Below are 72,089 nucleotides of genomic sequence, written 5' to 3' on the forward strand. Positions count from 1 at the left end.
GATATGGGATAGATAGATAGATAGATAGATAGATAGATAGATAGATAGATAGATAGATAGATAGATAGATAGATATGGTTCAAAATCGGAACAGCATCTTATATTACCAAACTGTAGTGCAGCGTCTTCCCAACCACTGTTGAAATGGTCTTTGGTAATAGATGAAAAAAAGAAAGACAGCACAAAAAAAATTGAAAAAAATGATATATAGATATATAGATAATAGATAGATAGATAGATAGATAGATAGATAGATAGATAGATAGATAGATAGATAGATAGAAAAAAAGGAACAGCACCAGAAAAAATACCGTAAAGCGTGCACGCTTCCCTGACCAGCATTCCAAAGCCTTAGATAGATAATAGATGATAGATAATAGATAGATGATAGATAGCTGGTTGATGATAGAAAGATAGATACTGTAGATAATAGATAGATGAGAGATCGAGAGATGATAGATAGATAGATAGATAGATAGATAGATAGATAGATAGATAGATAGATAGATAGATGATAGATAGATGATAGAAAGATAGATAGATAATAGATAGATAGATAGATAGATGATAGATAGATGATAGATAATAGATAGATGATAGATAATAAATAGATGATAGATAGCTAATAGAGATGATAGATAGCTAATAGATAGATGACAAAAAGATAGATAATAGATAGATAGATAGATAGATAATAGATGGATAGATAATAGATGATATATAGATAATAGATAATAGATATATAGATGATTGATAGATAGATAATAGATGATATATAGATATATAGATAATAGATAAATAGATAATATAGATAGATAGATAGATAGATAGATAGATAGATAGATAGATAGATAGATGGATAGATAATAGACGATATATAGATAATAGATATATAGATGATTGATAGATAGATAAAATGCCACTGCTTTCTACAATGCCACTCTCGCATCAGCTATTGACACGATTGCCCCTCTCGTCCATGGTAGAGTGCGACGTATCAATAGACAACCCTGGCACAATAACACCACTAAAAAGCTCCGGCAAGTGTCCAGGGTTGCGGAGCGGCGTTGGAAGAAAACACACTCGCAAGACGATTTCACTGCATTCAAACAGGCAACACTCACTTTTAAATCTGCTCTCACGTCTGCTAAACAGGCCTACTTCACAACCCTCGTATCTTCCCTATCCTACAACCCCAAACAGTTATTCAAAACCTTTAACTCCCTCCTCCGCCCCCCACTGCCCCCTCCAACCTCCCTCATCTCTGCTGAGGACTGCTGAGGACTTTGCCACACACTTTAAAAATAAGATCGACGAAACAAGACAAGTCTTCATTGTTCAACCACCACAACCCCTTTGTATACCAGACCAATGCCCAAACCCCATAACATCCCTATCCAACATCACTGAAGGGGGGCTTAATTGTCTCCTCTCCAAATCGCACCTCACCACCTGTGCGCTCGACCCCATCCCATCCCACCTCCTCCCCAACCTCACCACCACACTTATCCCATCCCTAACCCACCTGTTCAACCTATCACTAACTTCTGGCACCTTCCCTTCTGCGTTCAAACATGCCACAATCACGCCTAGCCTTAAAAAGCCAACCCTCGATCCAACTGCTATGTCCAGCTATCGCCCAATATCGCTGCTCCCACTCGCTTCCAAACTCCTGGAGCAGCACGTCCACGCTGAACTTTCCTCCCACCTCTCATCTAACTTGTTGTTCGACAATCTACAATCTGGTTTCCGCCCCCACCACTCAACTGAGACTGCCCTGACCAAAATCACTAACGACCTACTTACCGCCAAAGCTACGGGACAATACTCTGTACTCCTCCTTCTAGACCTGTCCTCTGCTTTTGACCGCACTTTCAGCGTCTCCCACTCCCACACTACCTCCTCATCCCACCCTCTCTCTGTTGGAGTCCCCCAAGGCTCTGTTCTAGGACCCCTACTCTTCTCAATCTATACACTTGGCTTTTGGACAACTCATAAAGTCCCATGGATTCCAGTACCACCTCTATGCTGATGACACTCAGATCTACCTCTCTGGCCCAGACATCACCGCTCTGCTGTCCAGAATCCCAGAGTGCTTATCAGCCATATCCTCCTTCTTCTCCTCTCGCTTTCCAAACTCAATGTGAACAAATCTGAACTCATCATCTTTCCCCCATCCCACATATCTTCCTTACACGACCTATCTATCGCAATTAGGGTTGAGCGAAACGGGTCGGCCATTTTCAGAAGTCGCCGACTTTTGGCAAAGTCGGGTTTAATGAAACCCGACCCGACCCCTGTGTGGGGTCGGCCATGAGGTCGGCGATCTTCTGAATCTGGTATCGGAATTCCGATACCGAGTTCCGATATGTTTGCGATATCGGGAATCGGTATCGGAATCCATATTTAAGTGTAAAATAAAGAATCAAAATAAAAAATTTTGATATACTCACCCTCGGACGCGCCCTGGTACTAACCGGCAGGCTTCCTTCCTAAGAATGAGCGCGTGAATGACCTGCGGTGACGTCGCAGCTTGTGATTGGTCACGAGCGGTCACATGGACAAGCCGCGACGTCATCTAAGGTCCTTCACGCGCTCATTCTTAGGAAGGAAGGCTGCCGGAAAGAAGCAGGGCACGTCCGAGGGTGAGTATATACCTAATTGGTCCATGTGACCGCTCATGACCAATCACAATCCGCGACGTCACCGCAGGTCATTCACGCGCTCATTCTTAGGAAGGAAGCCTGCTGATTAGTACCAGGGCGCGTCCGAGGGTTAGTATATCAATATTTTTTATTTTGATTCTTTATTTTACACATTAATATGGATCCCAGGGCCTGAAGGAGAGTTTCCTCTCCTTCAGACCTTGGGAACCATCGTATCCCATTGCACTGCATTGGGTTTCGTGTTTCGGCCGACCCCGACCCCGACTTTTTTATAGGATCGGCCGATTTCACTCGACCCAACTTTTGAGAAAGTCGGGTTTCGTGAAACCTGACCCGATCCTACAAAAATAAAAGTCGCTCAACCCTAATCGCAAGTGCAGCGCCCCAGAGTCCTGGTCATTGCAGTACTGTAGCTCTGCCACTAAGGGGGGCTATGGTACGTCTGATGGCACTGAAGGAGTTCATCTGACCAGGTATCACAGACACCAATACATTTCACAGTCTGGCCTCCAGGGGGAGCTAAGGGTTCTATTTAGTAGGCCACTCCTCACAATCTGGTAAAACTGGGGGTTAGGCAGGAAGTTAGAAAGAAAGCTGACTGGGTTGGAACCAGGCAACACCTTGTGGCAGAGGGTGTTGTAGGGGAAGATTCAGAGGGGTCCCTGTCAGGGGTGGGATCCTGACAGAGGCCTAGCAACCAGAGAGAACGTTACGGGACCGCGCCTGCACGATATAGCGGCGGTACCCCAAGAAAGGATAAGAAGCGAGGTATATTGTGCTGAGTGAGAAACGAGATCAACGCAACAAGGGGAATACCGGTAGGAGTCGTGCTGTAAGACGAGGCAACATCCTATTGAGGCGCATAACCGGTGGCCGGAACGCCGAGGAAGTATAGAGCTCCAAGCCAAACTTCAAACCTACGGCAGGACAGTCCGTTATAGGCGGGCTGTCTCACCCAATTGACCTAGGAAGACACAGGGGGGTAACAACAGGAGTGGGGCTACGCTAGAGTCCCGGAAGAGCTCCGAGCCTCCCCGTCATACGGGTGCGTCCTAACCATAAGATCTGGGGGACGTGGAAGAACATCAGAATCGAGTTGTGAGTGAATACGAGAAACAGACACAACAGTTGTGAGGACTATCCCGTGGTGCTCAGCAGGGAAGGACTACAACACACAAGCGCTAGCAGGTAGGCACAGATTTCCACCTGCAAAGGGAACTCTGGGTGTGCCATCGGACCGACCAGGCTTGCGCAGCCCGGCTAACCGTATTCCGGATTGAGGACCCTGAAGCCTTCAGTAAAGAGGTAAAGAGACTGCAACCTGGTGTCCTCGTTATTTACTGCACCGCACTACCACCACCATTCACACCTATTATTTGGGCGCCCCTCAGCAGGGTCACGGGCCGGGCCTAGCCACCGTGACAACCCCAGAGCAGAGACTCAGAGGCCCGGCACCGGGTACCCCTCGGCCCTGCGACAGTGGGGGCGCTGCAAACCAATGACATCATGCTTTCCCCCGTACCGGAAGTCCACTGCCTCGGAGTAACCTTCGACTCTGCCCTGTCCTTCAAACCGCACATCCAAGCTCTTTCCACCGCCTGTCACCTCCAGCTCAAAAATATCTCAAGAATCCGTCCTTTCCTCAACCTTCAATCTACTAAAATGCTTGTGCATGCCCTCATCATCTCCCGCCTTGATTACTGCAACATCCTTTTCTGTGGCCTCCCTGCTAACACCCTTGCACCTCTCCAGTCCATCCTTAACTCTGCTGCCCGACTAATCCATCTCTCTCCTCGCTACTCCTCCGCTTCCCCCCTCTGCAAATCTCTTCACTGGCTCCCATTCCCTCAGCGTATCCAGTTCAAATTACTAATACTGACCTACAAAGCCATCCATAACCTGTCTCCTCCATATATCTCTGAACTAATCTCCATATATCTTCCCTCATGTAATCTCCGGTCCTCCCAAGACCTCCTTCTCTCCTCCATACTTATTCGCTCCTCATCCAATCGCCTCCAAGACTTCTCCCGAATATCCCCCATCCTCTGGAATTCTCTGCCCCAACACGTCCGGTTATCAACCACAGTCGGATCCTTCAGACGGAACCTGAAAACTCATCTCTTCAGGAAAGCCCACAGCCTGCACTGACCCCTCTGCCTCCTCATCACCACTGAAGTTACCGCCTCACCAACACCGGAGCTCCTGAAACCCCCAACCTACTGTCTCCTTCCCCTTAATCCTGCAGAATGTAAGCCCGCAAGGGCAGGGTCCTCGCCCCTCTGTATCAGTCTGTCATTGTAAGTTTGTTTACTGTAAGTGATATCTGTAACTTGCATGTAACCCCTTCTCATGTACAGCACCATGGAATCAATGGTGCTTTATAAATAAATAATAATAATAATAGATGATATATAGATAATAGATAGATAGATAGATAGATAGATAGATAGATAGATAGATAGATAGATAGATAGATAATAGATAGATGATGTAACATCACTGCAGGAGCGGACAGGATAGAAGAGATGGATTACATACAGTAAATACATATAGAATAGGTAGATATATAGATGTCAGTGACAAATACAATTAGTACAGTCTGTGTGCAAATTACTGTACATGTATTTAATTATTAAAAAATAATGTTTCTGAAAAAAATGGCGTGGGCTCCGAAGTAATTTTCTTAACCAGCAGACGGAAAGCCGACGGTTGGGGGCAGATGTTTATAGCCTGGGAAGGGGGTGTTACAGAACCCCCCAGCACCAAGAATATGTTATGCAGTATATGTATGTATAATAGGTTCCATGTGAAATGCATCAGTCCACAGGCTGCGCCTGTCATGTCGGACGCTGTTCATACTAGGGCGTTCGACAGACAGCAGTAATTCCGCTTTTGTCCACTATGTGCTCAGTGGCGTCGGCTAGATTTTATCTAGCTGGTCCGGGGTTAATTTAGCTGGTGCTCGGATTGGAAGCTGGGTCACGCCCACTGCCTTTAAATAGTTATTCTGAACATTGGGCGTCGCCGATTATAGCTTCTGTCTTGTGCTTGGTTATCTCGGTCTGGAGTGGTGATCTAGGAGTAGGAGTATCGTATCTGGTGGTGTATTTCCCTTTGTCATATTTTCTCCTTCCTATATTTGTATTTGTTTTGCCCTGTGCATTTATAGTGTGTTCCTGTGTGACTGCGGCGTGGTTCATATTTTCCGTTATCCTTGTCTGTACTAACTGTGGTTATTGGTGTGTGGTCTCTTCACTGGGTCGTGGGTGGTGGTTTCAGCCTAGGGTTGAAACAGGAGATAGGGTGAGGATGGAGGCCCAGACATGCACACCATCAGTGTAAACTCTGGGAGAGGGTCAGTCAGGATTTCCCTAGTCTGAGGGAAATCGCAGGGGCCCGGGTCATTAGCTCTTGCCTACCTAGGCTTCCCGTGACAGCGCCTCTGGACAAGATATTCTCCTTCTGACCTCCCCCACCTTTGTAATTCCCACAGTAAATTTCGGCAGGCTCCGGCCACCTGCGGCTATTGTAATGTATGTCTGGCCTGCTGTTTTTCTATTGGCCTGCCCTCTGTATCTGTGTTATATATTCTGTGTGCTGTGAATAAAGTGTTGTTAGACTGGAAATACGTGGAGAAGCAGTGAGATTTTATATGCACCCATGTATTCAAGGAATTCCAGCCAACGTCCTTCATTCAGAATCCAGCCAAGGCAGAGTGGACCTCCTGAAACATGGGGTGCTACCTAAAGAGGTACTACAGCACAGTAGACCCCATTACAGGGGGTAATACCCATGGAGCTTCCCAGGCTATTAATATCATCTCACAACTTCATACTTAGCCTTTACATATGATAGGATACTCTTGCTTTGATGAGGCCTCTAAGATGGGGCTCTGTTGTCTCATGGCATTATGCTATGATGGGGCACTGGGATAAGCACTGTTGATCTGATAGGTGTACTGCGAAAGAAACCATTTTGTCTTCTGTGTCTTCCATCTTGTTCCCTGTGTTGACAATGAGCGCAGACTTTCATCCATGCAGCCCCCCAACCTGGAAGAACAAGTTCTGTATTGGCCCTGACTGAGGGCTATATCTACTGTGCATGTGAGGACCCCCTGTTACCAGACATTAATTTATCTGCCTTTGAGCCTAAATAAACAGGAATTTACATTGAATACGACTGCTGAATCTGTGTGTTGCCTCCTCCTTTATATCCATTTTATTCAATTAGGCACCATACTGTGCAGCAAGGAGCTGATTGTCACAGTCGGGCAGATCTCCCATATGGAAAGCCTAGGCCAGGACCTAGGGCGCAACAGTCAGGACGGCATCTGTACTGAAGAAATAAAAAGCAAATATTTACATATTTTTACCTATAAATTGCTGTTTTTTAAATTTACATCCATGAACAAATAGTAAATTGAGAGAAATACATTTTCGTTGCCCATCTTCAGGTTTGGCGTCACAATAGTGATTCATTAAGCTCATATCACTTGACTTCTGCATATCTACTGTCGTCATAAATGCTCTAAAATACTGTGAACATTACGAAACCCCAAAAGCAGGAACTCGAGCAGAAGTTGGAAGTCATCAACTGTGAAGTCTGGACTCCACGTTCATGACGCAGACTGGGGATCGGAGATGCTCACATTACATCAAGTCAACAAGTACATGAAAAACAGGGAAACTGATGTTCTGGAAGTTCTCCAATCACTAGTGAAGTTCTTGATAGAATTGCGAGAACATGTTTATATGAGGAAAGGAAAGAATATGAAGAAGAAGAAGGTGGCGCAGAGATATGTGATTTGACCCTGGGCATAGAAATGTGTAAATCTGGCCCTGGTCACTGTTGTTGTGGTGGAGGCACTATGATAAGTCACTGTTGTTATGATGGGGGACTGTTGTCAGGGTCAGCTCCAGGTTTTTGTGGGCCCCGGGCGAAAGAGTCTCAGTGGCCCCTTTAATACATATAACAATTCATGATGCACAGAATCGGCAGAGAAATATAGGTAGGTATAGTACAATGCAAACGATTTCACTAACTTCTTACATTACATGAGTGATATCAATAGCTCAGAAATCAGACAGTATAGTCCTCCATACAGTATTATTAGCACCACATAGTGCTCCATACAGAATAAAGAGCCCCGTATGTTGCTCCAAACAGAATAATGGACCCCATATATTGCTCCCTACAGAATAATGAGCCCCATATATTGCTCCCTACAGAATAATGAGCCCTATATATTGCTCCATACAGAATAATGAGCCCCACATATTGCTCCATACAGAATAATGAGCCCCATATATTGCTCCATACAGAATAATGAGCCCCACATATTGCTCCATACAGAATAATGAGCCCCATATATTGCTCCATACAGAATAATGAGCACCATATATGGCTCTATACAGAATAATGAGTCCCATATATTGCTCCATACAGAACAATGGACCCCATATATTGCTCCATACAGAATAATAGACCCCATATATTGCTGCATACAGAATAATGAGCCCCATATATTGCTCCATACAGAATAATGAGCCCTATATATTACTCCATACAAAATAATGAGCCCCATATATTGCTCCAAACAGAATAATACACCCCATATATTGCTCCATACAGAATAATAAGCCCCATATATTGCTCCATACAGAATTATGAGCCCTATATATTACTCCATAAAAAATAATGAGCACCATATATTGCTTCATACAGACTAATGAGCCCCATATATCTCTCCATACAGAATAATGGACCCCATATATTGCTCCATACTCTCCATATATATTGCTCCATATATTGCTCGTCAGGGGGACGAACGAAAATCTTCCAAAAAGCGCGTCGGGGTGCGCGATCACGGGACGTGGCGACCCTTAAAGGTATATACCTACAATTTTCTATGTCCCTCCATGCACGCAGCACTTTATTAATATTGAAGAACCTTTTACTTATTGGTCTGTTGCACATTGCACTTTATATATTTTATTCTGGAGTTGATATATTTAATTATATATGGTATTTGAGTGCACTGCTTTTTTATGATTTACATTTAATTGAACATTTAGTCATTTCTTTCACTAATTGAGGGACTGAGTATTTAAATACTGGGTCTGCCAATACCATCTTGTGAAATAACTATATATGATTATTTTTGTCCTGTTGCGTGCACAGATATATTGTTTTTAAACTTGTTGCCACTATTAATATGAAATAAAGGCATTTTATGATATATTGCCTGCGTGGGATTTCTCTGGTGGTCCATAGGTTGGTTCATTTGCTTCTATGATGGGGTACTATGATCGGGGGCACTGCTTCTATGATGGGGTACTATGATCGGGGGCACTGCTTCTATGATGGGGTACCATGATCGGGCACTGCTTCTATGATGGGGTACTATTATCGGGCACTGCTTCTATGATGGAGTACTATGATCGGCACTGCTTCTATGATGGGTACTTTGTTTGGGCACTGTTTCTATGATGGGGTACTATTATTGGGCACTGCTTCTATAATGGGGTACTACTATGGGGCACTGCTTCTATGATGGGTACTATGATTGGGTACTGCTTCTATGATGGGGTACTATTATCGGGCACTGTTTCTATACTGGAGTTACTATTATCGGGCACAGCTTCTATAATGGAGGTACTATTATTGTGCACTGCTTCTATGATGGGGTACTATTATTGGGCACTGCTTCTATAATGGGGTACTATTATTGGGCACTGCTTCTATAATGGGGTACTATGATCAGGCACTGCTTCTATGATGGGTACTATGATCGGTCACTCCTATGATGGGGTACTATCATCGGGCACTGCTTCTATAATGAGGTACTATGATTGGGCACTGCTTCTATGATGGGGTACTATTATTGGGCTCAGCTTCTATAATGGGGTGCTATGATTGGGCACAGCTTCTATAATGGAGGTACTATTATCGGGCACTGCTTCTATAATGGGGTACTATTATTGGACACAGCTTCTATAATTGGGTACTATTATTGGGCACAGCTTGTATAATGGGGTGCTAAGATTGGGCACAGCTTCTATAATGGAGGTACTGTTATCGGGCACAGCTTCTATAATGGGGTACTATTATTGGGCACAGCTTCTATAATGGGGTACTATTATTGGGCACAGCTTCTATAATGCGGTGCTATGATTGGGCACAGCTTCTATAATGGAGGTACTATTATCGGGCACTGCTTCTATAATGAGGTTCTATGATCGGGCACTGCTTCTATAATGAGGTTCTATGATCGGGCACTGCTTCTATGATGGGGTACTATTATTGGGCTCAGCTTCTATAATGGGGTGCTATGATTGGGCACAGCTTCTATAATGGAGGTACTATTATCGGGCACTGCTTCTATACTGGAGGTACTATTATCGGGCACTGCTTCTATACTGGAGGTACTATTATCGGGCACTGCTTCTATGATGGGGTACTATTATTGGGCACAGCTTCTATTATGGGGTACTATTATTGGGCACTGCTTCTATGATAGGCTACTATTATCGGGCACTGCTTCTATGATGGGGTACTATTATTGGGCACAGCTTCTATGATGAGGTACTATTATCGGGCACTGCTTCTATGATGGGGTACTATTATCGGGCACTGCTTCTATGATGGGCTACTATTATCGGGCACTGCTTCTATGATGGAGTACTATTATCGGGCACTGCTTCTATGATGGGGTACTATTATCAGGCACTGCTTCTATGATGGGGTACTATTATCGGGCACTGCTTCTATGATGAGGTACTATTATCGGGCACTGCTTCTATGATGGGGTACTATTATCGGGCACTGCTTCTATGATGGGCTACTATTATCGGGCACTGCTTCTATGATGGAGTACTATTATCGGGCACTGCTTCTATGATGGGCTACTATTATCGGGCACTGCTTCTATGATGGGGTACTATTATCGGGCACTGCTTCTATGATGGGGTACTATTATCGGGCACTGCTTCTATGATGGGGTACTATTATCAGGCACTGCTTCTATGATGGGGTACTATTATCGGGCACTGCTTCTATGATGGAGTACTATTATCGGGCACTGCTTCTATGATGGGCTACTATTATCGGGCACTGCTTCTATGATGGGGTACTATTATCAGGCACTGCTTCTATGATGGGGTACTATTATCGGGCACTGCTTCTATGATGGGGTACTATTATCAGGCACTGCTTCTATGATGGGGTACTATTATCGGGCACTGCTTCTATGATGGGGTACTATTATCAGGCACTGCTTCTATGATGGGGTACTATTATCGGGCACTGCTTCTATGATGGGGTACTATTATCGGGCACTGCTTCTATGATGGAGTACTATTATCAGGCACTGCTTCTATGATGAGGTACTATTATCAGGCACTGCTTCTATGATGGGGTACTATTATCGGGCACTGCTTCTATGATGGGGTACTATTATCGGGCACTGCTTCTATGATGGGCTACTATTATCGGGCACTGCTTCTATGATGGAGTACTATTATCGGGCACTGCTTCTATGATGGGCTACTATTATCGGGCACTGCTTCTATGATGGGGTACTATTATCAGGCACTGCTTCTATGATGGGGTACTATTACCGGGCACTGCTTCTATGATGGGGTACTATTATCGGGCACTGCTTCTATGATGGGGTACTATTATCGGGCACTGCTTCTATGATGGGGTACTATTATCGGGCACTGCTTCTATGATGGGGTACTATTATCGGGCACTGCTTCTATGATGGGGTACTATTATCAGGCACTGCTTCTATGATGGGGTACTATTATCGGGCACTGCTTCTATGATGGAGTACTATTATCGGGCACTGCTTCTATGATGGGCTACTATTATCGGGCACTGCTTCTATGATGGGGTACTATTATCGGGCACTGCTTCTATGATGGGCTACTATTATCGGGCACTGCTTCTTTGATGGGGTACTATTATCGGGCACTGCTTCTATGATGGGGTACTATTATCGGGCACTGCTTCTATGATGGGGTACTATTATCGGGCACTGCTTCTATGATGGGGTACTATTATCGGGCACTGCTTCTATGATGGGCTACTATTATCGGGCACTGCTTCTATGATGGGGTACTATTATCGGGCACTGCTTCTATGATGGGGTACTATTATCGGGCACTGCTTCTATGATGGGGTACTATTATCGGGCACTGCTTCTATGATGGGCTACTATTATCGGGCACTGCTTCTATGATGGGGTACTATTATCGGGCACTGCTTCTATGATGGGCTACTATTATCGGGCACTGCTTCTATGATGGGCTACTATTATCGGGCACTGCTTCTATGATGGGCTACTATTATCGGGCACTGCTTCTATGATGGGGTACTATTATCGGGCACTGCTTCTATGATGGGCTACTATTATCGGGCACTGCTTCTATGATGGGGTACTATTATCGGGCACTGCTTCTATGATGGGCTACTATTATCGGGCACTGCTTCTATGATGGGCTACTATTATCGGGCACTGCTTCTATGATGGGCTACTATTATCGGGCACTGCTTCTATGATGGGGTACTATTATCGGGCACTGCTTCTATGATGGGGTACTATTATCGGGCACTGCTTCTATGATGGGGTACTATTATCAGGCACTGCTTCTATGATGGGCTACTATTATCGGGCACTGCTTCTATGATGGGCTACTATTATCGGGCACTGCTTCTATGATGGGCTACTATTATCGGGCACTGCTTCTATGATGGGGTACTATTATCGGGCACTGCTTCTATGATGGGGTACTATTATCGGGCACTGCTTCTATGATGGGGTACTATTATCGGGCACTGCTTCTATGATGGGGTACTATTATCAGGCACTGCTTCTATGATGGGGTACTATTATCGGGCACTGCTTCTATGATGGGCTACTATTATCGGGCACTGCTTCTATGATGGGCTACTATTATCGGGCACTGCTTCTATGATGGGCTACTATTATCGGGCACTGCTTCTATGATGGGGTACTATTATCAGGCACTGCTTCTATGATGGGGTACTATTATCGGGCACTGCTTCTATGATGGGGTACTATTATCAGGCACTGCTTCTATGATGGGGTACTATTATCGGGCACTGCTTCTATGATGGGGTACTATTATCAGGCACTGCTTCTATGATGGGGTACTATTATCGGGCACTGCTTCTATGATGGGCTACTATTATCGGGCACTGCTTCTATGATGGGGTACTATTATCGGGCACTGCTTCTATGATGGGCTACTATTATCGGGCACTGCTTCTATGATGGGCTACTATTATCGGGCACTGCTTCTATGATGGGCTACTATTATCGGGCACTGCTTCTATGATGGGGTACTATTATCGGGCACTGCTTCTATGATGGGGTACTATTATCGGGCACTGCTTCTATGATGGGGTACTATTATCGGGCACTGCTTCTATGATGGGGTACTATTATCGGGCACTGCTTCTATGATGGGGTACTATTATCAGGCACTGCTTCTATGATGGGGTACTATTATCGGGCACTGCTTCTATGATGGGCTACTATTATCGGGCACTGCTTCTATGATGGGGTACTATTATCGGGCACTGCTTCTATGATGGGCTACTATTATCGGGCACTGCTTCTATGATGGGCTACTATTATCGGGCACTGCTTCTATGATGGGGTACTATTATCGGGCACTGCTTCTATGATGGGGTACTATTATCGGGCACTGCTTCTATGATGGGGTACTATTATCGGGCACTGCTTCTATGATGGGGTACTATTATCGGGCACTGCTTCTATGATGGGCTACTATTATCGGGCACTGCTTCTATGATGGGGTACTATTATCAGGCACTGCTTCTATGATGGGGTACTATTATCGGGCACTGCTTCTATGATGGGGTACTATTATCGGGCACTGCTTCTATGATGGGCTACTATTATCGGGCACTGCTTCTATGATGGGCTACTATTATCGGGCACTGCTTCTATGATGGGCTACTATTATCGGGCACTGCTTCTATGATGGGGTACTATTATCGGGCACTGCTTCTATGATGGGGTACTATTATCAGGCACTGCTTCTATGATGGGGTACTATTATCGGGCACTGCTTCTATGATGGGGTACTATTATCAGGCACTGCTTCTATGATGGGGTACTATTATCGGGCACTGCTTCTATGATGGGGTACTATTATCGGGCACTGCTTCTATGATGGGGTACTATTATCGGGCACTGCTTCTATGATGGGGTACTATTATCAGGCACTGCTTCTATGATGGGGTACTATTATCGGGCACTGCTTCTATGATGGGGTACTATTATCGGGCACTGCTTCTATGATGGGGTACTATTATCAGGCACTGCTTCTATGATGGGGTACTATTATCGGGCACTGCTTCTATGATGGGCTACTATTATCGGGCACTGCTTCTATGATGGGGTACTATTATCAGGCACTGCTTCTATGATGGGGTACTATTATCGGGCACTGCTTCTATGATGGGGTACTATTATCGGGCACTGCTTCTATGATGGGGTACTATTATCAGGCACTGCTTCTATGATGGGGTACTATTATCGGGCACTGCTTCTATGATGGGCTACTATTATCGGGCACTGCTTCTATGATGGGGTACTATTATCAGGCACTGCTTCTATGATGGAGTACTATTATCGGGCACTGCTTCTATGATGGGGTACTATTATCGGACTGGAGCCGGCGCTGTGTGGACACTAAGTGGCGCCGCAGTGTTATCTATAGTAGCTGAGGAGAGCGCCTACTGTAACCACTCTGTTTACACTGATGAACCCCTTCCGGATCAGATCATTTTTCGTTTTCCACTTGTTTTTTTCTATACAAGCCGTATGAGGACCTGTATGTTTGTTTGTTTGTTTCCCAGAATGAGTTGTACTTTTGGTTGACGAAATTCATTTTACCATATAAAACAATAATGAAAAAGGGTTTAAAAAAATCCCAACTATGGAAAAATGGGAAATGGCGAATAGTAAATGCAAGCGTTATTTGTACGGGGACCAGGACCTGGTGACCTGGCTCCTAAAGGCCTCTTCTTGGCATCGCTGGTGGTCAGACCCTCCGCAGATACAGAATAACTTGATTTGGGGTTTGGGGGGGATTAACTCTTTAATTCATGTAGCTGTATTTTCTTGGCTGTATCAGACCCCATTCACACATCATTTTATGCATATAAGAAAAAACGGGCGCGATTATCATCCACATTAGGTTAATTTTTACCATCAGTCTTTCATCCATTTTCTCATATACAACAAACAAATCTAAACTTCTCCCATTCAGTGAAGATCAAACAGCAAAGAAATGTAATTCCAGCAGGTGTCGGCAGGTGTCGCTGCTGCATAGAGAACTACATTCCCCATGATTCCCGGAGACAACAGTAAGGCGTGCTCATGCGGAGGACGCATAGACGTCACGACGTTGACGTCCTCCCGAACGTTGCTGTGGTAGCGGCGGGCGCCATGTTGGGACAGACGGGAAGCGTTTAGGCGGCAGGTTCCGGTCGCTCATTGTTGTTCTCCGAAGCCGGGTTTGTTGTGGCGGTCTCCGGCTTCCTCATGCCCAGAGTCGGTGGGCGGCGGCGGGAGGAGTGAGGTCACCATGCCTTTGTGAGTACCGGGCTGTGGGGAATGAGCTGGGGTGACGTCATTAGCGAGGTGACCCGGCGCTGAGGTGAGCGGCGGCCCCCGGGGGCCTCGTTCTGGACGTACCTGAGCCGTGTGAGGGAGGTGGTGGCGACGGCGGTTGCTCCGGGGCTGCGGCCACTACACAAAGGGCCGTTATGAGGAGGAGATCACCGCTGTCCGCGTGTTAGTTGTTAATAAAGCTTATTTATGATAAGAGCCGTGTTTACCTTCTGCAGCCAGTGAATAAACACAATGAAGTGCGAAGAGCAGATGCCTCATAGTGCAGATTGGGGGGGTCTCCATCCACAGGCTTCTTCCTCCTCCATCGGGGGCTATCATTGTGGGGGCTATCATTGTGGGGGTCACTCTTTATCCCACCACTACAGTTCTCTGACAGCACGCAGTTATATCATCGTACTATATCTAGACGCAGAGAATAAAACCGTTAGCGAATGTGACCATCAGAAGGCTCCGCTGTGAATGAGGGGTCCGCACTATGCCAGCCTTCAGGATTGGGGGGGATCCTGGAGAATGGGCACTCGCTATGTATTAAGTGCAGCTCTATCACTAGGATTCCTCAAAACGGTGTAATACTTGGGGACCCCCCGATCCTGAGAACGAAGGGGGCGCTGACACCCCTCCGCTCAGGCTGTGTTCACATGTCCAGTAATCGCCCTGCAGAACGGACCCAACAGCAGCTGTGCAGACCCCACTTTATGTCCGGCTAAAAAGAAAATCGTTTTAACTGGATCTGTGTTTTTTTTTTTTTTAATTGAAGTCCATGGAAACGAAATCCATTAAGTAACCATCCGTTTTAGTTACGATTGAAATGGATCCTTTCAAATGGAAGAAACCGTTTAACTAATTAATGGATCTGTTGCCCCTAGACTTCAATGTTAAATAAAAAAAATAAATCTGGTTAAAATCAGGTTTTTATAGCCAGGTGAAAAAGTGGTGTCTGCACAGCTGCTGCTTAATCTGCTCTACTGGACATGTGAACACAGCCTTACCCGGGATCCCTATTCACTGGCAGGGATCTGGCTGCAGTTTATGTATAGGAAATACTGGAGGGGTGCAGTGCAGAATCAGCTTTGCAGGCCCTTCATTCTCTGGATCATTCAGACTCCCAGGTGTCAGACCCCCGCCAACCATATCACTTTATGTGAAGGAAAGTATCGCTTAGGCATATTTAAATAAATATATTCAAAGTGTCGCTTTACTTTCCTACCCAATGTTACATCTGAATGTAGAGACCGCGGTAGAACATGGGGCGGTAATACTGATAAGGGGTCTTATACTACAGCAATGGAAGATGGATATATTATAAAATTTGTCGGATGGTGAGTATTTCCAAAAAAATCAGTCTGATAATCAGCAACTTTTGCTGTCTCTGCTACTTTCTGTTTTTCAGTCCTTCAAGGGAACACAATCACTTTCAGGGTATGTGCACACGTCCGGATTTCTTGCAGAAATTTCCTGAAGAAAACCGGAAATTTTCTGCAAGAAATCCGCATTTTTTTTTTTGCGTTTTTTTTCCGTTTTTTTTTTTTCGCGTTTTTTTTTAGCATTCTGCAAGCGTAATTAGCTTGCAGAATGCTAAAGTTTTCCAAGCGATCTGTAGCATCGCTTGGAAAACTGACTGACAGGTTGGTCACACTTGTCAAACATAGCGTTTGACAAGTGTGACCAACTTTTTACTATAGATGCTGCTTTTGCAGCATCTATAGTAAAAGATAGAATGTTTAAAAATAATAAAAAAAATAAAAAAATGCTTATACTCACCCGCAGACAGCTGATCTCACCGGCGTCCGTTCCGTATAGCTGGTGTGTGCGCGCAGGACCTTCCATGACGTCGCGGTCACGTGAGCGGTCACATGACCGGTCTCGACCAATCACAGGACCGTGACGTCATCGGCAGGTCCTTCACCGCACACCAGCTACAGGAACCGAAGCGACAGCATGCAGCTGAGAGGCGGGAAGACATCGAGGGTGAGTATATCACTATTTTTTATTTTAATTCTTATTTTTTGACCAATTATATGGTGCCCAGTCCGTGGAGGAGAGTCTCCTCTCCTCCACCCTGGGTACCAACCGCACATAATCTGCTTACTTCCCGCATGGTGTGCACAGCCCCGTGCGGGAAGTAAGCAGATCAATGGACTCCCAGGTGTGCGGAATCCCCTGCAATTCCGCATTTTAATTAACATGTTGCTTTTTTTTCCGCGATGCGATTTTTTCGCGGATAAAAAGGCTACATTTGCACAAAAATGCGGAATACACTAAAAATAATGGGAGGCATATGTATGCGTTTTTTTCGCGTTTTTATCACGTTTTTATAGCAAAAAAACGCGAAAAAAACGCGAAAAATCCTGAACGTGTGCACATGGCCTCAGTGTAGCTGAGTGTTGATGCGTTTTCAGTAGTGAGAGGCCAGTATCAGCAGCTCCGTGAGAACAAAGCAGGAGATCTGTAACATGTCTGATTCATCTATGGGAGTGTCCCACAAACAGCATTTGTTTAGGCCACTGATGATCTACTTATGCATGTGGACACCTTTTAAAGGGGTTACCTGGCCTTTTGTTGTTGAGGATTTGCATTTCAATAGCTTTGTTGTCTTCAGAGTTGAGCTGTGATTCCCGCCTCCCACCAATGTTTACATTTGGAGTTGATTTGTTTTGCAGCCTTTTCAATTAAATCTAGTCTAGGCCATTTGTATATATACCTGGGCAGGTATCTGCCCTGTTATTATCCCCTCCAGAGAGGAGTGAGCAGAGCTGAGCAGCACCTACCATACACTTTACTTGCTACTATATTGGTTGGGGATCTTCCCTGTGCCAATCTGCAGGTAAAATCTTCACAATTTCCCACAAGGATGGGTCGATTCTCACACTACAGTGTCACAAAGAGATTTTGGTAAGTTTTTGATGTTGCAGAATTTCTTCATTTATTGTGTCCATTCGGTCTCTTGGTTTTTTTTTGTTTGTATTTTTATCGTGTTTGGGACACTGCGGTTTTTGCCTGCTTGGTTTGTCATGTTTTATATTCTTTGTTACTTCCTGGTATTTGGCTTTGCCAAAGCTTTATTGATAGTCATGTGCGGATTACATTTGTGTTTTTACCTGTGGATTTACAGCATCTAAGGCAATCCTATAGTGAAATGTTGCCCAGAAAACCTGCAAGAGTAATTGCCATATTGCATATTTGAGACGCACTCCACAGCTCAGTTTATACTAAATGAAAAGCCCAGTGGGCATGAGATTCTGCTGGAACTGTAAGACACTGCTGTTTTGGATACAGAGAAAATACACTTGTGAAAAGCTCATGGTGATCACACAGCCTAACTTTACCCTTGTTTAATTGCTAAATAATTGCGGCTTCAGCAATAATAACCAATATGGCTGATCTTCACTACTGACGGTTCTTTGACCACTCTGGATTTCATTCAGTCATTGTGGACTCGTTATCTGAAACAATAACACTCGACCTTATGTTTTATGTCTGACTTTTGTGTGTTAGAGTGATTTGTTTTGGGGGGAAAAGGCATGAAAAATAATTGGTTTCTGATATCAACTGTTAACATGTGAATAGACTGCTGAACGTCACAGCATTGTGGATGGGAGAAGTTGGCTCTTAACCAGTTAGAACTTGGTCACAATGATTTGGTTCTCCAGTCTGGAGTTTTGCTCTTTCAGTGGTCGATAAGCTGAAGTTTCTGTTCTTTTGTCTGTTAGTTATTCACATACAAAATACTATCCATAGACTGACAATACTTATATTATATGGGGCATACGCCCAGAGTGTGGTGGTAACCTAGTGGTACATGGCGTATTTACGGTGCAAGCTTTTTTTTCTTTTTTTTTAATCTTAAACTATAGCTGAAAAATGGTCCAAAAACACCTGTTTTTCCGTGGTTCTTGTGGGGCACTTTGGGTGCCACAATTATTTAGTATAGGCTCAAAAATGTAGTAACTGATTTTTTTTTTCTGGCAGGTCATAAATGCTTACTGTGTAGTTGCACAAGTCTGTATGTGCAATGTGTATTTCTATCCACTTCTTTGTTTAGTAGTTAGACATGAAGCTTAAAGTTGTGCTCCCATGAACCTGTTAACTGCCTAAACCTGTAATTGTGTATATACTTGCCCATCACCATCTTCCCTGATTCCCAGCACAACTCTGGGCCTCCTGTGGTTCTCTTGATTACTTTTCTGACTGGCTGGATCACACAGCGGTTTGTATGTGAACTTACAATGTAAGTCTATGGTGTTTTTTGATGACTTTCCATTGACTTACATTGTAAAAGTGGCTTTCAGTTCACATATCAACAGCAACATAATCTTACGGAGACGTACTAGAAGCCGTGTGTGAGAAGAGGACGGCGGTCAGTGCTATATTACCGCAATTGCACACACATTTACTCAGCTTTAGGCAATAACAAGTTTAACAGGAGTGCTTCTATAACTGTTGTATTAAAGGGTTATTCCTATCTCTATATAGTAGGTATAATAATATTAGCAAATATCTCCAATTAGAATTGTAGTATAGTTCTTCTGATTCACTATGTCGCTTACTCCATGTGCAAGGCATTGCTGTAGCATAGGTATCCATGGTTACGACCACTAACTCACTATATGAGTGATCGTTCAGTTCTAATTGGAGGTATTTGCTAATATCATTTGGATAGAAAGTTTTAATATTGGGAATACTTGTGTAATGTGTATAGCTGGGTGAGCTGTTTACGTATTGGTTGAAACATCTGCGCTGTCGTTTTTCTTTTCTAATGGGAAAGAAGGAATAGATTTGGGCTGAAGAAAAATCTTGATAAAATTTGAACCTTTCGAACATGCATAACCCCTTCATCCAGTAATGCTGTGTGTGATTTTATGTTTCACCTTATTTTCTATCATTGTATCTTTTACTTTAGTCCACTGACAAACCAGGGAACACAGCAGCAAGCGCAGAAGAACTTTGGCATCACCTCTCCGATCAGTTTAGCGGTTCCGAAGGAAACTGATTGCACCCTCACCCAGAAACTCATAGAAACCTTGAAACCCTTTGGTGTGTTTGAAGAGGAGCAAGAATTGCAGAGGAGGTGGGATCAGTCGCAGAGCCCTTTATATGTGCTCCTTTATATATGTAAGAGAGTCATACTTGTAATATGACTTGATATAAAACTATGCCTGGTCTAGGATGGGGCAGGGAAAACATCCTTCTTGTTCTGGTTTAAGTATCCAGGACTATTATTGATTTATCCCTGGTATCTGACCGTGGGGGGTCCGACACTTGGCACCCACTGATCAACTGATAGCCTGTAAAGTTGAAGCTGGATGTACAGTGTACAGCGCTGAATGGCACCACTCCATTCACTGAGTAGTGGCCTTTCTCACTCTGCTCCTGTTGAAGTGAATATGCTCGGTGCAGTGTAGTGACTGCCCTCCCAGCAATGTGAACAGTGCCTTATACGCAGCAATATGGTTATACAGGTACACGGTATAATCAGGCGATAGTGTACTGTCACCTGTGATGATTACGGTCACCCTGAATATTTTATTATAGGCAATGCATTTGTCTGAGATTCAACATTCTTTTTACTTTCCTACAGAATCTTAATTTTGGGAAAGCTGAACAATTTGGTTAAGGAATGGATTCGTGAGATCAGTGAAATTAAGGTAAGGTCTAATTTCAGGTTCAGCAATGTCAAATACAATCTGAAATGCTGACGTGAGTAGTTTGCTTCCTTCTTGTACATTAAAGAAGTTGTGCACTACTTGGACAACTTGTTCTCATACACCTCGCTTGGCCCCCATAAAATATAAAAGCTTATATTCCCCTCCCGTTCCATCGTCATTCCCGCAGTGTCTGCACTCGACAAATCGAACATGAAGATGAAGTCCGGGCTGTAGCTGATCTCAGACTTCCTCTTCCTGCTCAATTCAACAGGAGGCGGAGACAATGACGCCGCCGCTGATTGGGTGCCGGTATCACGTCACAACAACTGCATGCGAGCCCCTGGAGAGTGCCGACACCAAGGGAACAGTGCCAGCACTGCGGGAACAGTGCCAGCATGGGAGATGATGGGCTGTATTTTGTTGGGGCCAAACATTTTGATCAAGAAGGGATTGTCCTACTGGAGTACAACCCCTTTAATTCTTTCCAAAGAACTGAGAGCTGGCAAATATGCCACTTCTCTAGTTTTGTGCCGACACAGCAAGGCGCAGGAGCGCCGCTTATACCTCACAGCTACCAGAGATTCCCCGTATATAGTCCTATTACAGCAAACGCCACTTGCTTACCAGCACTGACAGATTTTACCTGCGGCACAACAAGACAGGGCTACCCGCATACCGCTAGCATACTATACAAGGTTAACTCCTTCACTACTTACCAGCACTGCCAGATTTTATCTGCGGTACAACAAGAAAAGGCTATCCGCACACTATTAACATACTGTATAAGATATTCTATGCGCTCCAAGGATACTATTCATGCTATATCTTTATTCACCTTGCTAAGCGACCACATGATAAAGACTCGGGAAGAGTCGAAACGTTGTCAGTTTGACTTCTGGTCGCCTACTGCATTGTTGAATAGTAAATTTGTAGCACTTTAATAAATTTTGAGTTTGTCACAAAATATACCCCTAGAGTGTGCGGTGTATTAAATTTATCTCTAGTGTATTAGGACGATTCAGTCCTCTACACCTGCACCTCGTCTTATTTTATCCCTAGTGCACACCATTTTTTCTCCACTTCTCTAGTTTTGACCAACGATGCCGAAGTCCCCGGGTAACCAGGGTAAACATCGGGTTACTAAGCGCAGGGCCGCGCTTAGTAACCTGATGTTTACCCTGGTTACCAGTGTAAATGTAAAAAAAAACCAAACACTACATACTTACATTCCGGTGTCTGTCGGGTCCCCCGGCGTCCGCTTCCCTGCACTGTGTAAGCGCTGGCCCTAAAGCAGAGCGGTGACGTCACCACTGTGCTCTGCTTTACGGCCGGCGCTGACAGTGTGCAGGGAAGCGGACGGCGGGGGACCCGACAGACACCGGAATGTAAGTATGTACCGTAGTGTTTGTTTTTTTTTTACATTTACAATGGTAACCAGGGTAAATATCGGGTTACTAAGCGCGGCCCTGCGCTTAGTATCCCGATGTTTACCCTGGTTACCAGTGAAGACATCGCTGAATCCGCGTCACACACGCCGACTCAGTGATGTCAGCGGGTGATCCAGCGACGAAATAAGGTGCTGGCCTTCTAGCTCCGACCAACGATGTCCCAGCAGGATCCAGATCGCTGCTGCGTGTCAAACACAATGATATCGCTATCCAGGACGCTGCAATGTCACGGATCGCTATCGTTGTTAAGTTGTTCAGTGTGAAGGTACCTTTAGCCTTTACAATGTATAATTGTTTCCTTATTACCTTCCCCAGAATTTACCGCAGTCTGTAATTGAGCATGTCGGAGGCAAGATATTTACTTTTGGATCATACAGATTGGGTGTCCATACAAAAGGTCTGTACATTTTATTTGAAGCTGTATAACAACCACAAATCCTTCCTATCATATCTACAAATCTTATTAAGCACAGACGGGTTTTCTGCTATTGTATTCTTGAGTTCCCCTTGAATCAGTATTGTGTATTCCTTCTGGTTACAGGTGCTGATATTGATGCCTTGTGTGTGGCACCCAGACATGTAGACAGAAGCGACTTTTTTTCTTCCTTTTATGATAAGTTGAAGCTGCAAGATGAAGTTAAAGACCTTCGTGTAAGTATAGCTCTCCTACCTGCAAAGTTTTGCTATTAGAATTGTTTTTTCGATTGAATGTAATTTAATGTATCTGCTTGAGATGTACCCCACATGTGATATGCACTAATGTAACTCATTAAGTTTTGGGAAAAAGCTGTTTAGAGCAGATCTGTCCTCGTTTTCAGACCTGATAAGGCTGATGCAGTTACTGTGACAGTTCTTGTCAGAATGATTGTAAAATCTCAGTTGAAAGTTCAGACTCCGTCTCCAACCTCCTAGCTGGATTGACAGCGCCTCAGTGTCCCTCCTCGCTGTTGCTGAGATTTCACACTGCTCAGTACAAGCTACAACTGTGTCAGACAGAGATGGAGAAGATTGTAAGATAAAAATTGGTAATTGGAGGACACTGTCTTCAAGGATAGGAATAAAGGTTCCTTCAGTGGTTTTACATGTAAATATTTTTTTAGGTGTAGTTAAAAATAATAAATACACTTTGTAAACCAGTTATTGCCTCTGAACCAGAGCCTTCATCAGGCTCTGTAGTTGGGCTAAGATTGAAGCTCATACTCATGAGCTCACACTGGCCTCATAAAATGCTAATTTTATATCAGAATTATACAGCCATTCCGAGGGATTTTCAAAGTAAGTATACCTGTCTCTTCAAGTGTAAAACATCCTTGTAATATTGTTTCCAGTTTGTATTGTTAGATCTGGTGACCTGCTTTTAAAGCACCACTCAATCATTTTGTTTTTTACTTCTCTGCTGGAGCAGTATTGCTTGATCCATTTTCCCTCCTATTTGTAATATACTTGCCAGCCGCTGTCTTCTGCTCTTCCCAGCACCGGTTCGTTCCCGTGCTGCCATCTGGTGACCACAGCTTCTGACCGACCGGAAGTCAGAAGGTAACGATCACAAGCTCTCAATGTGAGTCTATGAAGGCCTAGTTCTGGCTCTCATAGACTTGCATTGAGAAGTTGCCTCCGGATCGCCCTGGGGAACTCTGGAGCGATCCGGCAGGTCACAAACACAGAATGTGACCAGAGTGGGGCCAAGAACAGAAGAGGATGGCAGCTGGTAAGTATATTACTATGGGCAGGGAACTCTCATTAGTGAATACCACTCCAGAGGGTTTTTATTTCACCAATGAAGTGGTGCTTTAAAGTGAACTTGTCATGTCGTTAGGTGATCGGTCACACGGGCGGCGCTGGCACGGTTTCAGTAACTGCTCTGTGTATAGAGAGCATTGGCTGTAACCGCGCACCAAACACTGACTGACAGCGGCTCATCATTAGGTCCCGCTGCCAGTCAGGGGCGAGCGGTTACAAACTCCTTTCTATGCACAAAATGCCTGAACCAGCGCCACCACAATGACTGAAAGTTATTTTCCTTCCAGCAGCGGGACGCTGCATGGTGTCAGAACGATATTAAACTGCAGATGAACCCTATAGTTGCAGGTTAATAGCGTTATTTCACATGACGGGTTCCCTTTAAGTTTGTCTGTAGACGTACTCGGTGAATGCATGCTGCAGAGTATGGCGGTTTTATAAATCAAAGATCATAAATAATTAGCTATATTTGCTACTTGCAGATTAACTTAAGTATTGTGCTTCTCCAGCGTGTGGTTTTTGCACAGCTTTATACTCTTGCGGTCACCATTAACGTCACTACCAACCTTTTTATGGTTTTATTAAAAATGTTTTGTTCCCTCTTGTATTTTAGGCTGTGGAAGAAGCTTTTGTACCTGTCATCAAGCTTTGCTTTGATGGAATAGAGGTAACCATTTTTTATTTTCTGTTGCATGAGTAATCGTGATCTCTGTAAAAACAGAATTTTGATCTTGATCATTTTTTTTTTAAGATGTGTATAATGATAAAAACTGCTCTGGCAGCTTATTGTAGAATTACGAGAGATTTGCAGAACCCTGTGTACCTCTCTCTACCTACTGGTATCACCACCGTCTTTGTATTAGTAGACCTGGTGCAAAGTTGTCATTGTAGTACGACGCTCAACGTCATGGCGTGGCTACTAATCAGAACAAATACCGGGCAGGTGACTGGAGGTTCGTGTGGCTCCCTTCTGTGTGCTACCGACGCTGCTGGACCGGGTGACTGTGACTTTTGCTCAACTCTTGTCTTAAATATCTACTTTTTTTTTGCACCAATCAGTATGCATCCCTGAAGATATTAACTTCATGGTGTAGTAATTACTGAGGAGTTCTAGTATGATAAAGGTGCTCGGGTACCATGGCTTCTCCCGTCTGTCTTCTCATTCATCAATATTGTTCTTAATCGAACTGTGTGACTACAAAAGTATCTTTTTCTGCTCCATAAGTACAATTTGTTTTTATGAATTTGCTTTTTTTTTTTTTTTTTGTCCCTTCAGATTGATATTTTATTTGCAAGACTTGCACTTCAGACAATTCCTGAGGACTTGGACCTACGAGATGATAGCCTGCTGAAGAATTTAGACATAAGGTGTATACGGAGTCTTAATGGTGAGTCCTCTTAGATAAATATAAAATAAACCTTTTTAGTTTTCTCAATGGAAGAGTGATTTGTCTATTAACCAAACTTTGCTAGAGGCTGGACTTATCTGACATGTTAGATCACCACAGGCATCGGTGCAGGGAATTAGCTAGAAAAACTTGACAGGTTGAAATGTAATTGCATATACTCTTTTTTTTTTTTTTTTTTTTTAGTTTTATATAGAAACTTCTCTCCCCAGGTTCTCTTTAATTTTTGCAATAAGATTTTTTTTTTTTTTTTTTTTACTTTAATTAAATTAATGTCAGAAATAATCTTATCTGTACAATTTACTCCTTTCCCTATTTTAGTTGATCGATCTTAAACAGTTTACATATTTTTATTATTTACTCAATTTCCAAGTCCCATTAGAAGCTACTGACTGTAGACTCAACATCATTGCGGCGATCTCCTTTTTTGCTCGTCATCAGTTTCTATTTTCTTACTTTCTTCCCCAGGTTGCAGAGTAACCGATGAAATCCTCCATCTAGTACCGAACATTGATAACTTCAGGTTAACTTTGAGAGCAATCAAACTATGGGCCAAGCGTAAGTTACTCAGCCGAGCTCAGTGTTTTTACCGGCAGCTAGAAAACTTGCTAATGTCGTTTTTTTTGTTTGTTTGTTTTTTTGTAGGTCATAACATATATTCCAACATCCTAGGATTTCTTGGTGGCGTCTCCTGGGCTATGTTAGTGGCAAGAACATGCCAGTTGTATCCAAACGCAATAGCTTCCACGCTTGTCCATAAGTTTTTCCTGGTATTTTCCAAATGGTATGTTAAAAAAAAAAATAAACAAATAAATAAAAAGAAACTGTATAATGTTACTGTTGTAATGGTTTGTTATCTGTGTGTTTTTTTTCTATAGTGTGCTAATCTTTTTGTTTGTTTTCTTCCAATGCAGGGAGTGGCCGAATCCAGTTTTGTTGAAGCAGCCAGAGGAGTGTAACCTTAATTTACCTGTGTGGGATCCAAGGGTCAGTAAACAATGCTCATAAATTTGTGAACAAATGGTAAATGGTGTTTTCGAGTTGTTGTACAGCATGTCTCTTCCTTTCATATTGAGCAAGCGGTGCCATTGGTGCTTGCTGAGTGGGATAGGTGTCTGACACTCAGCACGTATTGTTCACTTGTCCTGTTAGGTTGGGGTGAGGGGCCGTACTGTGTAATGTGGTGGCATTCGAGCATGTGCTCTCCTGCCACATTTTCTAATGTACTTTGCTGTCTTCAACATTGCCATAGACTTTAAGTGGAGCAAAAGCGCATCTCTATCATAATGACATTACAGGGGTATCACCTGTCCTTGCTAGTTCGTATCTATCTCGTCAGTCCTATAGAGAGTGAATAGAGAGGGATTGTGTGATTGCTCAGCCTTTGCACCATTCCAGTTGTGCCTTTGAGACCCCTTTAGGAGTTGATGGAGGGTCCTAGTGGTCAGACCTCCAACTAATCTGCAAGTTAGGATGGGTGTTATCTTTTCAAGTTTTGAATAGTCTTCTCCCAATTTAAATTCGTAACTACTTAATGTATCGTTCAATTTGTTTTGTATTTTTTTTTTATGAAGGTGAATCCCAGTGACAGATACCACCTCATGCCCATCATTACACCGGCCTACCCACAGCAGAATTCTACCTACAATGTGTCTGTTTCCACACGGATGGTCATGGTAGAGGAGTTCAAGCAAGGTACATTCAGTTTAAATGATTCTTGTTCTTCACTCCTGTAGTGGTTGTATTCCCGTTCTTATCCACGTTCTAAAATCATTGATTTATGAATGGCATCTTAAGTAATTTAATTTATTTTTTTTATTTTTTTGTAACTCCTTCTCCCCTAGGATTGTCCATCACAGATGAGATCTTGCTGGGTAAAGCTGATTGGTCCAAACTTTTTGAAGCTCCAAACTTCTTTCAGAAATACAAGTATGTATATTATAGTCTGTCTGCCACGTTTGGTGGGACGCAAAAAGTAACCTCTGATAGCGATCAGCAGATTGTCTATCACATTATGATGTCTTACCCTAAAAAAAAATCCCTCAAGTCCAGGCTGCTGGTGTCTTTATTCTGTGTGACGTGCTGTCAATTGTCAAGTGTAATCCATCTGTAGCAGCAGAATGGATTACAGGAGGTGGGGGCTGCTTTTTTGCTGCTCTACAGGAAATGGGGGGCAGACTTATTGTTCAGGGCAGGCAAGCCATTTGACAGTGGTAGGAGTTTTGCATTCTGGGAATGTGAGGGAAAGGAATTTGCAGCACCTATAGTGCTGGCAGAATGCTGATAGCGAGAAATCACCCGCTCAAGAGTGGATGGTAAGTAACAGCTTAAGAATTGGGTCAGTTCCTGGGCATTAGATTGGTAGATGTGCTTGGAGCAGTGTTATCTGGACATGTGTGGGGGCTTGGTAAGACAATTCTTCCTAAAAACATTGTGTTAGCACGGTTAACACTGTAAGGCTTGATTATTGTAGTGTGCAGCATTATTATTTTGCTTGTTATAAGTCAATGTCATGACACTGGTTGTGTCCCCACCGCCATTGTGAACAGAGCCTGCAGTACGCATAACCACAGTGATCACTGAGCTGGGAGGGCCAGTAACCAAATCAGATACAGTGAAACCTTTCCAAGCCGACTGCCCGAATCTACATTGAAAAGCGGTGCTGTGGTGGAGCGGCTTCCCTGTTGTAGCTTTTCACCTAATACACTAGCTAGGGCACACTTACAGAATGCGTCACCTGGCAAATAATTATTGATTTTTCATTCCCAGTTGGGTTTCAAAGTTCACATGAAAAATGCAATTTTACAAGGTGATTTTTGACTTCCAGCGAGCCTCACATGTGCTGGATGGGAGAAGCTTTTGCCTTCCCTGGATTAATTCAAATTACTGTACAAATTGTTGTCTAAATGCAGCCCTTCTGTGTCTGTTCTGTTTCCTATGGCTTCACTTTGCCCCCTTGCATGCATGTCAGGTTTTGTGTTCTTGATTTGGGTTGGTTTTCTGAGTGTGGACATTTATTATCGTTGTACTTTTTTATCTCCTGTATGTTATTAGCAAATAAATCTAAAAAAAAAACATACAACAAAAAAATAACAAAAGAAAAAAAAAATAAATAATGTGAATGTGTCTGATTTATTTTAGAGCTTTTTGAACGTTATGTTCTGCAGACGACTGTTCTCTCCATCCGATTATGCTAATCACACTCTGATTTGGTCTGAGGAAAAAATCTGATGTGCACATGGGTGCGAGTGCTGTGTGTCAAAACCTCAGATGGCACTGGTCCCAATAAAGCGGTTGCCTGCAGGAGTCCTTACTGTGTGTGTCTCTTGGTTTGATCGACAGCGCTTAAGGGAATGCTGCCTGAGCTCAGTCAGTGGCCCAGCCGTGCTCTTAGTGTCTTCCGGGCCCTCATCGTTGTCTCTGATCGCTCCTCAGCACTGTACTGTAGACAGGAGGCAGCGCTGAGAGCCGACACTGAGCCCAGCTGCACTGCAGAGCCGCTGATTGAGCGCCCCTAAGAGGTGTCATGGTTCACTAATCCTGTGGACACGCCAAGGGTGCACCAAGGCCCCTCTGGATAGGTTTTTTCTTATTATTGTCTTACAACACAACCACTAAAATCTATTCTACAGATGTTTTTATAGGGGATAAGTTCCCTACCTGAGAGTGGTTTAATCAGCATTTTGTGGGTGATGGGAATATTTACTTTGCTGTTATTTCATCCTCCAAAAGGAGATTTCTCAAGCAAAATCTGCAGTAGGTATCATGCCAATGACCTATCCATAATGATTTGTGCTACATGTCAGACTTATGCCTCTGTAGCAGACTCTGTACCCCCTGTGTCAGGTTGGACAGAAGCATTTCTGCCTGCGGTCTGTGGATAGAGTAGTTCTTGTTTACATCCAATGGCTCATGACTGATCAAAGGCCAAAGTCTTCACTTGCCCTTCGTGCTTGGAGTATATTGTGGGGGGTCTTATAAGTTTGGGATTTTTTTTACATTGTGTTCTGCTCAGGCTATGTTCACATGTCCAGTAATCATTCGTTAGAATGGATCCAGCAGCAATAAATCCGGTAAAAAGCTGCACAGACACAACTCTTTAGTTCGCCTGAAAAAATCTGATTTCAATTAGATCTGTTTTTTTTTTTTTTTTTTTTTTTTACACATTGAAGTTTATGAAAATATAAACAGCCATCCTGTTTTCTCCCATTAGAAAAGGATCCATGTTTCTCTTACTGGATCAGTTTCAAATAAAATGTTCACATTTCTAACTGCGGATCCCTATCAAACAGGATAAAAATGATTGGCTATTTACGGTAACTAAACTGTTTTCCATAGCCTTTTCTTTTCATAAACGGACCCAATTGAAATATTTTGTCAACGGTTCCTACTGGTTCGTTCTAAAGGATAATTACTGGACGTGTGAACTCTCACGCATGTCCATGCGCCCCCATGTTAAAGATAGGGGCGCATGACGCATGCGGCGACGCTGCGGCGCCGAACGCTAATGTGAACGTAGCCTAAAAAATAAACACCGCATTTTTCTCTACCAGCAAGTTTTTTTTTCTGAAATCTCGTGTGCTTGCTGCTTGGCTTTTCCTTGCAGATTAGGAGCAGTTGCAAATTTGCAGTATGTCCATTCTTTTATCGGTTTTGTTTTTCACACATGCAAATGAGTGGGGGGAAAAAAGCATGACTTTTGTGCATTTTTCCTGCCAGCATAATATTTGCAGCAGATTCTGGGACCTTTAAAAGCTTATCCCTTTGCTTTAATGAGCGCACCTACTACATTTTATTTAGTAGAAGTATAACCTGAAAGTCCATTTATTAACCAGAGTGAATCCTGAAAAATGTGGTATCCTGACTGTTGTCTCAATCTCCAGGAAAAATGATTTTTTTTTTTTTTTTATATATATAACAAGTGTCCTTTAAAAATGAAATCACTGCTTGTAATATTTCTGCCCAAAAAGCTGTATAAACTAAAGTCTGTGGATTCAGATCTCCATGCCAGGAGTTCGCCATGGGAGATCTTAACACCCTATAAGCCCCTTTATCAGTTTTTTAGGATGCTGGAGCCAGTATGGCAGACTGGAAGAGTATGTGACAAGTCCAGTCCATGCCAAGGATGGTGTCAAATCACAAACCTTCAAGGTTGCTGCTACTTATCCTCTTATTCCTTAGTTCTGACCATTCCTGCGCCTTGTCAGTCTTAACAAAGCCTCTGATAAAATATTCAGAATACAGACCATATAGCTAGGTTATTAGCAGAATGTTTAAGTGTGTTGGCCCAGGATTAGAAAAGCATGGATTGCAAAAAATATTTTTTACTCACTTATATATTGCCATTAATTCCACAGTACTTTACACTTGTGTTCAGGCTGTGGTATTGGGAGTGCATCATTTTACTTCTATGGCTGCAATATTGGACATAAGGACTCGTGCGGTTTTGGGGTTAAAGCAGACAGGTTTTTCAAATACAGGACACCCTCTTTTAACATTATTTTACCTCCTCCAGGTTTGTGACTTGTACTATTAGTTGTGACTAATTTATGGCATGATAGTTGATCACCTTGCTGGAGACTGCTCTTCTGTGCACCTACATACAGGCAGAAGGTCCGGAACCTGGTGTCCTGTCTGGTCCTCTGGCATCAGGATCAGGGCAGGCTGCACTTTTTGCATTATTACTAAATAGATGGAGCAGAGAGAGGATTATATGACATTTACATCTGTGCATGAATCCCATAATGCTGGTACTTCGACCTTTCGTGTACAGTCCTATGAGTTTATTGGTTTGGTTACGACAGAACGTTTTACTGAATTCTTCTTACCGAATAAGCTATAGAGGGAACCCCCGGCTACATGGATCGCTCCTGCTGATCAGCTGTCCCGCTCCGCAGCCGCATGTGTCACGGCTGTGTGACCGTCACAACACATGCATGGAGAGCCTGTATGTTGTGACGGTCACACAGCCGCTGTGAAGCCGGGTTCCCTCTGCAGCTTATTCTGTAAGCACTATAGCTTGTCGAATAAGGAGGGGCCCGATCAAATTCGCTCATCTCTAATTGTGAGCAGCTTTTAGTTTCCTGTCCCAGCAGCTGGGCTCCTGCCCAGATAATGAAAGCCACAGCTCCGGCTTCTGTCACAGATTACAAGCGTGATGTACAGGATTTGAGGGGTTACTAGCCAGCAAGAATACCTGACTTTACAAATAGGAGATTTCTATGAACTAGTGCAATGGAGTTGTCTGAACAGGAGCAATCAGTGGCGTCATGATCAGTAGCATTAGTGTTTTTGTCTTTCATCTTAAGTGTAGGGGATAAGACGGAATCCTAATTGTTTAATACTCTTTGCAATAAAACGGCATTGTCTTTATCTTCAAAGGCATTATATTATACTTCTTGCCAGTGCACCGACCGAAAAACAGCATCTTGAATGGTAAGTCCTCATCCAGCAAGTGTTGTTTAGTCTGATATGTACGTTATCTTTTATTTTTTCTGAATATTAGTTGTAAATCAACTAAAAGGAATAGTGCCAATAAATCTTCACTTTCTTAAAGGGGCTGTCAGACCCCACTGATCTGATATGACCTATCCCATAGATGGGTCCTCAGTGTCTTGTGACCACATGACTCGGTTTAAAGGGGTAACTCTATCTTCATCAGGAAGGGTTAAATATTGCACGATTCATGTCAAGAAATTGGTCTGATGGAGTGATAAAAGGGTGTGTGTGTGTGTGTATGTATGTGTGTGTGTGTGTATATATGTATATATATATATATATATATATATATATATATATATATATATATATATATATATATATATATATATATATATATATATATATATTTTCATGTTCTGCTGCCGATAAGCGATTTCATCTGGTCGCTTCTGCCTGCTGGGAGATAGAGGTGTATAGTGACAGATTAGACCTTGTAAACCCTGGCAGCATACTTCACCTATGTAGAACCTCTTTCTATGGCCGCTCTTGGGTATTTCTTGCGTTCACTAGAATAGATCTGCGCAGCACTTTTGTAGGTGTGGCCCAGTGTCGGACAGTTCTTCTCTGAACAGATTTACAAGGACAGGAAAGTGGAAGATGAGTACAGCTATTCTCTGCTGCCTGCATTCACCAATGCCGTTCCTCCACTTACAGGGTGGGTTTAGTCGAGTCGAAGATCCGTATCCTAGTTGGAAGCCTTGAAAAGAATGAGTTTATCACACTCGCTCATGTGAACCCTCAGTCATTCCCAGCTCCTGGAGAAAACCCAGAAAAGTAAGCCTGCTGATATTGCATGGGAGCACTGCCTGTGCTAACATGTTCTTTATTGCACATTTATTTATGTTCTCCACTTAACAGGGAAGAATTCCAGACCATGTGGGTCATCGGACTAGTCTTCAAAAAGATGGAAAACTCAGAAAATCTCAGTGTGGACCTCACGTACGACATCCAGGCCTTCACAGACACTGGTAACTCCTGACGCTCTTAAGCCATAAATGTGTTTTGCCTCCTTCCTTCTCCTCTCATCCCCTCTTAACTTTTGGATGTTTTGTGCAGTTTACAGGCAGGCAATAAATAGCAAAATGTTTGAAATGGACATGAAAATCGCAGCGATGCACGTGAAAAGGAAGCGACTGCATCAGCTCCTCCCAACACACGTATTGCCGAAAAAGAAAAGGGTAAATGACACCTATAAAACCTTTTAATTTATTTATATATATATGTATATATAATATTGAGTTTCTTAGTGTTTCCAGTATTTCATGGTTCATGGCTTATTGTTAGGATTATTTTCACTTAAATTCTTGGCTAAAAAAAGGATATCATTTTTGCCAATAAGTTTAATGAAATATGTTGCACCTGGTTATCTGTTTCCTTGTGCATTCAATCTTGTGGTCATAAATCAACTGCGAAAAAGACAAACTAGTTATAAATGGTCAGAGCGAACCCACTGATGGATTGTCAACGCATTCTGCAGCCAGCAATAAATAGTGCAATACCGAGTCTATAAAAGGGAAATGTTGCAAAATTCTTAAACTAAAAAGTCCCCAAATATGGACATCTTTAATGAATAATCATGGCAAAGATAACACTAACGCTGAATCACATAGGCATACATATTTGATAGCGGCTGCCCAAATACAGGAACACTCTGCCAAGACTCCTTCACCTCGGAGAATAGAAGATTGGATGTTGGAAATCCAAGATACCGGATCCTTCTCTTCCCCGACATCTGTCGGTGGAGATCTGGGAGGCCCCATATACAACAGACCATCGGCAGGTTCATCTAGTGTAGGGCATCGCTACAGTACCAGCTTTGTTGATTTCATATGCAGAGAAAATCCTCCATGTAAATTCACCTGGATGGAGATTTGGCTCCCGCAGCATTTCAGCTTCACTGAAGAAATACCTGCATGATGTGATGTAAATCCATGTAAATCCACAGCAGTACGTATCTCTAGTGTAGCTGCCAGCCTTGTCCTGCAGGATGACCCCACTGACCCTACCGATTACCGTGTGACGATTAGGCAGCTGGCCATTGTGTAAAGTGAGGTCAGACAAATTTGCACCTTGGTGCAAAGCAAGCGTGGCTGCTGATTGTAGTTCTTTCTAAGTCTACGTTCACATTTGCGGTCTGCGCCGCAGCGTCGCCGCATGCGTCATGCGCCCCTATATTTAACATGGGGGCACATGGACATGCGTTGCACTTGCGTTTTGCGGCGCATGCGTCACTGCGGCGCACGCGTCTGGGCGCAGAGGACGCAGCAAGTTGCATTTTTGCTGCGTCCAAAATCAAGCAAAAAAAGGACGCATGCGTCGCAAAACGCAGCGTTGTGCATGCGTTTTGCTGCGTTTTTGTTTGCGTTGCGTCGCTGCGGCGCACAACGCAAATGTGAACGTAGCCTTAAAGTGCGACTTATCAGACAGTTGCATCCATTCCCTATCACACTTTGTGCAGCTGTGACATCCACTGACTACAACTTCTCAGTGGTTAACTATAGCGCCAACAACCGCAATCATCCCTTAAACATGCGGACATATTTAGTTATTTCTGCTTTTGTTTATTCTTTTACAAATAGACATAATTCCTTTTAGTTTTCATTCCCCATAGCTGTATGAGTGTATGTATGGTTTTTATGTTGGTGCGAGTCGTAAGAAAAAGTCCCAGTGAGGGGCAATGTTGGGAGGTGGGAGTGCAATTCCACCTTTTAATTACCTGCAATAAAAATAGCATGACAACGTGATCCTTCAGGTCAGTAGGATTGTGGCCATACAAACTCTCATACAGACTGTTGTTGTTTTTTTGTTTTTTTTTAAATACTGCTTTTAACCCATGAATGACTTCCAGGGTGCGTTTTTACTGAACTGAGAAACAAGTTTCCCCGACGGTTGAAAATGTAGTAGGTGTCTACGTTATACAACCGCACACCGCTTGCTGCATTGGCCACGATTGCTATTGGCACCATGGCCGTTTAACCCCTTAGATGCTCTTGTCCGTAGCAGTGGTATCTACATGGGTAAATCAGGAAGAAGTCTCCCTGTGTACCCAGTTGGCCCCGTCAGATCGGGATTGTATGGTCTCAATGGTTGCTTTGGCAATCCAAGTCAGGGTCCCTGGGTCTGTTAGCTATGGGGGCCCGTTGAAATGTTTTCTACATTTTAGTGGGAAAAATATATTTTATTCATTCCACATATAGGCCTCAAGGTGCCTTCAAAACTGAATAGGTCTCATAAAAAAAATATATATATATATTTTCCTTGAAAACCGAACTGAATGGTAAACTTTTAAACCTTCCAAATGACATTTGCTGTATTGTTAGACTTATGGAGAATGTTATTAAATTAAAAAAAAAATTTCCATTTCCCCCCCATGTCCTGTGTTTAGGTAAGTGTTTGATGGTGTGGGCTGTCTAATATTGCGCACCAAGTAACAATTTTATGGAAGCTTACTATTTCTTTTGCTTTTGTTTTGCAGCATTCGGTGGATGGCGTTAAGCTTGTCTCCCTCAATGACAACAGCTTGGACTTATCGATGGACAGTGACAACAGTATCTCTGTGCCTTCTCCCACCAATGCCACAAAGAGTAGTCCTCTGAACATCTCAGGATTGTCTCAGGGGTACAAACTGCCTATTTTCCAGAAACAGACCACTTCTAAGATGTAAATGTACAACTATAATTGTATTTTTGTCTTCCATCTAGTAGGAACAGTCCAGCAGTCCCAGTAAACACTTCAGCCACTGCAGACGTCATTGCGTCACCGAGTAATCCCTGCGATATTTCATGGGGTAGGCTAGAAAAGCTTCATGTAATTTGCATCCTTGGGTTTATTCAAGTTTTATGTTTTTTCTCATAATTTGTGGGAAATTTCTTGCAGGCAACCTCAACGAAAGCATTCCTGCTGATACTGCCATACAGCCAGCCATTTCTTCCACACCAAAGCCTGTGGTGTCGAGAGTCGTGACTGCGACCCGTTTGGTAAACCAAGTCTCGAAGCCTTTAACAAACATTGCAGTCAAACTGCCCAGTCCTGTATCTTCTGTTTCCGGTGTAAAGCGGGCTTCCTCATCTCCGAAAGACGATAGTCCCAAGAAACTCAAACTCGAAGAGGTATTTTCTAGCTTGTTAAATACAAAAGTAATTCCAGCAAATCAGTGGGAATTGTCACTCATGCGATAATGGTGAAGTTACATGTCTTATGTATATGTGTATGTAGAATGACATTAATATCTTTGGTTGCACAAGCAGGGTGGGCTATACCCTCTCCTCAACACTAGGCAGCTCAGCATAGTTTGAAATCTTCTTTATTCCCCTTCTTTTTTTTTTCTCAGCTTTTTCTTAGCTGTCTGGAAACTTCTGCTTTTTCTATGTGGCCTTTACCTTCACAAATTCCTCCATTTCTAGTAAGGTTGGTGCCACTTTTGAGGAGGTTTTTGTTCACTTAAACGCCTTTTTTACTGGTCTGCCTGCTGCACTTTTGATAAAATCCTTGTTTTCTCTGCTGTAGATCTAACCCTACCCACACCACTGAATATCAGCTTTATGTGCACTCTGCTCATAGGCAGAAAGCTCCCAATCAGCGGTGGAGGGTGTGGTTGTATACAGCTCATGAATATGGAGGACTACGTGGTAGCAGGCTTACTAGTCCTCTAATGATTATCTGCTGAAATAAGTGATTTTTTTTTTTTTTTACTACAGCAAGCAGCCCAGGAAGTGACACATTGCTAGAATAAGGGTCTCTGCTACATTATGCTGCTAACAGATTGGGTGGCAAAAATCTGGTGACAGATTTCCTTTAAGTACAATTCTTAGTAAGCTATCCGCTGCTCCCTTGTTGTGCCTGTGCTTTTTGTGGTTTTATAGAATTCTGTGCAGCCATGATTTAGATACACGATGTGGGAGATGACTGATAGCAATAGGGAGAATCATAGAGATAAACTTCAAAATATCGCTTTTTTTTTTTTTTTTTTTTTTGCAGGACGAAATCGAAAACTGTTCTGCAAACGAAGTGGAGGAAATGCAAAAAGTTGAAATGGAAGTTATAAAGGTAAAAATATGATCTTCATAATTCACAGCAGCAATAGTTATCTGTGGTGATTAGTGATGAGCAAGTATACTCATTGCTCGGGGGTCTCCGAGTATTTGTGACTGCTCAGAGATTTAGTTTTTGTTGACGCAACTGAATGATTTACAGCTGCTAGCCAGCCTGAGTACATGTGGGGGTTGCCTGGTTTCTAGGGAATCCCCACATGTAATCAAGCTATCTAGTAGCCCCAAATCATGCAGCTGCCACTAGGAAAACTAAATCTCCGAGCACTAACAAATACTCGGAGACCACCCAAGCATGCTCGAGGAAACCCGATCAACGAATATACTCGCTCATCACTAGTGGTGATTGCATCTAGAATGAGACCCTTCCCAGTGACCGTTACTGGTGTAGTGTCTGTTCAGGCGCAAGAATGTCTTGGATGGTGGTTTGCTGCACGCTTGGTCGGCCAATAGGAATATCTCTCGGCCACCGCACTAGCTTTCATACTCATGCATGCTTGGTTTGACCATGCACACATGGGAGAGTGGAGAGTAAGCTGCTGTCAAACACCTGGCAACAGTAAACTACCAAGGAAACCGACAATTGGCCTGTGAAATTCAACCCACCTGATGCTCTATCTAACCCTGACGTCATCTGTGGGTAAGACTTCTCAAAAGGGCTGCCTATTATCAGAAAGCGATGTGGCCTAACATTAAGCACTATGCGCCCAAAATTGTGACGCAAATTCCTGGCACAGAGATGGTGGTGTAAACATTCTCCAGGTTTATCAAACTCCAATAACTACTATGCTAAGCTAGCACATTTCATTACTGTCTAAAAATTAGCTGATAATGATAAATCTGCCACTTTTTTTTTTTTTTTTTTTCCTGATTTTGCAGGAGCATGAAGGTGAAGTCAAATCATCATCCCCTGTTCCTGGAACTCTGCCATCTACTCAGGTACCAACTGCAGTCTGCTAAATAACACCAGACCAGAGACTAAATTCTGCAATTGGTGTGTGTGTGTGTGTGTGTGTGTGTGTGTGTGTGTGTGTGTGTGTGTGTGTGTGTGTGTGTCAGAAAAGAAGTTTTATACTGCACTCACTATTCTGCTGGTGCAGTCACTGTGTACATACATTACATTACTGATCCTGAGTTACAGTACATCCTGTATTATACTCCAGAGCTGCACTCACTATTCTGCTGGTGCACTTACAGGATGTAACTCATCAGGATCAGTTATATGCACTGCTCAAATGTATAAAGGGAACACTAAAATCCCACATCCTAGATCCTGAATGAAATATTCCAGTTGTAAATCTTAATTGATTACATAGTGGAATGTGTTAAGAACAATAAAACATAAAAACGATCAACGTGAATCACAACTAATATCCCACGGAGGTCTGGAGTTGGAATGATGCTCACAATCAAAGTGGAAAATGAAGTTACAGGCTGATCCAACTTCAGTAGAAATGCCTCAAGACAAGGAAATGATGCTCAGTAGTGTGTGTGGCCTCCATGTGCCTGTATGACCTCCCTGCAACGCCTGGGCATGCTACTTATGAGGCGGCGGATGGTCTCCTGAGGGATCTTCTCCCAGACCTGGACTAAAGCATCCGCCAACTCCTGGTATGTGGTGCAACATGACGTTGGTGGATGGTGCGAGACATGATGTCCCAGATGTGTTCAATCGGTTTCAGGTCTGGGGAACGGGCGGGCCAGTCCATAGCTTCAATGCCTTCTTCTTGCAGGAACTGCTGACATACTCCAGCCACATGAGGTCTGGCATTGTCCTGCATTAGGAGGAACCCAGGGCCAACCGCACCAGCATATGTTCTCACAAGGGGGCTGAGGATCTCATCTCGGTACCTAATGGCAGTCAGGCTACCTCTGGCGAGCACATGGAGGGCTGTGCGGCCCTCCAAAGAAATGCCACCTTACACTATTACTGACCCACTGTCAAACCGGTCATGCTGAAGGATGTTGCAGGCAGCAGATCGCTCTCCACGGCGTCTCCAGACTCTGTCATGTCTGTCACATGTGCTCAGTGTAAACCTGCTTTCATCTGTGAAGAGCACAGGGCGCCAGTGGTGAATTTGCCAATCCTGGTGTTCTGTGCAAATGCTAAGCGTCCTGCATGGTGTTGGGCTGTGAGCACAACCCTCATCTGTGGATATCGGGCCCTCAGACCATCCTCATGGATTCGGTTTCTAACCGTGTGTGCAGACACATGCACATTTGTGGCCTGCTGGAGGTCATTTTGCAGGGCTCTGGCAGTGCTCCTCCTGGCACAAAGGCTGAGGTAGCGGTCCTGCTGCTGGGTTGTTGCCCTCCTATGGCCCCCTCCATGTCTCCTGGTGTACTGGCCTGTCTCCTGGTAGCGCCTCCAGCCTCTGGACACTATGCGGACAGACACAGCAAACTTTGCCACAGCTCGCATTGATGTGCCATTCTGGATGAGCTGCACTACCTGAGCCACTTGTGTGGGTTATAGAGTCCGTCTCATGCTACCACGAGTGTGAAAGCACAACCAACATTCAAGTGACCAAAACATCAGCCAGAAAGCATTGGTACTGAGATGTGGTCTGTGGTCCCCACCTGCAGAACCACTCCTTTATTGAGCGTGTCTTGATAATTTCTATCTGTTGTCTATTCAATTTGTACAACAGCATGTGAAATTGATTGTCAAACAGTGTTGCTTCCCTTAGGACAGTTTGGACAGTTTGATTTCTCAGAAGTTTGATGTACTTGGAGTTATATTCTGTTGCTTAAGTGTTCCCTTTATTTTTTTTGAGCAGTGTATGTACACAGTGACTACTTTTTATGTACGGTAGATATTATGTAGCTGAAAATGTTTTTCTGTGAACCTGCATTTTGTAATTTGCAGATTATCTCTGTGTAGAAGGATCTTTGTCCCATGCACATGATAAATTACTTGTTTTTAAGAGCATTTTTTTCTTTCTTTTTAATCCCTTTTAAATTTGTCTTCTATCCCTAGCGATCGTCCAGTACCGATCTGTCTGACATCCCCGCGCTGCCGGCTAATCCTATCCCAGTTATCAAGAATTCTATAAAACTGAGACTGAACCGGTAAAAGTCCCCCTCCCCTCAGTCTTAGTACCTCAGGGTCCATAAACAATCTCTCCACCAGATGAACAGTGGTCTCCTGGAAGTGCTGGAGAAGAAGAGGATGTGATATTACTTAAGAAAAAAATGTATAAAAAAAATTAGCTAAGTGTATTGGCCTGTAAGCACCGATCTGGAAGTCCAGGTTAGTACGATGACTGGTGACGCACTGGTAACTGGTTGCCATCTGTTCCATAATTTACCCAAAAGGACTGACGTCTTGGGAGAGACTCGCAGTTGTGACTGATAACTGTATCCGTACTCCACGATAGTTCATGTATCTCTCGCAGAATTGACAATACATCTGGCCTGAAATCTCTCAGCACTTTTTATTTTCATTTCTTTTTAACCGTAGCGAGGAACTTTTAGATGGGTTTCTTTTTAATTGTCCTTTTCAGTTTCATTCATGTGCTAGATTTTTTTTTTTTTCCTTTTTGCATGTTGTATCCCTGCACTGGACATGTCATCCTCCCCCACCTTTTGTAAAGAAAATGAAAGTGAAGCGTTAATGTTTGTCGTAATATCATTAGGTTATCATTTGTGTGAGTTCTGAAGGCCGATTGCGAGGTTCCCTTTCATTTTCCTTTCCTTTTAACGCCAATATTTCTTAGTTCCCCCGACCTTTACACAGACTTTAGGGGAGGTGCGGCATCGCTTCAAAAGCAGTATAAGTGCGGGTATCCTTTGGTAATGCCGGGTTTGGGGTTTTTGTCCTGCTGGAAAGTGCTGCAGAAACTTTCATGTATAAGACAACCAACTTTTGTTCGTTTTATTTTTTTTCCTACTGTAACTCATTTGAGAAGCTGTGATTTATCCTCTAAGCTTGGTGGGGTGCAGGATGTATATGACTAAAGGGGTATCTAGCATTGTCGCGGGTAGGTTGAATGAATCAGTGGATGTGTTGAAAGTCTGACACACTATCTTTTGGTTTCGCGGCGCAGTCAGTGTGCGATTGCCAGTGCACGACTTGGGGGGGGGGGGGGGCACACAAAAACTAATGCGGTTTTCCTTCTCTGTACTTTGGAGTTATCATTTGCAGTGCATTTAATCTATAGGAGTTTCCAAAATTAGAAAAAAAAAATGAACAGCACCACTTGTAGTTGTGGGGTGGTATTGCAATTCATTCCCATTTAATTGAGTGCTGCAATTTTTCAGGGATAAAAAAAGCATTTTCTTATCCAGGAAAACTCATGAAAGGCTGGGATCACACATGTTGGGTTTTGTATTTTGTTTATTTTTTAGCCAGAACTGGATTTATGGGGATGGGGAATAAATAGGACAGATTTATAAGGCTATGTCAAAAACTACATGTGATTCTTGAATTTAGCAACATTTGGCATAGGGGTTGTTTTTCCGTTTAAAGGCCTGGTCCAGAACTTTTTATATTGATGGGCTACCCTTAGGATCAGATTAATGGGGTGCCTTGGCTGAGACCCCCCTCATTTATCTGCTGTTACAAGGTCATACAGCAGCTGAAGGTCCATTGGACGGAGTTGGAGCTCCACAGCTCTGTACACTTTGTAGTGGCCATTTATGGGTACTGCCGTTCTTGTAGTACCCAAGAATGACCACTACTCATTATGGCACTGTGCTGTACACTGTACATCTGGCAGCTACAGGAAACAGCTGATTGGTTGGGACGCTGGGTGATCGACTCCCACCGATTCCATATTGATGTCTATCCTAAATGCAAGTTATCAGTAACGTAATCCAGGACCACCCCTTTAAGCCCATGCAATAATTCCTTCTCATATTACATTTTGAGATTCCCTTTAGGTATAAAACCCACAAAACAGGACCTGTAATGTCTATTCCTTATAGTCACGCCAGCCACCAGGTTATAAGTCTTTTGTTTACAAGATACGGTCCCCCCACACTCCGATTCATCATCCACAGCTTTCTAGAAACCTAAGATGTTTGTATATTTCTTTTCTGTCCCCCTTTCTTCTCCCCAGGACAATGTTTGGCCTTGTTTATTACTTTTTTGTTTGCCCACCTTCTGTGTTGTACCTTTTATCTCTAGTTTCTCCCATCCTAAAGATCAGACTGTTGCTTCCGCATGATGTATGTATTGTCCCATGACTGGAGTTTGCTTTGTTTTATAGTACCCGTTCTCCTTGTATTTTTCAGAAGCTATTTTGTAAACAGATGATGTATTTCTCAATTGAAAACAAAAAAAAAAAATACACAAAAAAAATAAAAACCGCACAACCCCATGTACATCTATTGTGTCCTGTGGATTTATTTTTTGTTAACTACTTACACTTCCAGCTGTACAAGTAAGATCGGCCAATCAAATATTGCATGGCTGCAGCGGTGGGGGAGGGGGGTAGCTAAAATAAGCTATGGGGGTCTGGAGAAATAAGTGTTTTCTGCGTGACATTAAAAGTGTGGTGGCTAAAGAAACCCTTCAGTCTTTACCCACCAGCCCTGGTTCATGACGTCTAAAGAGGAAGATGGGAGGGAGTAGGGATTTCCCATGAAGATTACATGGTCAGTAATTTTGGCTTATCCTCATTTAAATTAGCAATCTTCTAACAAAGTGTTATGCCTTGGAAACTGTCACACCACACAAGCTAATAACATTTAGTGCATGTCTACTCTGTCATCATGATTGTGTAAACTTTTTTTTTTTTTTTGTTTAGAAGGGTTAAAAGTTTAGTAGCAGTTCTTCGTTTTTCCAACACCATTAACAAAACCTATTGATTTAGAGACTGCTTCACTTTTGAAGTGACTTTAGGAGGCTTTTTTTTTTTTTTTTCTTTTTACACGCAAGTCCCTCAAACAACCCAATTTTAAAAGCTGCACCCCTCAAGGTATTCTAAACCATATTCAGGAAGTTTAACCCTTCAGGTGCTTCACAGGAATTATAGCAAGGTGTTTTTCACTAATATGTTGCTTTAGCTCCAAATTTTAAATTTTCACAAATGTAATAGGAGAAAATGCACTCCATATCGAGTTGGGCGTGTCTTTTCCCTAGGTACGCTGCTGCCTCATATTTGGCATACTGCAAGGAAAGCGCGCCATTTCACAATGCAAACTAAGCTCCTATAGTTTACAAGTCCATGTCACATTTCCACAGCCCTTGAAGTGTCAGAATAGCAGCACGCCTCTGCAAGTTACCCAATTTGGTTTTGGTTTGTGTGTTTTTTTTTGTTTTGTTTTTTGTTTGTTTTTTTTAAATTTTTGCTGGTGTTTGAATTTCTACATGTAGGTTGTGCTCTGTACATCAGGGGTGTAGATCAGAAGTAATGGACGTGTGATACTTTACATGCCATTAAGAAACACCGAAAAAAGGGAGTGCGCTACATAATAGACAAAAATATTATAGAAGGGTGCTGCAAATATCAAAGGGAGAAGGAAAGACAATAGCATATATAATGCGCACACTTGAATTTTGAAAAATATTTATTAATTGGCCAAAAATTCAGACAAAGATAAAACACCATTAAAAACGAGACAATGATACAACACCGAGGTACCGTGATAGTCCACATAGCGGGTAATGCAAAATTACCCAAATTGGTGGTACAATTATGGATATAGATTATGCATAGCTATAAACTAAATTAATCTAAATTAATATTATTATAGACAATACACAGCAAAGACAAAGCTCCATAAAGGGGACATGTAAACCATCTGAAAATAGCAGCATATAAGTAGCCAAGATTGGGCGTCCCCAAGGTTGGCACAAGAAAACATATACAAGAATAAATCAAGTGGTGTACTCTGGCCCTATATAGGGCTGACTGTGAGTAGTATAGAGGCACACAAATAATGGTATGATGTAAAACCACTACAGGGCAGATGTAATGTAATATTATATGCTCACAAAAAATGATATGTAATGCTAGCTAGTCAACCCAAATAATGAGCTAGAAATACATATGTCACCATGAGGTCAAAGATGTCAGAGGTTACTATGATAAGTGAAAAGGTAGGTCCTGGACCCAACACATGTGGGAAGCCCCACGCGTATCACTGCCAACCGCAGCTTCGTCGGGAGGTCTGTCAGAGTAGGTAATTAAATACAAAAAAAATAAATGAACACAAAAGTTTACCGTTGTGTGCCGGAGTGCCAGCATGTGCTTCCTGCGGGGAAGTAAACAAGCATGTCAGCTGATTGCAGTAAGATGGTCGAATCAGCGCATGCGCAGAGATAATGAAGTCAACGAAGACAGGGAAGAACATAACTAGTATAGTGGCTTAAACCAGCGCATGCTTGAAAGACCAGTATGATTCTCATAGCTAAAGGAAAGTGTGTGATCACTAATAATGCTGATACCGGAATAGCGCATGCACGGTGACGGTATGATAATACAGCAGGGAAACGGGACCAGGGGTAAGAACCATGATATGAAGGAAATATACAAGGAAGGCCTGGCATGCCACGAGCTTCAATGGCACATACGGGATAAAGGGCAAGAAATTAAGTATTATACAGAGAAATTTATATAATATAATGAAATAAAATATAAGCCTCAGTAAGTAGTTGATTAAATGTGATGGGTTAAATAATAAGTTAATAAACATCCCTGATGTAGGAAGCAGCCCTATTTAGTAAGGTGGGCAAAAGCACAATTATGGCAAACCTAAATGGTCCCCAAGGGGAAGTAGAGTGCCCAATTGTGTAAGCAAAACAATTGAAGTACAGTAAAATAAGAAAGAAGGCCAGATGAAGTGCTGTAACAAGAGCAAAGGATACAAACAAATATAGGTGGCTAAACGTATAGTCAAGGATAGTTTGTTCATTAAATATATGTGAAGGAATATAAACATATCTCCCCCCACAAAAAGATGTAATTCCAACGGAATGAAGATAAGAATGGCGGTCCAAAGAAAGGAAATGTCCATATTGAAAGGCTAAAAGGTAAGATGAAATTTTTTTTTTTTTAAAAAGTCAATGGTTATCCCAAAAATCCGGTGAACAGAAGTTCCTCGTTGAGGCTTTTAGGAGTAATGCTCTGTAGAATATAAATCCAACGTGTCTCTGCTTGGAGAAAGCATTTTTGAAGATTTTCTCCTCTTCTGCTGCCTAGGATCCTCTGTAAGCCAAAGAAGTGAGAATTGCCTCCGTGCTGTAATAAATAATGGGAGGCAACAGGAGTAAGTACATTACCCTGCTCAAGATCTGAGGCCACCAGATGAATGGTAGATAAGTGTTTCTGCGCTCTTTTTCTCAATTCTTGGGAACTCTGGCCCACATAAACCCTATGGCATGGACAAATGATTGCATAGATTTTGTTTTGCAATTATTGTAGGACTTCAACAAGTGTTTTAGAATCAATTAGATTGATGAAATCTGAACTAATTATCTTTCCTCCATCTCGCATATCTTCCCTACCTTATCTATCAAAATAAATGAAATCAACCTTTCCCCTGTGCCCAAAATCCACTGCCTCGGAGTAACCCTTGACTCTGCCCTGTCCTTCAAACCGCACATCCAAGCTCTCGCCACCTCCTGTCGCCTCCAGCTCAAAAATATTTCCAGAATCCGTCCTTTCCTCAACCCACACTCTACCAAAATGCTCGTGCATGCCCTAATCATCTCCCGCCTCGACTACTGCAACATACTCCTCTGTGGCCTACCTTCTAACACTCGCACCGCTCCAGTCCATCCTTAACTCTGCTGCCCGACTAATTAATCTCCTCGCTACACTCCTGCTTCCCCTCTTTGCAAATCCCTTCACTGGCTCCCAATTTCTCAGCGTATCCAGTTTAAACTACTAACACTGACCTACAAAGCCATCCATAATCTTTCTCCTCCGTATATTTCCACACTAATCTCTCAATATCTCCTCTCACGTAATCTCCGGTCCTCCCAAGACCTCCTTCTCTCCTCCACACTTATTCGCTCCTCATCCAATCGCCTCCAAGACTTCTCCCGAATATCCCCCATCCTCTGGAATTCAGTGCCCCAACACATCCGGTTATCCACTACTTTTGGACCCTTCAAAAGAAACCTGAAAACCCATCTCTTCAAAGAAGCTTACAGCCTGTAAAGACCACACAGCCACCTCAACACCATTGGAGCTACTGCAACCCTCGACCTACTGTCTCCTTCCCCATAATCCTGTAGAATGTAAGCACGCAGGGTCAGGGTCCTCGCCCCTCTGTACCAGTCAGTCATTGTTAGTTTTGTTTACTGTAAGTGATATTTGTATTTTGATGTAACCCCTTCTCATGTACAGCACCATGGAATTAATGGTGCTATATAAATAAATAATAATAATAATGAAAGAATCCCTACAACTGGATATAAAGGAGCAAACGCTGCAGTCCCCACATGGAAAGGATCCCCTGATGTGTATACCACGGTTCAATCTTGTGGTAGGCCTCACAAAGTGACTTCGGGAGAGGATGTCACATAAGTTAGGTGCCCTTCTAACTGTCAAAAAGGGGTTGTGGGCTAACGAGGTGAGGATTGGGCATCCATGGTCAGGATGTCCCAATGATTATTTAACAAAGCCCTCACCTGAGTCCAACGAATATTATAGTTGGTGATAAATCTGATCTGCGAATCCTGTGGATGTGGAGCAAGTAAGGAATCTTCACTGCAGCTCTTCGCCCGTTGGTAAGCCGATGAGATACATATTTTTTTGGGGGGTATCCCCGTTGTTGGAACCTCTCAGTAAGGAGTCTCTATTGGTGCTTGAATTCTTTGTCCAAAGTACAATTGCAATGGATCCCAAGAAATTGTCCAACCGGAATTCCTTTCTCAGCATGAAGAGGGTGAAGGCTATCAAATTGAAGAAAACTATTGGTGGCCGTGGACTTACAGTAGAGATCCGTGATAAGTTCATTGTTCTGGAAGGTAACCTTCAAATCTAGAAATGTAGCTGAGACGGAAGAGGGAATAAGTCAAGATGATATTGCGACAGTTGTCATTAAGTTCCTGTAAAAAGAGAAGGCAATCGTGTTCTTTCTCTGGACAGTGACAGAAGCTGTCGTCAATAAAGCGATACCAATGTTGGACGTGTTTCTTGAAGTATCGTGAATGGTAGACTCATGTATCTTCCCACCAGCCTAAAAAAAGACAAGTGTTTCAAGATTTACTTGATCTTCTCCAGGAGAATGATTCAGAACCTGGGTAGGATAGTTTTTCCCACACAAGAATAGGTCCAAAGCTACCCCTTCATTTTCACTGGTTCGGGCAGTTAAAATCTTTTTTGAACTTGTTAAAAGAGACATTTAGCGAATGTCATCAGGCGCTGGGGGGGCACATAACCTTACTCCTAACGAACAGAGCGCAGATCTCCAGTAACATCAACTTTTTATTTATTGCCCAAAATCTATAAAAATCTTTGCACACCACCAGGTCTCCCTATAGTCTCTATTATTGGAAGCCTTTGTGAAAAAGCAAATATTTATGTTGATTTCTTCTTGCAGCCATTAGCTTCATCCTTACCATCCTACATTAGAGGTTCAGCTCACTTTATACAGATCTGTCGTAACATCACAATCAGCGATTCCACCCTGCTGGTTACGTGTGCTGTTGAGTCTCTATACTCAAATATTGATCATAGGGATGGTATCCATGCGATTACATATTATCTGGACAAACGGAATAATCCGAACCGGATACATGATTCATTTCTAATCAATCTCCTGGACTTCATCTTACACCACAATTATTTTAACTTTGACTGGTCGTTCTTTCGCCAAGTGTCTGGCGTTGCAATGGGGGCCCGCTGTGCATCAGCTTATGCTAACATTTCATCATCCGCCAATGTTAGAATCACATCTGGTTTCTAATGGATCACCTGAAAAATTAAGTTTCGGCACAACAAATATAAATCCTTGACCAGGTCAAATTTATCCAAGGCCTGGGCAGGACAGAAGGTGAGACCTTTCTGCAAAACCGAGGTTTCAGTAGGAGAGAGAGAATAATCAGACAAATTGACAATTTGCAGAGATGTGGAGGTTACCTGGGCAATGTTGTCATGGCTGGTGGTCGAAGATGAATTATTCCTCGGCGTTGGGTCCGACTAAATAGAGATCTGGAGCCCCTGAATACATCTGTGCACTTTCTGAGAGTTCTTGAGTTTGCCTCCACGACGGGTCTTACATCATGATCGCTTCCCCATGTCGATAAAAAATCACTGGAGCTGGTAGCTCAAGAGGGGGGATCTGCAGACGAATGGGCCTGAGTGGATGCCATGTAGCTGGTGTAATGTGAATTCCCTGAATGTTTCCATTTAAAGGCAGATTTGTTGTCAAAATCTGCACGATCTCTATGAAATTTCCTTTTTTTTTTTTTAAATAATGTCTGATTCAAATTTATCCAGGACTACTTCGAGATTTTGTTTGTAGGGAGTAATCTGAGTGTTTTCGTCAAAGGTTGCCAATTTGCCTTCCATCTCTTTAATGCGTTGTTTAGTGGAAGATAGGAGCTCCCTGTCATACTCAAGTAACATGGAAATAAGAATACTTGAGCAACGTAATAAACCATGGTCCCATGTATGTTTGAAAGCAGGTGTAGGTTCCCAAGAGGGAAAGATGGAATCTGAGACCTCGAGGAACAATGGAGGCCTTCGTATATTCCTCAAGGCTCCTGATATTCCACCAAAGTCTAATACCGGACTTGTATGCTGCTGTGAGCTCGTGGGTTAATTTGGACAAATCAAAGCCAAATCTGTAAACCTCCTTAGACTGAAAAACATTCAATGATTGTGCCCGCCAGGCTGCCTCATGTGCATCCCAATCCATAATGAAATACTGAACAAAAGAGCACAACACCGAAACAATTGCGTACAGAACAAACAAATGTAGAAGAGCACCTTATAAGGTGCCTGGAAACAATACTAATCAGCGTTCAAATAAGCTGTGTGCACCTGGATAGAAAAAAAACTCTCAAGTGAGAGGTGAAGAAGCATGGAGAAACAACAAAAAAAGGGAGTGCACTACATAATAAGACAAAAATATCATGGCAGGGTGCTGCAAAATGCATTGAAGGCAAATATCAAAGGGGGAAGAAAAGACAATGGCATATACTGTATAATGCGCACACCTGAATATTGAAAAATATGTATTGATTGACCAATAATTCAGACAAAGATAAAACACAATTATAAACAAGAGACAATGATACAACACCTAGTTACCGGGATAGTCCATGTCATTATGCACAGTCCAGGGTTGTTGGGGCAGATGTCGCTTTGAGAAATGGTTTCCTCGTTATCCTTCTTTTGTAACACACCGTGCACTCTTTTGTGCACCTCCTCTCCTTGCAGTTTAAGGGGACCTCAAGGGTGTAATGTTGCCTTGAAGACTTTCACTTCTGGATTTCTAAATATTAGTGCCTCGATCATTACCTCCTGATACTGAAGCAATGTGCCAGTCTGGCCTGCTCATCATAACGTGTGAGCATGATACAGTGCCATATGTATGATATGCACGGCCATCTGTTTGTACCGGATTTTTGTTTCCTGCATGGCACTAATACTGGAGGACTTGATCGGAGAGGAACACCCATATTCTTGTACCAGTGCATAGTCTGGTTTGGGGATCTGCGTAGTGGTACCCTGGTGGTGGGGGCTGCCACTTCAAGGTCAGGATTGTCCTTAACCTTCAGCAGGTTCTCGCTACCCTGAGCAATTGCCAATTAGTGACCTATGGAGGCTACTCTGGTCTCTGCAGTCGTTCAACATCTCTGCCCGGTCAGGAAGGTATTCAGATGCTTCCATCCTGGTGTCCCTCCTTTCATAAACCCTAAATCTGTGTCTGTACCCAAAAGTATGCTCACACAGTTAATACATTAATACATTTGATATGGGTTGATCTAATAGCTTCTGATAAGTCCTTATCCAAATACCTAGCACTTACCGAATAGCTGCATCAGGAACCCGGATACCTGGAGCGCTCCCGATAATCGGCTGTCCGGTGCCGCAGCTACATGTGTGTGACTGATCATGACACATGCATGAAGAGCCTGTTTGTTGTGATCTCCATACATGTGACTGTCACACGACCAAGACACATGGAGCTGCGGCACCGGACAGCCGATTATCGGGAGCGCTCCAGGTATCCGGGTGCAGCTATTCGGTAAGTGCTAGCTATAGCTATTCGGATTAGGAGTTATCAGAAACTACTTGATCAACCCTACATTTGATTCCTTACCACTTAATGAGCAAGTATTGATGAAACTCAAGGTGGTTTATGGAAAGTGTCCCTCAGTGGTGAAAGTAACTGGCCTAATTTTGAAGTCTATGCCGAGGTCCTTTTTGAATGATCTTTGTCTTGGTCTTAGCCATGCAGAAAACAGGAATGTTACATAATATCCACATGACATTATTGCCAAATTTCTTGTTGGAGGGGAAAAATCAGACTTAGTCATGTAGCCAAACATAAGAATTGATGTTGATCAGACATGTCACATTAATTTGAAATGCCTCATTGGAGGTTTATTGGTATTTCTTTTGTTGCGGACTTTAACCCCTTTCAGAGATCAGGCGTAATGGTACGCTGATGTCGGACTTCCTGTTTGGTGCAGGCTCCGGCTCTGAGCCTGCACCTTTCCGGGTACATGTTAGCTGATCTATACAGCTGACATCCACCCGCTATTGTTAAATGCCGCTGTCAATCTCTGACAGCGGCATTTAACTCGCGTTTCCAGGAAGTGCATCACTTTTCACGCTCATCGGTGACTACGTCACATGATTGTGGGGCACCGATGAGGCTGCATGACCTCAGTGTCGGATTGCTATATCGCCTTGTGGTCGGCACTCATAGCAAGTAAGCATTTCTGCTGCACACAGGCGATATGATCATAGCCTTTGTGTAGCAGAGGCGATCATGGAGACTATTGAAGCATGCAGAAAGTAAAAGTTTAAAAAAATATGTAAAAGTTCACATTACCCCTCTGTTGCCCCATTCAAAATGGAATAAAAAAAAAATCAAACAGACATATTTGGAATCACCACATCAATATAAAAAAAATTAACCCGATCGCTACATGGCATAATGAGAAAAAATTCAAAACGTCTGAATTCAACTTTTTTGGTCGCCGCGACATTGCAATAAAGGGTGGTTAAAAGAACGTATCTGCACCAAAATAGTATCAATAAAAACATCAGCTCGGCGCACAAAAAATAAGCCCACACCCAACCCCAGATCACAAAAAATAGAGACGCTACGGGTCTTGCAAAATGTCGCCATTTTTTAAACCAACTTTATTTTTTTCACCACTGAAATAAAAGAAACAGAGAACCTGTTTGTCTATGAACTCATAATCAGAAGAGAATATAATGGGCACACTGTAAAGTTCAATGAAGGTGCTGGCTAAACATCCAATGTCAAATACACAAAAAGTAGCCGCACTCAAGTCTTGATTTCAAATGTGGAGTTTTCTTTGTTTTTATTCTTTTAATTCAAGTGCACAGGCACCACCAAATAATTTTACAGAGAAAGCAAGTGATTGCGGACAATACTGTGACGTTTCGACCTGATACGGTGCACCACCAATGAGACGGACACCTTACTCCTGAAGTCTACCTCGAGCTGTCCTTGGGGACTCTCTTCCTATCTCCCTTCTTCCTAAACCACTCCTCTTAAGTGAGATTTTGAAAAAGACCGTATCAGGTTGAAACGTCACCGTATTGTCCGCAATCACTTGCTTTCTCTGTAAAATTATTTGGTGGTGCCTGTGCACTTGAATTAAAAGAATAAAAACAAAGAAAACTCTCCACATTTGAAATCAAGACTTGAGTGCGGCTACTTTTTGTGTATATGAACTCGTAATGACCCGGAGAATCATAGTGGCAGGTCCGTATTTAGAGAATAAGGTTAAAAAAAAAAAAAAAAATGGAATTGCACTTTTTGCAATTTCACCATACTTTGAATTTGTTTCCCCCCCCCCCCCCCCCCCTTTTCCAGAATATGTTAAAAAAAACAATGGTGTCTTGCAAAAAAACAAGCCCTCACATGGCCATATTAACTGAAAATAAAAAGCTATTGCTCTGGGAAGGGGAGCAAAAAATGAAACCCCCTCCGGGCATGAAGGGGTTAAAAGGGATATTTGGAACTTACAAACAAAAGAGTGTCAGCATGATGGGCACGTAACTGCAATTTAGCTGCCCATTGTGTACGGCCCTGTTCTAACCCGGCACAGAATGGTCACATACTGCTCTCGCCAAGGATTCAGCTGCCTCTGCTGATGTGAATAGATTGGTGGTACCACCCACCTGTTTGCCATTTGGATTTGTGATGCAAAATCTGGTGTGAAGGCATTAACTGTATTGTCATCCTCACATTGCCCACCATAGTGAGTGTCGGCACAATGCCAGCGCTTCCACTCTTAAATGAGCAGCTCAGTGTTGACCTTCCTAGTGTTAATCCGTCATTGATTCCCATAAAGTGTTAAACACAGCACAGCTTTTATTATACAGTTGTTCAGAATCTACTCCTTGCATTCTCATCTGCTGTGGTTACATCTAATAATCCTGCCAGAAGAGGAAGCCACAAAATCAGTCCATCACTATTTTTCAAAGTGATAATCTTCTTAACAGGTTTTTCTGCTACAAATTGACAAAACCTCATTGTTAGGCATCACACCAGCATATATTATCTCATTTCAGAGAATTTGCTCCATTATGCAAATCACGCAGTGTCTGATTTTCTCTGAATGGAGAATTTTTCTTGCCATTTGTCAGTCTGGAAACCTGACTGCACTCCCAATATTTTCCACAGGCTATGACTTGCATGGCAGAGTGTGATCCAAATACTGGTTCTAACTTGGAAAAATATTTAGAATTGAGAGTCCTCAGTGGTTGATACCTTTTAATGGCTAACTGAAAAGATGGTAACAAAATTGCAAGGTTTTGAGACTACTCAGGTCCCTTCATCAGGCTCAGTATAACACAATCTGGAGAGTCACATATTTATACACTACTCAGTGCACTGAGTGTCCAAGGTTGTCATGAGTTTATATTCCCAGACTCTTCTGTCTGAGACCTTTGACACACTCAGTGCAGGAATGAATGTGTCGCATGAATTTATGTCTTTTTACATCAATTAAAGAATTTGCTCCCACCCTTGTGGGGGCATCACAACACAGAACCAGACCCCAATCAGAGGACAATAAAACATTCACACTCCTTAGCTATGAACTGTTCCAATATTTATGGACACAACTGTTTTATCACTCTCACATAATGATAGTTCTGCTTCACGTCACCTGTCTTATCTATGGAATTATTTCTGGGCTGTATTGTGCATAAATGTGATTCTTCAGAATTTGTATTAGTCTATGCCTGATGAAGAGACCTGGGTAGTCTCGAAAGCTTGTAATTTGTTACCATCTTTTCAGTTAGCCATTAAAAGGTATCAACCACTGAGGACTCTCAATTCTAAATATTTTTCTATCTACTGGCAAACATGATACCAAGATATATATCTTTCCTGGTTCTAACTTTGGCATTCAGCATTTTTTCCTTCAGACTCCGTCCAAGAAAAAAAAAAGTTAGGTATGCGCAGCCCCATAGAGCAAGATTGGTCCAAGTGCGATCCAATATTGTCAGACTGAAAATATAGTTAAGTGTATAACCCTCACATACCCAATAACCATCTTTTTGCATCAGACCTAATGAAGCTTAAAGGGAACCTGTCAGCAGGATTGTGCACAGTAACCTACAGTGTCAGGTCGGCGCCATTATACTGATTACAGTGATACTTTGGTTAATGAAATCTGTCTTGTTATTGTTTCTTAATCTTTATTTTCAGTTTTGTGTTAAAGGGAACCTGTCACCACTTTTTGTCCTACCAGCTAAAAATGTTATTCAGTGTCAGCTATGCCTTCCCTAAATACTTATGTAACCCCGAATCCTGATGTTTCACCCATAAAAACCTTTTAGATTTCTCCCGCAATGTATGCTAAGGGTGTGTGTCCACGGTCAGTAAACGCTGCTTGTTTGACGCTGCGCAGAGCTGCAGCGTCAAACACGCAGCGTCCAGATGTTCCAGCATGGTGGAGCGGATTTTATGAAATCCCGTGTCCACTATGCGTGGAAACCCGCACGCGGCGGCCCTGCGACTCCGGACATGCTGCGCGTCTTTTCAGATCGCAGCATGTCCGTGCTACCTGCGACGCTGCGCCGCAAGTAATATCACAGGGCGCTATGCGAGGTTGCGATGATCCCGGATGTGTACAGTTAACACATCCGGCATCATCGCGTCCCAGAAAGGGGGCGGGGCTTAGCGCCGAGCGGCTTCGTCGCTCCGGCGATACCGCCGGCCATCCTGACCGTGGACACGTACCCTAATAGGGTCTGTCCAGTCTCATGGGCGTGGCTTCGGTTCACTCACTCCACCTTTCTCCTCGGCTGCTGCACGCAGTCCTTAATGTGGATGACGCATATCGCTTAGGGTACTGTCTCACAGTGGCACTTTTGTCGCTACGACGGTACGATCCGTGATGTTCCAGCGATATCCATACGATATCGCAGTGTCTGACACGCAGCAGCGATCAGGGACCCTGCTGAGAATCGTACGTCGTAGCAGATCATTTGGAACTTTCTTTCGTCGCTGGATCTCCCGCTGTCATCGCTGGATCGGTGTGTGTGACACCGATCCAGCGATGCGTTCGCTTGTAACCAGGGTAAACATCGGGTTACTAAGCGCAGGGCCGCGCTTAGTAACCCGATGTTTACCGTGGTTACCATCGAAAATGTAAAAAAAAAAAAACAGTACATACTCACATTCCGGTGTCCGTCAGGTCCCTAGCCGTCTGCTTCCCGCACTGACTGACTGCCGGCCGGAAAGTAAAAGCAGAGCACAGCGGTGACGTCACCGCTGTGCCCTGCTTTCCGGCCGGCACTCAGTCAGTGCGGGAAGCAGACGGCTAGGGACCTGACGGACACCGGAATGTGAGTATGTACTGTTTTTTTTTTTTACATTTACGCTGGTAACCAGGGTAAACATCGGGTTACTAAGCGCAGGGCCGCGCTTAGTAACCCGATGTTTACCCTGGTTACCCGGGGACTTCGGCATCGTTGGTCGCTGGAGAGCTGTCTGTGTGACAGCTCCCCAGCGACGACACGACTTACCAACGATCACGGCCAAGTCGTATCGCTGGTCGTGATCGTTGGTAAATCGTTTTGTGTAACGGTACCCTTAGATATCGCACCTGTGCATTTCTGCACACCCGTCAGACTGGATGGACCCTATTAGCATACATTGCAGGAGAAATATAAAGGTTTTTATGGGTGATACATGGGATTACATAATTATTTAGGGAAGGCATAGCTGACCCTGAATAAAATATTTTTAGCTGATAGGACAGAAAAGTCGTGACAGGTTCCCTTTAACCCCCAGAGCTTTTTTCGGTTTTGCGCTTTTCACTCTCCTCCTTCCCAGAGCCATAACTTTATTTTTCTGTCAATATGGCCATGTGAGGGCTTGTTTTTTTTGCTTAGCTTTTTACTTTTGAACACCATTGGTTTTACCATATTGTGTACGGTAAAGATTCCAAATAAAATTGCAAAAAACAAAAAAAAGTGCAATCCTATGTTTTTTGTTTGGCCTTTTTGCTAGGTTCACTAAATGCTAAAACTGACCTGTGATTATGATTCTCCAGGTCATTACAAGTTCATCGACACCAAACATGTCTATGTTCTCTTTATCTTAATGGTGAAAAAAAAAAATCCAACCATTATCCGAGACCAGTAGCGTCTCCATTTTTTTGTGATCTTGGGTTAGGTGTGGGGTTTTTTGCACACCACGCTGATGTTTAATGATACCATTTAGATGCAGATATGATCTTTTGATCACCTGTTATCGTAATGTCGCAGCGACCAAAAAAAACATAATTCTGGCCTTTTGACTTCTCGCTACGCCGTTTAGCGATCAGGTAACCATTCTTTTTATTGATAGATTTGGTATCACCACATTCAGAATCACCCAGTGTGTATGGTTTTATTTTGAATCTGGCAATAGGGAGGTAACAAACATAACTTTTAGGGTATGTGTCCACGTTCAGGATTGCAGCCAAAACCAGGAGTGGGTGATAATACAGAAGTGGTGCATATGTTTCTATTATACTTTCCCTCTAATTGTTCCACTCCTGGTTTTGGCTTACAAATACTGATGAAAAATCCTGACCAAATCCTGATGCAATCCTGAACGTGGACACATACCCTTAAACTTTTTTTTAATTTTATTACTTTTGGCATGCTTCAATAGTCTCCATGGGAGACTAGAAGCTGCCATAACCCAATCAGCTCAGCTATATGTAGGAGTTGAGCAGTTTGCCTCTATGTAGCTGATTTAGGGTATGTGTCCACGTTCAGGATTGCATCAGGATTTGACGTCAGTATTTGTAAGCCAAAACCAGGAGTGGGTGATAAATGCAGAATTGGTGCATGTGTTTCTAGTATACTTTTCCTCTAATTGTTCCACTTCTGGTTTTGGCTTACAAATACTGATGGAAAATCCTGATGCAATCCTGAACGTGGATACACCCTAAGGCTGTGTGCACACGTAGCAGATTTTTTGCGTTTTTTTCGCTATAAAACCACGAAAAAAACGCTAACATTAAGCATCCTATGTAACAGAATGCAATCCGCATTTTTTGTGCACATGCTGCATTTTTTTCCTGAGCGGAATCGCAATCCAGAAAAAAAACGCAGCATGTTCATTAAAATTGTGGAATCGCGGCGATTCTGCAAACATAGGAGTGCATTTATCTGCTTACTTCCCGCACAGGGCTGTGCCCACCATGCGGGAAGTAAGCAGATCATGTGCGGTTGGTACCCAGGGTGGAGGAGAGGAGACTCTCCTCCACGGACTGGGCACCATATAAGTGGTAAAAAAAAAAAAAGAATTAAAATAAAAAAAATAGCGAAATACTCACCTTCTGGCGGCCCGACCTTCTCAGAGGCTTCCGAGGTGTGTGAAGGACCTGCGATGACGTCACGGTCACATGACCCGCTACGTCAATGGAAGGTCCTGAACACACAGCATTAGGAACGGAAGCCGCTGAGGCGAGTATAGCCTTTTTTATTTTTTTTATTATTTTTAACATTCTATCTTTTACTATAGATGCTGCATAGGCTGCATCTATAGTAAAAAGTTGGTCACACTTATCAAACACTATGTTTGACAAGTGTGACCAACCTGTCAAACAGTTTTCCAAGCGATGCTACAGATCGCTTGGAAAACTCTAGCATTCTGCAAGCTAATTATGCTTGCAAAACGCTAGTTTTCTGCGGGTATATGCATGCAAATTCTGCATGCGATATACCCGCGGCAGGAGGCGCAGAATTGCCGCGGATATTTCCGCGGCAATTCTGCTACGTGTGAACTCAGCCTTAGGGTATGTGTCCACGTTCAGGATTGCATCAGGATTTGGTCAGGATTTTTCATCAGTATTTGTAAGCCAAAACCAGGAGTGGGTGATAAATGCAAAAGTGGAGCATATGTTTCTATTATACTTTCCCTCTAATTGTTCCACTCCTGGTTTTGGCTTACAAATACTGATGAAAAATCCTGACCAAATCCTGATGCAATCCTGAACGTGGACACATACCCTTAGGCTACTTTCACACATCAGGTTTTTGCCATCAGGCACCATCCAGTAAAAAAAAAAAAAAAAAAAAAAAAAAAAAAAAATCTTGTAACTGATGCCACCGGATCTGTTTTTTTACTCATAGACTTGTATTAGCGCCGGATGGCCTCACGTTTCATCCGAAAATTCTCTCTACGGATCCAGCAAAAAAAAAATAAAAATCTGTTGCATCAGTTTCACAATTTGCGACAGATCAGTTTAAAAAAAAAAGTTCACTGGAATGTGCAAGACTGCAAAAACCTGGTGTGAAAGTAGCCGCCTTACTCACTTTCTATGAACACTGACCACTGGGCGGCACCCGCAGCAACAACCATAGAGGTCTCCAGATCTCTGGTTGTCATGCTAACCCACCGGATACCCACAATCATGTGACCGGGGTCACCAGTGTGCAGATTTTTAGAAGTGTTTTGTTAAATGCAGATGTTAGTGCTTGACAGCGGCTTTCAACGGGTTAATAGCCACAGGCAGATTGCAATTCCACCCGGGACTGCGCTGGGCACATGTCAGCCGTTCAAAACAGCCGATTTGTGCCAGGAACGATATGGGCCCAGCACCAGAGCCCACATCAAAAGGGAAGTACGGCGGAGCTCGAAGGGGTTAATCAAAATGGCAGCACCTGCGCACTTTTATTAGTTAGTGCTTATTATCTTCCTGTATTTAAAAAAAAAAAAAAAAACACCAATATGGCAGTCAGGTACCCCTGCACATTAGCAACGATAGATGCAACTGCAAGTGCCGCCTCCTTGTTGCAGGAAAAAAGAAAAAAAAAAAAAGTGTACACTACAACAAAATGGCGCCAGCACAGTAGCTTCTCGGTAGGCAATAAAGGCTACTGTGCATGAGTCGCCTCTGGTACCATTTTGTTGTAGTGTACATTTTTTTGGGCTGCAGCAACAAGGAGGCGGCACTAACCAATAAGAGTGCTGCCATTCTGATTAAGTGACATGCTTTTTCCAAATACATATATTAGTATATTCATAATACAGACTAGGGGGCAGGACAGTGAGAGCAGTGATCTGTCAGCAGGCTGCATTACGAACATATAATCAGAGCACCACATGCCCCAGCCTACCTTAGGACACGATAATCTCATTAACAGAAAACCGAAGAGATTAAGAAACAAGACAGATTTCAATCAACCAAGGTTTTATTTTCAGTATAACCGAACGGACCTGACCTGACACTGTGTAGGTTACTGTACACAACCCTGCTGACAGGTTCCCTTTAACCCCTTCTGCTCTTCCGATGATGTACTAATAGTGACTAGAACTGGTATTGACAAAATACGAAAGAACACAGTGAAGACTGCACCAGTTTATTTATGTACAATAAGCCTCATGTTCACACAAGTCTTCGCTGCATTTTCTTGATAGTATCCTGGTCACTTCTTGTCCAAACTGGAATCTGCTTAATCCAACTGAAAAGGCAAAAAAGAAAATGCAAGATCAGAAAAGCTAATTAACACCCATCACTGCACAACATTAGCAGATAAAGTAGGCCACATTGCTGTTCTTTCCTTAGTGAGCGACGTTCTATATTATGGCATTAGTGCAGTGGCAGAACAGTAACCGCTGGGTGGGTAGCCCCCACTAATCAGAGATTGAGGACTCTGGAGCAGTATGTGCCATGTCTACCATCTGCTGTGCACATTTGGTGCATATTCTAGAGAGGTGTCACATGTATCAGCGCAGATGGAGGTGACTAGCCTGCGCTGAGGTGCAGTCCATTGGCTAGCACACTGGGTCAGGATAGCCGGTCCCAGTCCTTATAACCTGATATCTAGCACAGGGGCTGCAGCCAGAGTGCAGTGCTGCCAGTGGGCTTCCACAGTGGGCTGTCACTGCATCAGGTGGGTTAGGAGCCACACTTACCTTAACGAAGCCAATGTCCTTGGCGTACTGCCTGAAGCACTGGCGGCACATGTTCAGTCCGTACTTGCGGATCAGTCCGTGTCTATTAGAGCAAACGCGGCTGTGAACAAAAAGGAATACAGCATTTACCATCCTCTGCTACACCTCAATACACCGTTTACATTTTATTAGTAAAAAGAAAAGAAATAAAAAGAAAGTTACTAAAGATTATTTTTAGCCCAAAATACATTTTCTACAGGGGAGAAGAAAACCAAAGACCCTGTATAGGGACCCACCCTGCCTCAATAATATCAGGTGGGGAGATGAGGGGATGGCTGCAGCACCCACAGTGACCCCTCCCCCTGATCAGGTGACTTGGGATCGGCTGCAGCGGTCGTGTGAAGCCCCAGGGGGTGCACACACACATTAACTAGGGGAGACGCATTAGACAGGACTAGGTCAGGACTCCATGCTGCCCACGCCATGCACCGCGGCAATACTGCGCATTATGGAGAAATCAGAGTAACGCAGAGATCTATAGAGATCACTAGGAGGATTACACAGACCACAAGGCCGGCGCCGCCATGATGCTCTCCCACGCGGCCTATCCACCCCATTCCCATGGAGCCGCCGCCCGGCCGCTCCACCTCCTCCCCGCCCCCAGCAGACCCTCCCGGCACAGCGAGCCGCCACATACTCACCAGGAGCGGGATCCCTGGCCGAATTTCCTCGGGTGGCTCCAGTACAGCTGCTGGTGACCCATCTCGTCCGACTGTCTGCTCGCGAAAAGGAAGAGGAGGAGCCGCGCAGCCGCTAATCAACCAAGGCAGAGGCTTCCCGGCATGCCGCGCGAGAACTTACTCACGTATAGCCCAGCTTGCACTGCGGCGGCCGGGTTGCCATGGAAACCAAAGTAGCGTCGTCTTATAGCAGCGGCAGGATTCAAAGTAACAAAACTTTAATGACAATTTCATAAATAAGAACAAGGATCTAAATAACATTTCTCCTTGTGGAGAGTGACCAGCCAGCGCGGCGTGTCAGAGTGAGGAGACTTAGGCTACTTTCACACTAGCGTTAACTGCAATACGTCGCAAATGCGTCGTTTTGCCGAAAATACGCATCCAGCAAAATTTCTTGCTGGATACGTTTTTTCGTCATAGACTATTACATTAGCGACGCATTTGCGACGCATTGCCAAACGTTGCGTCCGTTTCGCGACGCTTGGGCGTGTGTTAGCGGACCGTCGGGAGAAAAAAACCTTACATGTAACGTTTTTTGCTCCCGACGGTCCGCTTTTTCCAACCGCGCATGCGCGGCCGGAACTCCGCCCCCACCTCCCCGCACTTCCCCGCACCTCACAATGGGGCAGCGGATGCGTTGGAAAAATACATCCGCTGCCCCCGTTGTGCGGCGGAGACAACGCTAGCGTCGGGAACGTCGGCCCGACGCACAGCGACGGGTCTTTCCCGACGCTAGTGTGAAAGTAGCCTTACGCGCCATGCATGCTCTGAAGAGGCAATTGCATAAGTGAGAACAAAGCAGGTGTTTGTGGTATTATACATCCATTCACACGTTCAGTATCTGTAAGAAGCCCGTCACCACTGCTGTGTTATCACCCACTCCTGGTTTTCCCTCACACATACTGAGGTAAAATCCTGACAGTGTGAACAAGGCCTAAATCCCCCGTCTGCAGCGTGGCTATGGGGTGCACAGTGCACCTGATGTTGTCACAGCCACACGCTTCCTGCACAGTTGCTGTTACTAGTATGGCGGTGCCGGGAATAAAGGATTTGCTGAAATACCAGCTATCATGGCAGAGAGTGCAGCAGCGTAGCCGAAGGCCGGCCTGTTGGTTGTCAGACCCGGTGGCCTCCGCTATTTGGCCTCCATCTATCATACATACACTCTGGATATTAGACCGGCTTCCCGCCCGTCAGCGGTCTCATGGGACTGATTGCAGCGTGCGCCTCATAGCGCCACACTTTACCAGCGCCTGGGCCTCGTATTACAATTTACTGTGACTGGAATTAGATTCTATTACGAGACAAAGCCGCTGCTACAAATCTGGATGTGTGCTGTAATACCTGAGAACCACAAGTTCTATCTCACAGCTGATCAGTTTTAGGACTGTGAACCCCTTTAATAACAGATTAAATGGAGTTGGCCAGTATTTTATATTGATGATTTACCAGTATAAGATCAGATGGGGTCCGGCTCTCCCACCCATCAGCTCTTATTACCTTTAGTGGTCAGATGTGAACAGTGTATAGAGCGGAGCACTACAGCTCCATCATACTGTTTAGGTCCCAGCAGGGGCCAATAACACGTGTGATGGAGCCGTGGTGCTCCTCGCCATACATGGTGGGGGCTGGCGGTGTTACACTACAGTGGACAGCACGGTGGCTCAGTGGTTAGCACTCTTGCTTTGCAGCATCGGGGTTGAAATCCCACCAAGGACAACATCTGCAAGGAGTTTGGATGTTCTTCCTATGGTTGTGTGGTTTTCTTCTAGTACTCAAATTTCCTCCCACCTACTGATAAGGAATTTACAATTTGTGAGCCTCAATGGGGACAGTGATAATGTCTATAAGGCGCTATGGAATTAATGTCACTATATAATACATAATTGCTCTGTATAACCGTTTATATGCATTTAAATGGTTGTGATCAGGAGCTCATCACCCCTCCCATGATCACAAGTGCCGATGGCCACAACTCCAAGAAAGGACTTCATCATATAGCAGCATTTACGTCTATAAGGCCCCTGGATGACTGCAGGCTATATCTGTGCATGTCAGCACCACCCTGAATACTAGCCATTCTTTTGTCTGTCTATATAAACATGCCTTTAAGTCTAAATAAACAGAAATTTACATTGAATACAACTGCTGGATCTGTGTGTTGCTTTCTCTGAGCTGCTCCAATATCTTCATTTTAGATTCAGTTTGGCACAACAATGTATTGCAAGGCATTCACTTTGCTCCCAGCATTTTACAGATGAAGTGATCACAGGTTCAATGCTCCCACTGAAACTAAAAACGAGAAGTAGAAATTAATTTAAAGGGAACCTGTCACATTTTTGGCTTATAAGGCTAGTTTCACATTTGCGTGTATGTGCGCAGCGTATCATCCGCAGCCACAAACGCATGCAAAAATACATGCTAATGCAGCATTTTTTATCCGCATCAGCTTACGCATAATTCCAAAAAAACGCAGCGTTTGCATGCGTTTTTACTTTTTATGCCCATGCGTTCGATATTTCCAGGAGGGTGTGTCTCAATCAGTTCCTGGACATGCGCAGTCCGAAGTAAGCAAGTGCATCCAACACATGCGTACGCATGTCCTTGCGTATGCATGCATTCCCATAGACAGTAATGCGTTTTTCAAAGCACTCATCCGCATGCACATGCCGGCGCATATTTGATGGATTTTTGACGCTTCCAAAAATGCAACATTTTGTGTTCGCCGGACCTACCGCACACCGAGAAACAACGCATGTCCCTGCGTACGCCATGTTAAAGATAGGCACGCATGACGCATGCGGATCTGTGCGGATCGTACGCTGCGCACACAGACGCAAAGGTGAAACCAGCATAAGCTATGCCCATCACCTTTAAAATCATGTGAATGTGGTTGTTAGGCTATGTGCACACGTTGCGGATTCGTGTGCGGATTTTTCTGCACTGTTTTTGCAAAATCCGCAGGTAAACCGCACTGCGTTTTACCTGCGTATTTAGTGCGGATTCTTATTGAGCAGATGTAAACCGCTGCGGAATCTGCACAAAGAATTGACATGCTGCAGAAAATACAACGCAGCGTTTCCGTGTGGTATTTTCCGCAGCATGTGCACTGCGGATTTGGTTTTCCATAGGTTTACATGGTACTGTACATCGCATGGAAAACAGCTGCGAATCCGCAACATGTGCACACAGCCTTACAACCCCTTTATATCCTCACAGATGCCCCTGTGAACCTTTGAAAAGATGTTTTATACATGTCCAGCAATGCTTGGCCGATCTGATGGGCGGATCCAGGTTGTGATCAGCGCCGACCCGGTCACACTCTGACTCTTTTATCTGGATTGCAGACCTTCGCAGGCAACGAACAAGTGGCGCCAGCACATTACATGCCAGTCTGTGTTCGCACCGTGTGGATGATGTAGAGACGCCATCCACTTCCATCCGGACAGAAGACTCGGCTATTGAAGGCACCGGGACGGCGCTGATCACAATCTGGAATCGCCAATTTATTGACCTGCGGGGTAAAGAAATAAGGATTAAACACCAGAAACGGCGAAGAATCTTTCAGTCCAGGAAAATGGGGTAAAACGTGATCAGAGCTCCCCAAAAAACGGGCAGACATTTTTGTGTTTATTTTTTAACTATTCCATCCCACGTTTTACGATTGACTGTACTTTAAAGTGAATGGCGCTGTCCACACCTACAACACGTCCCGCCAAAATTAATGTCTGTGAAAAAAATTAAAAAGAAATTATGGTTCTTAGAAGAAGGGAAGAAAAGAAAAATCACCCAGACATAAAGGGGTTAACAGGAGTAAGAGCAAAAATAGAACTTTCATTTTGAAGTTATTTGTACTGGTTCTATTGACAACGGCCACATTTGCCCGGTACACACAGGTCCCCAACAATAACCATAGAGACTGCGGCTTTCTAGTCCGTCCTCTCTATCGTCCTGGCGGAGTTGGAGGGGCAATGACGTCACCGAGCTGATGCGCGGGAACACAAAGCTGTGGTTGCCATGGCGGGATAGAGCGGTGCGGAGCGGCCTCTGCTCTCTATGACCCAGGCGGACTAACAGCTGAATTCGGCGCCATGAAGCTGCAGTGTGAGGTGGAGGTGGTGAGCCGGCTGCTGCCCACATTCGGCATGAGGAATAGGGGGAGAGGGACCCGGGCCGTGCTGTCTGTGGGGCGACAGGAGGAGAAAGGCTGCGGCCAGCGGGGGCCCATCTACCTCATGGTCTGTACCATCAAGGACAAGGCTGGATCCAGATACAAGGCGAGTGCCCGCTCCTTAGCACTGTGGGCAGAGGTTCTGCAGCAGCAATGCCCGATGAGTGCAGGATACGGACTCTATGGAGACTGTAACATTCCTTTCATCCAGAATAGTGCCCGATTATCAGATGTTCTGACTCAGTCAGTGAATGGGATTTCCATTGTTAGGGTCCTACTAGTATTGATAATCGAGGACCTGCCCCCCCCCCCCAGAGACAAAGTCTGTGAGAAGAACCCCGAGAGCACCACAAATATAAATGTGATCAGCTAACCGTGCACCGAAAGCAAGTATATAAAATGTGCAAGACAGGATCACCAAAATGTGCTAAATACTGAACAATGACATGTAATAATAAAAGCTGAAATCGTCCACTGGATGTATCCATGTAAGGACTAACAGCCCTCCCCCAGAGTCCATGCAAAGGTGCTGCACTAAGTATATTCAGTATAGAACCCAGTGAGTGTGAATAGCTTCCGTAAAGATCTAAAAGTGCAAACCTATGCCCCAAAGCTGGCAGTCAGAACACTGTTTGCAGCATGTAATTGCCCCCTAAAGACGCCACGATTTTGGTTGTGATACGTGTCAGTCAGACAGCCTAAGTTCCCACACTGTCAAATGACAGCGTGAGCCCGCACCAGTGATTGACAGTTTACCTCAGGTCACTTGTGTCGGCATATGGGACTACTGCTCCCGTCAGCCGACTCCTGCTGCCGCTAAAAACTGAGCGCAGGAGCGGCTAATGGGAGTATCCATCAGCTTGCGCTCTAAATCAATAAGGGAAAAAAAGGGCGTGGGTTACACCGTATTTTTGGTAACCAGCTAGGCAAAACTGACAGCTGGGGGCTGCAACCCTCAGCTGTCAGCTTCAGCAAGACTAGTAATCAAGAATATAGGGGTCCTCACCCTGATTTTTCTTTTTTCATTATGTGACAACCAGCTATGCTAAAGCAGACAGCTGGGGACTGGTATTCAGGCTGGGTGAGGGGCCATGGATATTGCCCCACCCCTCCTTCCCCATCCAGCCTTAAAAATAGCAGCCCCGCAGCCACCCAGAAAAGGCACATTTATTAGCTGCACCACTTCTGGTGCATTGCCCGGCACTTGCCCTGTAGCGCTGACAAGTGGGGTTCATATTTGTGGGGTTGATGTCACCTTTGTATTGTCTGGTGACATCAAGCCCATGGATTAGTAATTAAAGAAATCGGAGTGGGGACCCTTGTATTTTTGATAACTAGCCTTGCTGGAGCTGACAGCTCCCCCAGCTGTGAGTTTTGATTGGCTGACTGTCAAAAATACAGTGGAACTCACGCAGTTTTTATTAAAAATTATTAACACTCCTGCTCTCACTGTTATTAGCGGTAGTGGGTGTCAGATGATAGGAGCAGTTGTCCCATCAGCTGACACCAGTGACCAGAGGTAAAGTTTCCACCTTCGATCACAGCTGAGCGCTCACACTGTCTTTTGACCAGCGTGGGAGCCACGGCTCTCACCGGCGGTGATGATTTTACCCCCGATCAGAAGCAGTGTTGCCAGGCTGCCACGCATATGATAGTGTGGCCAACACTTGTTGTTAGGGCCCAACATGCAAATGTTTGTGGGGAGGCGCACCATCCTGCTGATGGAGTACAATCTGCCAAGCATAGTTCATCTGTGGCATAAGCCATTCCTTTAACAGGTCCAGGTGGAAGTGACAAGATCCTCAGCCATAAGGGACTACAGATTTTGCTCAATACCATGGTTTTTGGCACCTGTAGTTCCACACCAGTCAGCCTGGCTGATTTTCTAGACTACACTTGTACAATGCTCCAATGCTGTTCGCAGTCTCTTCTGTAGTATTTGGGCACCACGGACGTAAACAGTCAAAGGGCGAGTTCTTTCACCCAACACGGCATTTCCTATGGGAAGCACATTTTCCAAAATGATTCAGAAAGTGTCACAGCAGATCCTGTGCTTGAATATTCCAACACGCAAATAGTTTTTTCTTACTTTTATGTTGTCAACACATGTCGCACATTTTACTTATAGCTCCAGAAAATCGAAATGCGATGGGCAACTAAGCCGGTTTTGCTTTGATTTTCAGTCATTGCTATTTTCCACTTATGTATCTTTAACTACACGGTTTTACTCCTTTCTGAATGGTCCTGTATTAGGATCAGGTCCACAGCCTGAACATTCCTATGCTAAAATTCGTTTAGTAATTCTGCAGATGTCAGTGATGAAAACTCCCATTATATGCAGAGCGAGTATACTGAATTCCCCCACTAGGTGGCGCATGCGCTCTACATTCCTATTCAGGTAAAATCTCTTCTGACCTCCTGATCAGCCCGCATGATCCCTATGGAGGCGCACAGTGATCTTGTGTTTCTTCTGTGCAAAGATATTACTTTGACTTTGCAGTCTGGATTCCCAAGATGATGAATGTTGTACTGAATATTGGCCATTTAGTAGGTTACTAATGACTGCTGATTGACTCTCACAGCTTATTTTCTACTCTTAAAGTCGAAGACTTGTAATCTGTTGCACAGTGTGACACTACTACAGTATAGTTTCTAGTCGATATACTTGGTAAATGCAGTTTTGCACCCTTGGTATCTGGTTTATATCACCTCTGACTCTAATCGCTTGTCTCCTCTCTCCCATACAGCTGCAGGAGAACATTGAGAATTTGTTTTCCAAGTTTGTAAGCGAAGGAAAGGCCACAATACGACTTAGAGAGCCGGCGGTGGATATATGTCTCAGCAAGGTACAAGTGTGAGTGTATTTATACAGCACATCAGAAACCCAAAATCATGAGGCGCCAATAATTTGCCATGGCAGGCGGAGAGCCCCATATCGTTAAATTGAACAGGTCCCCAGGTTCTCCCTATAGAAACTATCCGCCAGCTTTTAGGCCTTTTAATAGAACTCCTGGAACCACTTTATAAGTGCCCAACCGCACCACATACCTAAGAAAATGTCTTTTATAATTCTCCTGCGGTTTAGTGGCCGCTGAGCTTGGCGCCTCCATTGTGCCCACAATCGCCGCCATTTCTGCCTTGGTTTAAGTGGATGCCTTCTACATCATCCTCTCAGCTTCTTTCATATGTGCAGTAGGGAACAAGACATGTGCAGACACAACGGGCAAAGTAGAAGTCAATCCAGGCAGAAGCGGTGGCGATTGCAGACCCACAGGAGGTGCTGTGCACGGTCTGGAGATAACCATCTGACCGCTCCTTGTCAATCAGCATTTAGTGAACTACGTTAACACACAATGAATGGCAGAATTGCTCTTATTTATTTACTTTTTAATTTCCCAAAATTGCTAGTTAACGTTACTGTCACGCCTCCATGACTGAAAGCCGGAGGCTGCCTGGAGGAATAAAGTTAATTTCCTCCCTGTAGCCATATTTTCAGTGTGGCAGCTGCACAGCTTTGGAAGATTATTAACCTGCGTGTTAACCCCATATCTGCAGGTTAATAGCGTTGATAGATTCCTTTTTAATAAATCATTTGCATAGACTAGACAGGAAACTTATTTAGGCCTTTAATCATTTTTGAGGGTGTGGGAAACAGGTCTTAAAAACAGCCATATAGATGAGACCTGGCGGGCGTACGGGACACCACGCAAATGAAGATAACATTTTTTTTTTTCTGGACTTTAAATCGGAGATTGGTCATGTGAACTTAGACCTTGTTTGGACAGGTATGTTTTTGGTTAACTGACCGCCCACGGACAGCTCGCTGACCAGTGTGGGCCCATGTGTTAGTGCAGGAGTGTATTTTCACGTGGTCATTAGGTGTGTGTGTAGAGAGAATCGTAGCATGCACTATTATAATGACACGGCCCCTGTATGTCGGTCACAGCAGACGAGCGAAGCACCTGCACATGGATCCATTTATGCCATTATTTTTGCCTTTATAAATGGCTGGCTGAACTTGGCCTTGGCATTTCAAGCTGTTGCCCCTTTAACTTCAATGCTGCAGTTTGGGGAGAGCTGCAGGAAATGGCCTCCTCCATTCCTGACACCTGCACGGCCATTAATGGAGCCACCATTGTGTGCCCGAGCTGTGGCACCAGACACCGCCTGTAAATTACAATGCACACTTCTATACTACCAAATTTCTGTTTTTGCTGACTAACATTTCTATATTTTCTTTTTCAGGCTGATGTTTGCAACCTGAAGAACTTCCTTTCTGCTGTGACTTTAGCACACAAGGGCACTGATGCCAGCCCTGTGCCACTCTCCCGCCTGACTCCCGCCAAGACCTCTGAAATTGAAAAACCCAGAACCAGAATGATTATTTCTTGCAAGAAAGACTATCCCCTGACTAAGAGCTTCCCCTACTCACTGGAGCATCTCCAGGTCTCCTTCTGTAAGCTGGCTCGGCTGGACATGCGGATGCTCTGCCTCAAGAGACTTCAGAAGCTCGACCTCAGCAACAACCACATCAAGAAGCTGCCGAAGACCATCGGGGACCTGCTGTGTCTCCAGGAGCTGAGCCTGCACTGCAACTTTCTGGAGACGTTCGAGGTCGAGTTGTGTGACTCCACCTGGAGAAAGTCTCTGAAGTCTTTGGACTTGAGTGAAAACAAACTGAAGGCTCTCCCTGTCCAGTTCTGCAACTTCACAGAACTTGTCAGCCTGAAGCTGGACGGAAATGAACTGGTGCAGTTGCCGTTTGCCGTTGGCAAGCTGAGTAAACTGCGCTTCTTCTCCGCCACCAAAAACAAGCTTCCATATCTTCCCAACAGCTTCAAAATGCTGGCGCTAGAGAATCTGGATCTCTATGGGAATCCCTTTTCAAAAGCGAATCCAATGGCTCCCGACATCCTGCTAAAGGTCCCGCTTACATTACTGGAAACCGCTTCAAGGGCGACAATTGGCTACAGGTGACTTGCAGTTTGATTTGGGGGTTTGCTTGTTTTTTTATCTGGGGAGGGGCTGTTAACACTTTCCTGACTGTGTGAATTTAGTATTGCTGAAAAAACATTGGAAGGTCGTGAATAACTGTTTGCTGTCAGTGAATGGAAGCTTTCCCGCTTAAGGTACCGTCTCACTATACGATTTACCAACGATCACGACCTGTGATACGACCTGGCCGTGATCGTTGGTAAGTCGTTGTGTGGTCGCTGGGGAGCTGTCACACAGACCGCTCTCCAGCGACCAACGATGCCGAGGTTCGCTGGTAACCAGGGTAAACATCGAGTTACTAAGCGCAGGGCCGCGCTTAGTAACCCGATGTTTACCGTGGTTACCAGCATAAAAGTAAAAAAAAAAAAAACGTACATACTCACCATCTGATGTCCGTCAGGTCCCTTGCCGTCTGCTTCCTGCTCTGACTGAGTGCCGCCATAAAGTGAAAGCAGATCACAGCGGCGACGTCACCGCTGTGATCTGCTCTCACTTTCCGGCCGGCAGACAGTCAGAGCGGGAAGCAGACTGCAAGGGACCTGACGGACATCAGATGGTGAGTATGTACGGTTTTTTTTTTTTTACTTTTACGCTGGTAACCACGGTAAACATCAGGTTACTAAGCGCGGCCCTGCGCTTAGTAACCCGATGTTTACCCTGGCTACAAGCGATCGCATCGCTGGATCGCTGTCACACACAACGATCCAGCGATGACAGCGGGAGATCCAGCGACGAAAGAAAGTTTCAAACGATCTGCTACGACGTACGATTCTCAGCAGGGTCCCTGATCGCTGCTGCGTGTCAGACACTGCGAGATCGTAACTATATCGCTAGAACGTCACGAATCGTGCCGTCGTAGCGATGAAAATGCCACTGTGTGACGGTACCCTTAGGCTTACAGTGCCTTGCGAAAGTATTCGGCCCCCTGGAACTTTTCAACCTTTTTCCACATATCATGCTTCAAAGCTAAAGATACCAAATGTAAATTTTTGGTGACGAATCAACAACAAGTGGAACACAATTGTGAAGTTGAACAAAATTTATTGGTTATTTTAAATTTTTGTGGAAATTCAAAAACTGAAAAGTGGGGCGTGCAATATTATTCGTCCCTTTAACTTAATACTTTGTTGCACCACCTTTTGCTGCACTTACAGCTGCAAGTCGCTTGGGGTATGTCTCTATCAGTTTTATACACCGAGAGACTGAAATTCTTGCCCATTCTTCCTTGGCAAACAGCTCGAGCTCAGTGAGGTTTGGTGGAGATTGTTTGTGAACAGCAGTTTTCAGCTCTTTCCACAGATTGTCGATTGGATTGAGATCTGGACTTTAACTTGGCCATTCTAACACCTGGATATGTTTATTTGTGAACCATTCCACTGTAGATTTTGCTTTATGTTTGGGATCATTGTTTTGTGGGAAGACAAATCTCCGTCCCAGTCTCAGGTCTTTTGCAGACTCCAACAGGTTTTCTTCAAGAATGGTCCTGTATTTGGCGCCATCCATCTTCATTCCCATCAATTTTAACCATCTTCCCTGTCCCTGCTGAAGAAAAGCAGGCCAAAACCATGATGCTGCCACCACCATGTTTGACAGTGGGGATGGTGTGTTCAGGGTGATGAGCTCTGTTGCCCTTACGCCAAACATATCGTTTGACATTGTTGCCAGAAAGTTTGATTTTGGTCTCATCTGACCAGAGCACCTTCTTCCGCATGTTTGTTGTGTTTCCCAGGTGGCTTGTTGCAAACTTTAAACAACACTTTTTATGGATATCTTTGAGAAATTACTTTCTTCTTGCCACTCTTCCATAAAAGCCAGATTTGCATTTGTGCAGTGTACGACTGATTGTTGTCCTATGGACAGACTGTCCCACCTCAGCTGTAGATCTCTGCAGTTCATCCAGGGTGATCATGGGCCTCTTGGCTGCATCTCTGATCAGTCTTCTCCTTGTTTGAGATGAAAGTTTAGAGGGACGGCCTGGTCTTGGTAGACTTGCAGTGGTATGATACTCCTTCCATTTTAATATGATTGCTTGCACAGTGCTCCTAGGGATGATTAAAGTTTTGGAAGTCATTTTGTATCCAAATCCAGCTTTAAACTTCTCCACAACAGTATCACAGAGCTGCCTGTTGTGTTCCTTGGTCTTCATGATGCTCTCTGTGCTTCAAACAGAGCTCTGAGACTATCACAGAGCAGGTGCATTAATACGGAGACTTGATTACATACAGGTGGATTATATTTATCATCATTAGGCATTTAGGACAACATTGGATCATTCAGAGATCCACAATGAACTTCTGGATTGAGTTTGCTGCACTGAAAGTAAAGGGGCCGAATAATATTGCACGCCCCACTTTTCATTTTTTTAATTTCCACAAAAAATTTTAAATAACCAATAAATTTCATTCAACTTCACAATTGTGTTCCACTTGTGGTTAATTCTTCACCAAAAATTTACATTTGGTATCTTTATGTTTGAAGCATGATATGTGGGGAAAAGGTTGAAAAGTTCCAGGG

General features: G+C 43.8%; 3 protein-coding genes across 4 annotated transcripts in view; 2 read left to right on the forward strand and 1 right to left on the reverse strand.

Annotated features, from left to right (window-relative positions):
- Positions 1–15,177: 15,177 nt before the first annotated feature.
- On the forward strand, positions 15,178–42,476 carry PAPOLA (poly(A) polymerase alpha). 2 transcript variants are annotated; one of them, XM_077267306.1, is made up of 22 exons: positions 15,178–15,321; positions 20,261–20,428; positions 20,939–21,005; positions 22,769–22,850; positions 22,995–23,104; positions 24,807–24,860; positions 25,470–25,581; positions 26,068–26,157; positions 26,245–26,383; positions 26,514–26,586; positions 27,174–27,294; positions 27,444–27,528; positions 31,981–32,034; positions 32,755–32,874; positions 32,959–33,068; positions 33,157–33,278; positions 35,576–35,718; positions 35,802–35,887; positions 35,977–36,209; positions 37,078–37,146; positions 38,028–38,087; positions 40,129–42,476. In XM_077267306.1, the coding sequence occupies exons 1-22, from the start codon at positions 15,314–15,316 to the stop codon at positions 40,222–40,224; spliced, it is 2,202 nt and encodes a 733-aa protein (XP_077123421.1). In that variant the 5' UTR covers positions 15,178–15,313; the 3' UTR covers positions 40,225–42,476. The 2 variants fall into 2 exon arrangements, with proteins under 2 accessions (XP_077123421.1, XP_077123422.1); XM_077267307.1 differs by having other exon boundaries at positions 15,181–15,321; positions 35,805–35,887.
- Positions 42,477–59,120: 16,644 nt separating this feature from the next.
- RPS29 (ribosomal protein S29) lies at positions 59,121–60,562 on the reverse strand. The gene is made up of 3 exons (XM_077267308.1): positions 60,371–60,562; positions 59,691–59,790; positions 59,121–59,236 (listed from the first exon to the last, which is right to left on the reverse strand). Exons 1-3 carry the CDS (start codon positions 60,430–60,432, stop codon positions 59,228–59,230), a joined length of 171 nt encoding a protein of 56 aa, XP_077123423.1. The 5' UTR covers positions 60,433–60,562; the 3' UTR covers positions 59,121–59,227.
- Positions 60,563–64,326: 3,764 nt separating this feature from the next.
- Positions 64,327–72,089, forward strand: part of LRR1 (leucine rich repeat protein 1) — a 12,806-nt gene continuing 5,043 nt past the window's right edge. Inside the window, exons 1-3 of the mRNA XM_077267309.1 lie at positions 64,327–64,686; positions 67,328–67,426; positions 68,826–69,553. Of these exons, the coding sequence (XP_077123424.1) occupies positions 64,501–64,686; positions 67,328–67,426; positions 68,826–69,553 (1,013 nt within the window). The 5' untranslated portion in view covers positions 64,327–64,500. The remainder of the gene's footprint in view (positions 64,687–67,327; positions 67,427–68,825; positions 69,554–72,089) is intronic.

Source organism: Ranitomeya variabilis, chromosome 1, assembly GCF_051348905.1.
Source record: "Ranitomeya variabilis isolate aRanVar5 chromosome 1, aRanVar5.hap1, whole genome shotgun sequence".
NCBI classification, from domain to species: Eukaryota; Metazoa; Chordata; class Amphibia; order Anura; family Dendrobatidae; genus Ranitomeya; species Ranitomeya variabilis.

Excerpts from the sequence above, each read along its gene's own strand:
- PAPOLA (XM_077267306.1), top strand. Across the intron at positions 27,295-27,443 it reads GGTAGAGGAGTTCAAGCAAG|GATTGTCCATCACAGATGAG; the intron begins GTACATTCAGTT and ends CTTCTCCCCTAG. Across the intron at positions 33,069-33,156 it reads CCAGGCCTTCACAGACACTG|TTTACAGGCAGGCAATAAAT; the intron begins GTAACTCCTGAC and ends TGTTTTGTGCAG.
- RPS29 (XM_077267308.1), bottom strand. The coding sequence starts at position 60,432 with ATGGGTCACCAGCAGCTGTACTGGAGCCACCCGAGGAAATTCGGCCAG. Across the intron at positions 59,791-60,370 it reads GGCCAGGGATCCCGCTCCTG|CCGCGTTTGCTCTAATAGAC; the intron begins GTGAGTATGTGG and ends TTTTGTTCACAG.